Source organism: Hordeum vulgare, chromosome 3H, assembly GCF_904849725.1.
Source record: "Hordeum vulgare subsp. vulgare chromosome 3H, MorexV3_pseudomolecules_assembly, whole genome shotgun sequence".
Taxonomy (NCBI): Eukaryota; Viridiplantae; Streptophyta; class Magnoliopsida; order Poales; family Poaceae; genus Hordeum; species Hordeum vulgare.
The window spans coordinates 373,131,759-373,203,847 of NC_058520.1; positions in this window are offsets into that span (position 1 = coordinate 373,131,759).

Below are 72,089 nucleotides of genomic sequence, written 5' to 3' on the forward strand. Positions count from 1 at the left end.
GGACGGTCGACACATCATAAATCTAATCCCATTTCCGAAACCACACACGCAAAATACCCGGTGCACCACTTCTCCAAAAGTGGCCACCAACTCATCATCACCCTCAGGCATTAGTGGCACCCGACGGGGTTTTCATAAAATCTTTATTGAACTCATCATCATGCTTGTGATAATATGATTCTATCTTTACTTGTCAACATGGTACTAACATGACCCTCAAGGGGTAGGGTCAAGCTCAATGCAATGATCTTACTCTACCAGTCAACATGACAGTAGCATGATCCTCATAGATGGTAGGGTCAAGCTCATGATGTTTGTGCTCCGAGGAGCCACATGAATAACATCATCAACATGCAAGGGCTTTGAAGAAGCCTCCGGTGCCATCACCAAATGATGAACCGGCATCGTGATCACATGCAACGGGAAAATACCAACTGTTCTAGCATGCAACAATGTTTGTGCTCAAGTCATGGTCAAAGGGCTGCTTTCCTTGGTCACGTAAGTCCTCGGGGTCTTCGAGGTCTTCCGCTCCAACTCCGAATACTCCGTCTACCGTTAACTATCGTCGGAAACAACTATAGTAAGCCATATAGCAAGCAGAATAAAAGTGTTCTATAAATAGAAGTTTTATTTTTCTTGGACCTCTCTGGTCATAAGAAAAATACCTGAAGCTTGATATAGGATATTTGAATCATCAAGGATTTTTGAATAGGTGAAAGGAGCAATAGGTGGCCATTGAATAAGCCAACAGAAATCATTCTGTTAAAAATGAGTGGAGGCACCCATTTAACAGAGAATGATTTTAGAAATATTTAGGAAGTGGTTTCACTGGATTTGGAGATGGTATGAATATTCTAGAGATTTTACAATGAGGTATAAATAGCAATAGGAGCTATTTATTTATTGCAACAGAAGTAAGTCACACAAAAATGTTGACCAGGGTTCTAAAAGTAGAGAAGGATTTTAGAAGGCTCTGGGAGTTTGAATCACTCCATTTGGAGTTGATTTGAATCTTAGGGAAATTTCCAAAGTGGAGTCAAATATGGAGAGATCTGGATTTTAAATGAATTGCAACAAAAAGTGGGTAGGGAAAAATGCGCAAAGCACTTATTTGGATAGGCCTGATTTTTAGGATCCTGCAGAAATTTGAATCAATGAAATGCGAGTTAGTATGAATTTATGGGAGATTTTGGAAGTTTTAACCGAATATGAAAAAGGGAAAAGACTCAGCTTTGGTGGGGGGCTATCCTGCGCACTGCGCGTCAGTTAGGCCTTCGGGCCGGCCCACTGTCTTGGCTTGGCCAACCGAGCCACGTAGGAGGCGCCCTAGTGCTAAATGCGTTTTCCGTGCAGGGAGACGGCACCTCACAAAGGCGCAGCCACTTAAGTGGCGCGGCCGACCTGGCGGCCTGGCCAGCCGGCTGACGAGCGGGGCCCGCTTGTCGGGTCCTTCCCTTTCCTCCCACCCGATCTGGGCACGCAAGAAGGAAGGGCCGGCCGATGCAGGGGCCCGGCTCCGGTGGCTCCAGCCACTCTCCGGCGGACCTCCGACCAGCACGGGCTTGAGGCAAAGCCTCCAGCGCCCCAGGAGGAGCCAGCTCCATGAGGGGAGCCCCAGGCGAGGGAGTTCCCTGCCATGGCGGAGGCCGACGGTGGCAGTCGTGGGGAGGGCGCCCCGACGACTGAGAGGGGGAAAGGAGGAGTGGGGCGGCTCCATGGTGGCCTCGGGGTCCTCCTGGTTGAGCTAGGGGTGGAGAGAGGGAGCTAGAGAGCCCAGGCGCTGTCATGGCCGAAGCTGGCCATGGCGGCCATGGGAGGAGAGGAGGAAGCGTGGGAGGAGAAGGGGCTCAAGGTGGAGCTCAAGGGGAGCCCAAGGGTGAGGGGAGAGGTTTCTGGAGGAGCTAGAGGTGTTCGGGAGGCTCTAAGTGGGGAGGAGGAGCCGAGAGAGCTCGAGAGCTCTCTGGAGATCTTGGTGCATGGTCGCCACGCATGCCTGAGGGGTCTTGGAGGCTAGCTGATGGTGGGGAGCGGTTTGAACGGTCAAGGGGAGCCTCTGAGACACACTGGGGCATACTGCAGCTGCGGGACACGAGCTAGGGAACAAGGAAATGGTGCAGAGCACCATTAGTGCAGGCTGACAGCGTGGTCACCATGGCCACGCGTGTCCAGGGTGTCCATTCGACCTTAAAAAGATGTTTCCCGTGCAAGGCATGCTTCCTAGAGGTCACTAGAGGAGTTTGGAGCCAAGTGAAGAAGGTTTGAATGGGGTTTGACTGCTGTGAACATTTCAGGAGGAAACTAGGGGCTGATGCAAATGGTTTTCACAGGCAGAGAGGGGAGGTGAGACCATGTCCTGGAGCATCTGGTATGGAAGGACTACACGCTTGCAAACATTCAGCTTAAGAAAGGAAGTGTAGCTAGCACTTGTTGTACGAAGCTACATTTCTGCCAGAAATGAACTTGAGGAGGTGCTGCTCATTTTTCCCACATGAGCATGCCATATCTTGGTTCTGAATGAAGCCTTGGCATATATTAGATGCTCTGGAAAGAGTTGGGAGTGATAGCTTAAGCAGAAGAATGGGAAGAAGGGTAAAACAGTGCTGCCAAGGGTGAAAATGAGAGAAACTTACAAATGGTCCTTCCCCAATAATTGCCCAGTGGCCATGGGAAAGTTACTAGAGGTACAATATGACTATGTGAGGCTGTGGTAGAAAGTTGAGCTCAAGGAATAAAGTGGAAGGGGCAAATAAAGCCAAATTAGTGAGTGCACACAAGGTGTTTGATCTGTGGTTAGGCTACCAGATGGATTCCAATGGATATCAAACTTAACAGGGTCAAACAATAGATGCAAATAGGCTTGCACACCAAATTTGGGATTTGCTGGAGGAGTTTTCCAATGTAGACTTGAAAAACCCTAGAAATGGGCAGAAATGGGTTTCTGCTTAGAACCTTATTCAAATAAATTCCCACAAATCCAATATTTGGTGTAGGGGCATTTTTTGAGCATTAAGGCATGCACAAAAAGTTTGAGGTCAATTGGAGAAACTTTATAATGTAAAGTTTACCAAAGTCAGAAATCAACACAGAGGGTTTTCAGGGTCTTAGGACAAGTTCCTCTATTCTCCTTTGTGTACCACTTGGTGTGGATGCCTCATTGGAGTATTGGAACATGTCCACCAAATTTGAGCACAATTGGAGACACTTCACAATGTAGAGTTGCTCAAATTTGATTCTGAACAGATAGGGTTTTAGAGTTATTAGGGGAGCCAAATCAACTTGGATTTAAATGAAACTTGGCAAGATCATCAAGAATATCATAGATGACATGCTAGAATTTTACTGGAATTTATTGAGAATATTTCTTATAGAAATATCCCAAAAGCTTGAAATAGGCAAGAATGGTTTTGAAGGGGTTTGCCCAATATTTTGAACATGACCATGTGTTGAAACTCATAAATATGGAATAAATATATCCACTGAGTTCCCCTAGATTTTCTTAAATATTTATAAAGCAATAAAAGTAACTTTCCTTCATAAGAGACCATTTCTGGCCTCACAGAAAGGCTTTTAAATAAAATAAGAAAATAACTTTTAAAATAATAATTTGGTGGTCTTTGGAAGACATTTTGATAATAGGTTTCAAATAAAGTAATTGGTGCAAAAGAAATTCCCTAATTTGAGGACTTGTAGTACAAACCTCATCTGAGGGGTTTGAAAGTTTAATTTAAAGAAATGCTTTTTGGGAAAAATAAATATTTGTTAAAAATAGATATTTGTCCTAAACACATGGTATGATCATTAGGAAGGAGATCATGGAGTGAGGAGGTGATTAGGAGGATGGCAAGAATTAATGGGGATCAATCACATGTAATTAAACAAACAGGGAGACAATAGTCACTCCAAGCATCACAAGCATTCTCAAAAATTTTAATTGGTCCTAAATTTTGAAATAAGTTAGTTAGTCACGAAAGCCAAAAACTGGGGTGTGACATTGACTGTGATGGTACCTTTAAGACAGGGCAATTTGAGCTTGAGGTACACGTACCAAGGCCGAGCCATGAAGTGGGCGTAAGCCGGCCGCCCGAATAGAGCATGATAAGGACTCTTGATTTTGACCACCTCAAACATGAGAGCCTCGCTCCTATAATTGGATTCATCACCAAAAGCCACATTCAACTTGATCCGACCAACTGGATACGCCGACTTGCCCGGGACAATGTTGTGAAAAACCATGGTCGAAGCCATCAAGTCTTTCTCAGGAAAATTCATCAGCCAAAAGATATCGTAGTACAAGATGTTGATGTTGCTACCTCCATCAACGAGGACTTTAGAGAGGTTGTATCCCCAACCTGAGGTGCCACCACCAACGCTAAGTCTCCAGGATTATCAATCTCGGGCGGGTGATCAACTCTACTCCAAGTGACGGGCTGTTCAGACCAATTGAGATATCTGGGGACCACCGGCTTAGCCATGTTGATCACCCTCTGTTTAGTTTTCTTGTCACTTTTACATGTGTTAGTGGTGAAAACATGGTATTGGCCAATATTCAGCTGCTTAAGGTTGCTCTGGAAACCATGCTGGTTATTCGGCTGCTGAAATCCGCCTTGATTGTTTTGCTGCTGAAACACGCCCTCGTTGTTGTACTATTGGTTACCCTGGCCAGACTGCTGTCCGCCATTATTATTCGAGCCGCCTTGTCCCTGAGGGACCGAACTAGGGAAGCCGCCAAACGAGCCCCCTTATGACCCGCGAGGACCAAACTGACCCCGAATGGCCGCCACCGTTTCCCCCTTGGTGATTTCTAGACGCTTGAAGACGAAATTCCTGCATCACGAAGCAGTTTTCCCAAGAGTGGTTGGATGGGGTATTCGGGGTACTGTGTTTAGGACAAGGCCCCTTGAGCAGCTCCTCGTAATTGCACTGCTTTTTCCCACTAAAGCCCCGATCTTGACCAGCGTTCAGACGCTGGTTCCTTCGCCTAGTGCTAGTGTTGGGAACTAAATCAGACATGCTATCTTGCTGCCTTCTCTTTCCTTGACCTCCCTGGTTGCCATTACGCCCTTGAGCTTTGGAGGTGACTCTTGGTCTCGTATCCTTTCTTGACTTCACTGTCCTTATCATCATCAGAGCCAGCATCCTTTGTGCCGTTTGACTCGGCATACCTGGTGAGGGTGTCCATCAACTCGCTCATATCCTACACCTTCCTCTTAAGACGACCAAGCTTTAATACCAAAGGTTGAAATGGCACTTTTTCTCCAAGATCAACACGGCCTGAGCCGCCGTGATATCATTCGATGAATGGATAATCTCCGCAACCCGCCGTGTCCAATGGTGAGCCGACTCATCCGCCCGCTGAACGTAGTTTTGTAGATCTACAATCGTCATTGGGCGTTTGCAAGTTCCACGAAAGTTCTTAATGAATCGCTCCTTCAATTCCACCCAGGTATTGATGGAGTTGGGTGGTAAATTTTTCAGCCATGTGCGAGCCGGCCCCTCCAACATGATAGTGAAATACTTGGCACAGACTGATCACTAGCATCGAGCATATCCATGGCCAGCTCATAACTCTCAACCCACGCATGTTGCTCAAGATTGTGTGTGTAATTGGGCACCTTGTGAGAGCCTTTGAAATCTCTGGGCATGCACTCGTTGCAAAGAGCAAACGATAAGCAGGGGACGCCTACATTCCTTCCTCCCGATCCACTATACGCGGGCGCCGGCTAGGCATAGTTTGGAACTACCTGACCCGCCATTGCCGCCGCCACCTCTTCTTCTGCCTATCGGGCGGCTCGGGCTGCATTCACAAATGCCTGAGCGTTGACGTTGGCAGATCGGACGGGTTGACTTGAAGTTGTTGTTAGTGACCACTGTTGGAAACTGCCGGGGGATCATCAGGGCGGCTCTTGGTGTGGCTAGCATGAGGTGTGGAGTCCAGTCGATCACGACTGTAAGAAAACTGCGCATGCTGAACCACCGCCGTCTTTAGCTTCTCGATGGAGTTCCTTGCTTCCAACTCAAGTAGGGTGTTTCCACGAATAGGGAGAGACTACAAGTGGCGAATAACAACCAACATGTTGTCTACGGGGTTGGAGAAGTGGCCTTGCGATGTTTGAAAGTGGTGAGCTTCTTGCTGGATCGGTAAAGGCTGAGCCGGTTGCTGAACGAACTCGACTTGCGAATTAGTCTGACGAGGCGGGTTATGCTCCACACCAGGTGTATGTGGGTGTCAAATAAGCGAGTGGGATTAAGATTGACCGGAATACGACTCTGATGCCTCCTGTGGTGCACCGCATCCGATGCAACACACTGATGCTCAAGACGACATGCCTGAGCCTTCAAGCATTCCACCTCTTCGTTAATTCAAACCTGCCGATCTTCCATTCGGGTGTTCTCAGCGTCAATCTCATGTTGTATCTTAGCCATCTCCTCATGCAGTTTTGCCAGCTCAGCATTGATTTCCTCCCGATTTTCAGCCGGCACGGCGACTACCACGAGTTTTGACATCTCGACCATCAGATCCGTCGTTGCTTGGGCCGGCGTCTTTCCAAACTCGCTGGCTCCATTAGCGGTCATCGCATTTGGCTGATTCTGAGCCGTCGCTGGCCCCGCCATGTAGATGGCGACTTGGCAAGGTGGTGCTTGCGGTCCTTCAGAAATCGCCGCCTTAGGAAAGCCCCCAAACCTTCCCTCAAAGAGAGGGCATATTGAGTCTGTGTCCCCCATGGAAGACTCGCCGTCTGAGATGACACGGGTGTCTCCACCGGTCGCCGGCTCATCCGGGAGGCTAACCCCGTGTGTAAAACCAACAAAGATGCGGCGCCGCCTGATCTGACACTTGGCGGGTTGGGCGAACCGAGCCGGGTTGATGATGTCGGTGTAGATGTCTGGCTCGACAACGGGTGTTCCGATCTTGCCGATGAAGACGTGAGTCTTGCCGAAGGGGACCCGGTAACCTGATTCGATAGAACCGACCTCGGGGCCCCAGCTCGAATTGTCGATGTAGTACTTTCCATGGTGGCTCTTGGTCATGAGGCCAACCGTGTAGCTCCTGAACCTTGGAAGGGCTCCCTTTGAGAACTCAACTCCACTGTGTGGAGGCCCCATGGTGGGCGCCAACTGTCATGGTTTTGTCACGACAGACGTCCTCGTGAAAGGACTTAGTGGTGAAGCCATTGCAACTATGTGGCGACTCAAAGGGGTTGATCGGCAACAAGAGACAGTTTACCCAGGTTCGTCCCCTCTGATAGAGCTAAAAGCCTACGTCCTTCTTTGTGTGTATTGATGAAGAAATCGATTACAAGGGTGTAGTTTCGCCTGACCAACCTCTCGGTTGATTGTAATTTAACCCTACCAGCCCCAGAGACTTGCCTCTATATACAGGTCGAGGCTCTAGGTTTAGAAGAGTCCGGGTCACGTTATGATTCTTGACCTGGTATGTCTCTAACTTGTATTGCTCCTTAAGCAAGGAAACTCCTAGAAATCCTCCTCATTGGTGGGCCAAGAGCCGCCATCTTCTTGTCTTGGGCCGCAACCGGCTCTCGCTGGTAACTGCCTTGCGCCTTCTGCTTAATAGGTCAGGGCCCATCTTGGGTACGAACGTTGAGCCGCCATCATTTTGACTCGGCCTCTTGGGGCGGGTCATACGACGGGATAATATCCCCAACAGTGTCACCAAGTTAGAAAAAACGATCTGGCCGATTTATGTTTTAGGGCTAGAGAGAATAGTCTCGATGAAACCGAGTTGCTCCTTTCGGTGAAATCGAAAAGGCTGCCAAGTTTCTGTTAAGGAGGTTGTTTGTCTCGGTGGCTCCGAAATTCTTGATGCAGTGGAACTGTGGGATCACTAGAAGGGATGTCTAGAGGGGGGTGAATAGACTACTTGCATAGATTAAAACCTAGCCTTTTCCCAATTTTAATTTTGGCAGATTTTGGCAATTCTAACAAGTTTAGTGCACTCTCACATGTTAGTCAACATATATGGTGGTGGTAAGTAAAGATATTGCACATGTAAGTAAGGAATCGAGTTTAGGAAGATCAGATACAAAGATGGGCACGATGATTTTTGGTGTGGTTCCCATACGTGGTGCTAATGTACGTCCATGTTAGTGGAGACTTCAACCCATGGAGGGTAACAAGTGCGGGAGTCCATGGAAGGCTCCACCCACAAGGGGTCCAAGAAGAAGCGGCCTTGTCTATTCCACCATGGCTTACGTCCACACATGACTAGCCTCACTCGGGGTAGATCTTTATGAAGTACGCAATCTCCTTGCGTGTACAAACTTCCTGGTTCAACTCCACAACATGAAGTAGGAGGTTCCCAAGTGACATCTAACCAATCTAGGAGGCACCACCCTCCAAAAGGTAATAGATGCAGTAGAACGATGAACTCTTTGCTCTTGTGCTTCAAAAGATAGTCTTGTCAACACTCAATCACTCTCTCACAGATTTGGCATGGGTGGAAGAGATTAATTTGGTGGAAATAACTTGGGGAGGCTAGAGATCAAGTTTCTAATGAATTGATTGGAATATCTTGATCTCAACACATGAGTAGGTGGATCTCTCTCATAAAAATGGATATGGAAAGTGTGTGTGTGTGTGTGTTATGAGTGCTTCCTATCGAATGAGAGGTGGTGGATGGGTATTGATACGTCTCCATCGTATCTACTTTTCCGAACTCTTTTGCCCTTGTTTTGGACTCTAATTTGCATGATTTGAATGGAACTAACCCGGACTAACGTTGCTTTCAGCAGAATTGCCATGGTGTTGGTTTTGCGCAGAAATAGAAGTTCTCGGAATGACCTGAAAATTTACAGAGAATTTTTCTGGGATTTATGAAAAATACTGGCGCAAGAATCAGCGGAGGGAGTGGAGCCGTGAGCCCACAATCCCACCAGGCGTGGCCCCCCCAGGCCGCGCCTAGCAGGCTTGTTAGGCCCACAAAGCTCCACCGCCTCTCAATCCAGCTCCATATAGTCCATTTCGTCCGGAAAAAAATCAGGGAGAAGAGTTCATCATGTTTTACGATACGGAGGCGCCGCCACCTCCTGTTCTTCATCTGGAGGGCAGATCTGGAGTCCTTTCTGGGATCCGGAAAGGGGAAAACGTCGCCATCGTCATCATCAACCTTCCTTCATCGCCAATTCCATGATGGTCTTCACCGTTCGTGAGTAATCTCATCATAGGCTTGCTGTACGATGATGGATTGGATGAGATCTATCATGTAATCGAGTTAGTTTTGACGGGGATTGATCCCTAGTATCCACTATGTTCTATGATTGATGTTGCTACTACTTTGCCATGCTTAATGCTTGTCACTAGGGCCCGAGTGCCATGATTTCAGATCTGAACCTATTATGTTCTCGCCAATATATGTGTGTTTTAGATCCTATCTTGCAAGTTGTAATCACCTACTATGTGTTATGACCCAGCAACCCCGGAGTGACAATAGCCGGAACCACTCCCGGAGATGACCATAGTATGAGGAGTTCATGTATTCACCAAGTGTTAATGCGTTGGTCTGGTTCTTTATTAAAAGGAGAATCTTAATATCCCGTAGTTTCCATTAGGACCCCGCTGCCACGGGAGGGATAGACAATAGATGTCATGCAAGTTCTTTTCCCTAAGCACGTATGACTACATACGGAATACATGCCTACATTAGATTGACGAAAGGGAGCTAGTTGCATATCTCTCTGTGTTATAACTGTTACATGGTGAATAGCATCCGGCATAATCATCCATCACCGAGCCAATGCCTACGAGTTTTTCCTACTGGTCCTTGCTATGTTACTTTGCCGCTACTGCTGCTGTTGTTTCTATGTTGCTACTGCTGTTACTTTGCTGCTACTCGTTACCGTTGCTACTGCTGCTATCACCCTACTTTGCTACTGATACTTTGCTGCAGACACTAAATCTTTCAGGTGTGCTTGAATTGACAACTCAACTGCTAATACTTGAGAATATTCTTTCGCTTCCCCTTGAGTCGAATCAATAAATTTGGGTTGAATACTCCACCCTCGAAAACTGTTGCGATCCCCTATACTTGAGGGTTATCAAGACTATTTTCTGGCGCCGTTGCCGGGGAAGCACAACTATATTCTCTGAGTCACTTGGGATTTTTGTCTGCTGATCACTATGAGGAATCCGATAGATCCAAGAACTACAGTCTTGCCCTCAACTATGAGGACATGTAAGGAACTGCCATCTAGCTCTGCACTTGATTCACCTTCAGTTATGAGTAAGTTTGCGACATCCCCTCCTGCTAGAAATCTTGATATGTCACGTGTGCTTGATGATGCTATGCTTGATACTGCTTCGCCTGGTGATTCTATGCTTGATACTACTTTGCCACTAGGTGCATTCCTTGATGCACAAATTTCTAGAGTTGCTGCTAGATGTGATGATACTTCTGAAACTGCTGATACTATTGAAGTAGAACCTGATATTTTGCCTGCTAGAACTAGCTCTCCTATGCCTGAATTGCCTGATATGCCTGAGCGTTATGTTATGGAGGGAGAGATAGCTGAGGACTTTCTTGCGTGTAAGGATAGCTATGATGTTGAGAAATTACTCCTCAAGTGGAAAGAAAAATCTCTGAACGCTAGGATGAAATACGACCTGAAGTTTGCCACTTCGCCTATCTTTGTGACCGATAAGGATTATGAATTCTCTGTCGACCCTAAGTTAATCACTATGGTCGAATCTGATCCTTTTCACGGTTATGAGTCTGAAACGATCGTAGCCCATCTTACCAAACTGCACAATATAGCCACCCTATTCACTAGTGAGGAAAAGATCTGCCACTACTATATCCTCAAGCTATTTCCTTTCTCGCTAAAGGACGATGCTAAGACCTGGTTCACTTCCCTTGCTCCTGGTTGTGTGCGTAGCCCCCAGGATATGGTCTACTACTTCTCTGAAAAATATTTCCCTGCCCATAAGAAGCAAGCTGCCTTGCAGGAAATATACAACTTTGCTCAAGCTGAAGAAGAGAGTCTCCCACAAGCTTGGGGGAGGCTCGTCCAACTGCTGAATGCTTTGCCTGATCACCCTCTTGAGAAGAATGAAATACTTGATATCTTCTATAATGGACTTACCGATGCTTCGAAAGACCACCTAGATAGTTGTGCTGGTTGTGTTTTTAGGGAACGAACTGTAGAACAAGCTGAGATCCTGTTGAATAACATCTTGTGCAATGAGAATGCTTGGACTATTCCCGAACCACCTCCTAAGCCAACTCCTAAGAAAAGAGGTATTCTATTCCTCAGTCCTGAAGATATGCAAGAAGCTAAGAAATCTATGCGAGAGAAATGCATTAAATCGGAAGATGTCAAAAATCTACCACCTATCGAAGAGATCCATGGTCTTGATAACCCGATACACGTAGTAGAAGTAAATTCTCTGCGTAGGTTTGATGAGAGTGATATTCCTTTTGATAAACCTGCTAGCTTATGCCTGGATGAATTTGATAAATTTGTTGCCAAACAACAGTGTTTCAATGATTATGTTAGCAGACAATTGGAACATAATGCTCGTATGCTTAGTCATTTAAGTGCTTGTGTGGACAGAAATGTCAATGATCTTATGCTCTTGAGTAAACATGCCTCTATGGTTACTACTCAGTTAGAACAAGTACCTAAAGCTCAAAATGACTTGCTCAATGAGTTGAATGACAATTCTGTCAGGGTCGTCACAAGAGGCAGTAGAATGACCCTGGAACCTTTGTATCCTAAGGGTCATCCTAAGAGAATTGAACAAGATTCTCAAGGAGTTAGCACTGATGCACCTAGTCATCCTAGAAAGAAGAAGAAAGATGATAGGAACTTGCACGCTAGCAACCCAGATCCTGATACACCTGAGAGTCCAAACGATGTCTCTGTTTCTGATGCTGAGACACAATCTGGTGATGAACATGAGCCTAATGATAATATAAATAGTGATGTTCATGAAGATTCTCAACCTAGCAATGAAAAGGATGTGGAGATTGAACCTGTTGATCTTAATAACCCACAACCTAAGAATAGAAGGTACGATAAGAATGACTTCACTGCTAGGAAGCATGGTAACGAAAGGGAACCATGGGTTCAGAAACCCAGGCCCTTTCCTCCCAAACCATCCAAGAAAAAGGATGATGAGGATTTTGAGCGATTTGTTGAAATGATTAGACCTATCTTTCTGCAAATGCGTTTGACAGATATGCTCAGAATGTCTCCGTATGCTAAGTACATGAAGGATATTGTGACTAATAAGAGGAGGATACCCGAGGTTGAGATTTCCACCATGCTCGCTAATTATACCTTCAAGGGTGGAACTCCCAAGAAACTAGGTGATCCCGGTGTGCCCACTATACCTTGCTCCATTAAAGGTAACTACGTTAGAACTGCTTTATGCGACCTTGGAGCCGGTGTTAGTGTTATTCCTCTCTCTCTCTCTTTATCGTAGACTTGAATTGGATAAGTTGACACCCACTGAAATCTCTCTGCAAATGGCCGACAAAGCAACTGCTTTCCCTATCGGCATTTGCGAGGATATGCCTGTTGTGGTTGCAAACGTTACTATCTTAACAGACTTTGTTATCTTGGATATTCTCGAGGACGATGCCATGGCGGTCATCATCGGAAGACCCTTTTTAAACACTGCAGGGGCTGTTATAGATTGCAACAAAGGCAATGTCACTTTCCATGTCAATGGTAATGAGCATACGGTGCACTTTTCGAAGAAACAATATCGAGTACATTGCATCAATGCTATCGAAAAAACTTCATCGATTCTTATTGGGAGCTTTGAATGCCCTATACCTCCTGTTATGATGACATATGATTTGCTTGTTGGGGAGATACATATCCCCATTGAGGTAACCTAGTGACTATTCGAAAATTCTCCGTCTTCTTTTGCGATTCAGAAAGGTTTGTTGAGGAGACTTGATCAACCTCGTTGACGGATTTCTTTCGATGACCATGAGATGGATGAATCGAGGAGTCACAAACCTCTGTTCGGAGCTTTCACCTTCGGTTGCTTAGAAGAAAAATGATAGGTTTAGTTTAGTTTTCCCTGTTTTCTGTTTTAGCGTCCCGTAGAAAAGTACCCCAAAAATAAAATTTCTCTGAACGTCCTAAAAATCAAGTATGATTTTTTCTGGAATTTTTGAAAAATACTGAGACGAAGAGCTAGTCTGGGGGCTACACCAGTGGGCCACAAGCCCTGGAGGCGTGGGCACCCCCCTTGGCCGCACCTACCTGGCTTGTGGGGCCCACGTGCACCCCCTCCACTCATTCTAGCTCTCATCTGCTTCTCCTACCTCCAGAAAAAATCGTTTCACAGCTCAAACCTGTGTTCTTGCTCCTCTTGCTGGGATTTTCGATCTCTTTGCTCAAAGCACCATTCTCCGAACTGTTTTGGGAAATTACTCCTTGGTAAGTGACTTCTCCTTTGGTCCAATTAGTTTTTTCTCTAGTGCCTTATACTTCGCGTATTTTTTCTTCCTTGGTGACCATGTTCTTGTGCTTTGCATGCTAATTCTAGCTAGTCCCAAGTGGTTTTGATGCGTAATATGGCTTCTAGGCACTTGAGGGAGTAGTTTCTACGAGTTTAGTTGGGCCTTGTTCACTTTTCCTTTGGGTCACTGAAAATTTCAGAAAAGGAAGATGTTCAGGAGAAACTATCATGGTGGTTCCTCAAGCAAGAGATGTCCCCGTCTTGCGATTCGGGAGCCCGATCCTTACCAACCAAGGGACGCACAGGTACAACCATATGAATGGCCTTATGATGAATTCATGATTGAGGCAGGTTTCAAAGATGAGTTTGATGCACTTGTTCACAACGTCGGACTTGAAGAATTCATCTCCGACAAATGTGAATAGTATGTTGCTCTCACTGCCTCTTTTGTTCGTAGATTCAAATTTTCACTTGGCCGTGACACATCGGTACTGTTTGATCTCTATGACAAATCGTATACCATGGATTTAGAGGATTTAAATAGAATTTGCAAGTTACCTATTTGGGGTAGTCTCAATGATCCTCCTAAGTCTCCGGTTAGAGATATTTTACTCTGGTATAACTGTCAGAGAAACTAGAGATATTACACAAGCTACCATGGGGAGCATTCATCTTCCTGCCTTGCATTACTTTGCCCTCTTCATAGGTAGATGCATTAATGGCAAGATTGAGCATTGTCACCTCTGCGCACCCGACCTTAGTATTCTTAAGAGCGCAATAAGAGGTGATAGAAGTTTCAACATGGGAGCTATAATAGCAAGGAGGCTGAATAATAATGCTAATGAAGGGGATTTCTTTGGTGGGATCTATGCCACTCGCATAGCAAATTTTCTTGGAGTACCCATCCGCGAAGGAGATCCCCCGCTCCATACAGCTTTCCTTGACCACGTCGCTTTGACAGCTACCAGTTCCTTGAGAGGGATGATGAATCCCTCCTATACCATTTAATATTTAACCGACAACGTGTTTTCCATATTACACTTCCTGCTCCTGCCTTCTTTGACTTTTAGGTAAAACGAAGATATTACATAACCAGAGGAGAGGCAGAGGAGTATGAGAGGGAGGCAAAGGCTGCTCGTCTCCGTGAGGCAGCTATTCAGGCAGTGGCCGCAACGTTCCCGTATAACCCCCATTATGATTTTGGGTGTTGCTAGGACCATCCTTGGGAGTAGACCAAGTTAGTCCAAAAGCCTAAGCTTGGGGGAGTACGTGTTTCTCACCGACTTTACATTCTTGCTTATGCTTTCACTTTGTCCGTCGGTGTTCACACTATGCCACTGTATCATCCATGCTAGTTTTTTTTCTTTTTCTAGTTTTCTTTTCGTGTGTCTGTCTAATTTGAGAAACCCCAAAAGGATTTTCTTGTTCTTCTTTTGCTTGTTGGGAGCTTTGCCGTGTAAATAGTTTTGTTTTTCTTTGGGTCAAGGTAGAAGACCATGGTTACAATGTTTAGTGGCTCTCGCATGCATATATGTTTACCTGTTAAAGAGCCATATTACTTTGTCTTCTCCTTTGTGTTTGCCTACATATTCCAGCGTAGTCCAATGCACGAGCACGCTTATTATTGTTCACATCTTTTGGTCGTGCAAGTAAAAGGCAATAATGACGATATATGATGAAGTGACTGAGCCTAGAAAAGCTGGTATGAACTCGATCTATTTTGTTTTTGTAAATATGACTAGCTCATCGTTCCTGATTCAGCTTTGTTGTGAGAGAAACATGTTTGCAATGACAACTTAGAGATCATAGTTGCTTATACCATGCTTACTTAGCTAGGAGCTTATAATGGTTTGTCTTGGATGCCCACATGAATGTTGAGATGACTGTGTTATAGTATGATAGGATGGTATCCTTCTTTGAATAATTCAAGTGGCTTGACTTGGCGCATGTTCACTCATACGTCTCCAACGTATCTATAATTTTTGATGGTTTCATGCTATTATCTTGTCAAACTTTGGATGTTTTGCATACCTTTTATATATTTTTTGGGACTAACTTATTGACTCAGTGCCAAGTGCCGGTTCCTGTTTTTTCCATGATTTTGACCCCTTTCAGATGAGATTTTGAAATGGAGTCCAAACGGAAGAATATCCCCGAAAATATTTTTTCTATAACGGAAGAAGATCGGGAAGCTTGAGAGCCAAGGCAGGGGAGCCTCAGGGGCCCCACAAGCCCCCACCCCGCGGCCAGGGGGGTAGGCCGCGGCCCACAGGCATGTGGGCCCCCTGGGCGCCCTCTGCCCTAGGGGTTGCACCTATATATTCCCTAAAAATGCCAAAAGAATCAGGAGATCATCGAAATCACTTTTCCGCCGCCGCAAGCTTCTGTCTCTGCAAGATCCCATCTGGGGCATGTTCTGGTGCCCTGCCGGAGGGGGATTCGGACACGGAGGGCTTCTTCATCAACACCATGACCTCTCCGATGATGCGTGAGTAGTTCACCATAGACCTACGGGTCCATAGCTAGTAACTAGGTGGCTTCTTCTCTCTCTTAGATCTTCAATACAAAGTTCTCCATGATCTTCATAGAGATCTATCCGATGTAATCTTCTTTTGCGGTGTGTTTGTGGAGATCCGATGAATTGTGGATTTATGATATGATTATCTATGAATCTTATTTGAGTTTCTTCTGATCTCTCTGATGCATGATTTCATACCCTTGTAATTCTCTTCGAGTTGTGGGTTTTGTCTGGCCAACTAGATCTATGATTCTTGTAATGGGAGAAGTGCTTGGTTTTGGGTTCATACCATGAGGTGACCTCACCAAGTGACAGAAGGGGTAGCGAGGCACGCATCATGTTGTTGCCATCAAGGGTAAAGAGATGGGGTTTTCATCATTGGTTTGAGATTATCCCTCTACATCATTTCATCTTGCTTAAGGCGTTACTCTGTTCGTCATGAACTCAATACACTAGATTCATGCTGGATAGCGGTCGATGTGTGGAGTAATAGTAGTAGATGCAGAAAGTATCTGTCTACTTGTCTCGAACGTGATGCCTATATGTATGATCATTGCCTTAGATATCGTCATGACTTTGCGCGGTTCTATCAATTGCTCGACAGTAATTTGTTCACCCACCGTGATATTTGCTATTTTGAGAGAAGTCTCCAATGAACACTATGGCCCCCGGGTCTACTCCACACCATATTTTCAGCCTTACACTTTTTACTTCGTTGCACTTTCCGCCTTCAGATCTCACTTTGCAAACAATCTTGAAGGGATTGACAACCCCTTTGAAGCGTTGGGTGCAAGCCTGTTTGTCTTTGCGCAGGTACTCTGGACTTGACGAGACCCTCCTTCTAGATCGATACCTTGGTTCTCAAACTGAGGGAAATACTTACTGCTCCTATGCTGCATCACCCTTTCCTCTTCAAGGGAAAAAAGCAACGCAAGCCCAGTCTCCGTCAACGTGTCAATTTCTGGCAGTGTTTATTGAGAAGCAGCATTCACCCATGTAGTTAAAACAAAATCAACATAGCCTCTATGATGTTCATGTTCATGGTGATTTATGTCCTACTCATGCTTGCACTCAATGTTAGTTAATCTCAATGCATTTTGATGACTGTTGTCGCTCTCTAGTTGGTCGCTTCCCAGTCTTTTGCTAGCCTTCACTTGTACTAAGCGGGAATACTGCTTGTGCATCCATTTCCATAAACCCAAAGTTGTTCCATATGAGTCCACCATACATACCTATATGCGGTATGTACTTGCCGTTCCAAGTAAATTTGCATGTGCCACTCTCTAAATCTTCAAGAAATAATCTGTTTTGCTTGCCCGAACCGCTCATGTGGTGACAGGGGGCTCTCAGTATCTTTCATGCTAGGCATGTTATCCTCGATATGTGTTTATTCACTATCATTCACGAGAAAGGGGCCGGTAATTGGAATACCCAGTTCCATGCTCAAATCAAAAAGATAATTGCAAACAAAACTCCCCCTGGATTGATGTTGGTATGGACGGCACCCGAGTATTCGGCTAGTCGTGGAGTGTGATTGATTGGTGGTGGGGGAGTCAAAACTTTACTTTTCTGTTTGGGAACTGCCTATAGCATGTGTAGCATGGAAGATGGTGAGAACTCTTAGTCATTGTGTTGACAATGAGAGCATGCCACCCAAAATTATTATCTCTGTTTTCAAAGCTTGAGCTCTGCCACCTCTGCAAATCAATGCTTCCCTCTGCGAAGGGCCTGTCTATTTATGTTCCTGTTGAGTCATCCTTCTCTTACAAAAGCACCAATTAGAGAGCATCTCTGTCATTTTTATGCTTTGCTTTTAACTGTGTTGAGTATGACTGTGACTGGATCTTGATTGCCATGAATTATAATGTTTAGTCAGCCCTTGGTCTTTGAAGGTGCTCTGCATTTATGTTTTGCGGTCTCAGAAATACCTAGCGAGATACCATCTGTTCATACTACTTCATGATTGTTTTGATTGAAGTGTTGACGTTTGAGACTTATTATTATTTGCTCGCTAGTTGATTATGCCATCGATATGAGTTTATCGTGAGACCTAGATGTCATTTTCTTATGTGGTTAGCTTGTGATCTTGCCGAAATTCTGGTTATGAGTTAGGCATAGTTGCAACAACAAGATCAAATAGAGTTCGTCAAAGTTTTTCTTTTGTCTCTTTTAGTTTGTCAACTGAATTGCTTGAGGACAAGCAAGGCTTTAAGCTTGGGGAGTTGATACGTCTCCGTCGTATCTACTTTTCCGAACTCTTTTGCCCTTGTTTTGGACTCTAATTTGCATGATTTGAATGGAACTAACCCGGACTAAAAAAAAATTTAGTAGAATTGCCATGGTGTTGTTTTTGCGCAAAAATAAAAGTTCTCGGAATGACCTGAAAATTTATGGAGAATTTTTCTGGGATTTATGAAAAATACTGGTGCAAGAATCAATGGAGGGAGTGGAGCCGTGAGCCCACAAGCCTACCAGGCGTGGCCCCCCCTGGCCGCGCCTGGCATGCTTGTGGGGCCTACAAAGCTCCACCGCTTCTCAATCCAGCTCTATATAGTCCGTTTCGTCCGGAAAAAAATCAAGGAGAAGAGTTGATTGCGTTTTACGATACGGAGGCGCCGCCACCTCTTGTTCTTCATCTGGAGGGCAGATCTGGAGTCCGTTCTAGGCTCCGGAGAGGGGAAATCGTCGCCATCGTCATCATCAACCTTCCTTCATCGCCAATTCCATGATGGTCTTCACCGTCCGTGAGTAATCTCATCGTAGGCTTGCTGGACGGTGATGGGTTGGATGAGGTCTATCATGTAATCGAGTTAGTTTTGATGGGGATTGATCCCTAGTATCCACTATGTTCTGAGATTGATGTTGCTACTACTTTGCCATGCTTAATGCTTGTCACTAGGGCCCGAGTGCCATGATTTCATATCTGAACGTATTATGTTGTCGCCAATATATGTGTGTTTTAGATCCTATCTTGCAAGTTGTAGTCACCTACTGCGTGTTATGACCCGGCAACCCCGGAGTGACAATAGCCGGAACCACTCCCGGAGATGACCCTAGTATGAGGAGTTCATGTATTCACCAAGTGTTAATGCGTTGGTCCGGTTCTTTATTAAAAGGAGAACCTTAATATCCCGTAGTTTCCATTAGGACCCCGCTGCCATGGGAGGGATGGACAACAGATGTCATGCAAGTTCTTTTCCCTAAGCACGTATGACTACATACGGAATACATGCCTACATTAGATTGACGAACGGGAGCTAGCTACATATCTCTCCGTGTTATAACTGTTACATGATGAATAGCATCCGGCATAATCATCCATCACCGATCCAATGCCTACGAGTTTTTCCTACTGGTCCTTGCTACGTTACTTTGCCGCTACTGCTGTCACTGCTACTGCTGTTACTCTGTTGCTACTGCTGTTACTTTGCTGCTACTGGTTACCATTGCTACTGCTGCTATCACCCTACTTTGCTACTGATACTTTGCTGCAGACACTAAATCTTTCAGGTGTGGTTGAATTGACAACTCAACTGCTAATACTTGAGAACATTATTTCGCTTCCCCTTGAGTCGAATCAATAAATTTCGGTTGAATACTCTACCCTCGATAACTGTTGCGATCCCCTATACTTGTGGGTTATCAGGTATATATAGGCATCTCCTAAAATCCAACTGTTACAACATTATTGCCCAACTTAGTGAAACCGAATTGAATCTTTGTGGCATCGAGTTGCACTAAATGTGGAAACTTTTAAATTCTCGGTGAGACCGATATAGGAATCTCAGTGGCACCGATATGGTGACCTAAGGAAGTTTCCAAATCTCAGTGAGACCGATTTCAAAACTCAGAAATTTTGATTCTTGAAATAGACACACCAGAAAGTTGGTCACTGATTTTCGGGGACACCAAAGTGAAAGTTGGTGGTACCGATATTATAGGGTTCCGCATAGGTTTTGTCTCAGGAAAAATTTGTAGGGTCGAGTGAAATTGTTGGTGGATATTTAGGGTTTGGATAGAGAATATTGTGGGAGAATGGTTGAGTATTTTTGGTGGCTATATCTCAGCACTTGAGCAACCAATTCATCATAGATACATCACCCCCTTTTAATAGTATTGGCTTTCCTATGGACTCAAATATGATTACTCACAAATATAAAATTTAGAGTGTTGTGGTTTGAAACTTGGCCGATCATATCCCTTTCCTTCCTTGGGGGCTTCTCCACACAATCCTTAGCCAATACATCTTCATGGACTATTCCTAAAATATACTAGGTAAAAGTATTAGTCCAAGATACAATGAATGTTGTCATGAATTATCAAAACCACCAAGGGAGCATATGTGCTGTCAATCTCTCCCTTTTTTGGTAACTGATGACAACATACAATCAAAGCTTCAAATAAAAATAAGCAGTAAAATATGATAGCTTTGAAAGATACACGACTAAAACAACCCCCCTAAATGTGTGCAATCCCTTTTAGGAGATGTTTGCTTTGGACTGCATGGGCACACATATAGTGGAAAGGACAAGACAAGTCACGTGAATCTTTGCTATATGCATCAAACATATGAGAATGAAGGGTTTCCATGTTCAAGACTCACTCTTGCAAACAATATGTGCAGGAGACAAGAGATCCTCCTCAATGAGGATATGATGCATATACGTACCTTGAGGTTCTTGAGCATCTTAGCCGTAGGAGTACACTTGGGAAAACAAATGTTAGATAACACAAGAGTATTCTATTGTAAAATATGCAAAGAGCTTCAATTGTACCAAGATAAGGAATACATATTAAAAATAGGATTTGATGATAGATATGTCTCCAAAAAAAATATTTAGAACTTTCTCCCTTAAGCATGAATATGTAAGATTTCCTCTCCCCCTGAATCATAGCATGTAGTTATTGGGAGTAGGTAGGGTGAGACAAGTTCAATCCAAAGTAGGCAATAAAACTTTTTATATCTCTCCCCCTTAATGGTATCTCTCCCTCTAAAGGTGCAGAGTTTGATATAGCTCCCCCTTATAGCAGACATCCCCTTTGGCAGACCTCCCTTAGGTATAAGAATTTAGAAGCTTTGATAAAATCTCCCCCTTTGGCATTAATTTCGAAAAAGGTGAGAGGCTAAGAGCTCATTGAGAGTAAGGGATCCTGGATTCTTCTTTATTTGATAAGGGTTCCTTTTTTTCTCCCCCTTGAGTATAGGTAAGGGTTCCTTGAAAGTTCTCCCCCTTTCAGTAGGGATCCTAGATGTTTCTCCCCCTTATTTTGTGGGATCACTCAATATTTATGCTCCTTTGATGTTTTCTCCCCCTTGATAATTGTGGGAACACAAGAATACGTCGCCCTTTGGCTTCAATCCAGAAATACTAAGAGAATCCCAAAGATCATAGACGGTAATAAAATTCGGAGTCTCCGGGGCAATATGGTTCGGTAGAGCCGAGAATGAAATTTTAGTTTGTGGGAGAAATCGGTGGGACCGATTTGCCCAAATGAGAGAGACCGAATTGCAATGACATATAAACTTCTCAACGCAAATAGACAGAAAATGTCCAAAAGCTTTGAAAAAGGAAATATCCAAAAGTTTTTTTAAAAAAGAAAATAGAAAACTGCTTTTTAATATATACATCCATATAGATGAGAATTGAAAGATTCTAAGAAAGCATGCAACAAAATATGAACCATACGAGAATCTTCATCTAGATGTTGGGCGATGACTAGATCACCTATATAAGAGTATATTGACTTGAGGAGTTAAGCAAGAAGGCTAGATTATAGGTCATACTCATCGTTAAGTGCAAAAAGGGGCTACCATTTTTTGATTAAGCATTTTAATGTCTTCGTATCACTTGAGTTCCTATACCTCAAGATTTGGTGTAAAGCTTTATCAAGGATATGAGTACATACCTTCGAATGATGTTGATGACATGTCATGTAGGTGAACTTGTTATGGATGCTCAATGTTGATGAAGATCATCTTGAGTTGGGATTTATCCATGTCGTTTTTGTTCAATTTTCACCTACATTGGTTAGTCATACAAGGAAGAACATAATATATCCAAATGACAAGGGTGAATTTATCATCATATATTTGTCAAGGATATGATTTTGTTATCTTCTTCCTTCATCTCCGAAGAAATGATTGTCGATACTGTCGTGAGAATGAACCTGACAGTAGAGGTGTAGGGTACGAGTCGAGAGGGAAGAGTCCTAGCTACTACAAGCTTGTACGCAAGATGTATTAGTTCAGGCCCCTCGCGTAGTGGTAACAGACCTACGTCTCAATGCTCGGGAGCTCTTGCGATGTTGAATGTGTGTTACAGGGGGTTTGAAACCTTGTGCCAGAGGGGAGGGGTGGCTTATATAGAGTGCACTACCCCTCATCAAGGCCCCAGCATCTAAGGGTTTGATCGATAGATTTTAAAGGTGTACGTTACCGATAACGTATGTATGTAATTAATGCTATTCATGATGATCAGTCGAACGCTCGCCCGTTGGCCTCCCTGGAGATGGTTTCTGGTCTTCTGCATCGATTGGCATCTTCCAAGTGGAAGTTGGTTGTTGAGTGAAGGGGAATATCTTCCGAGTGGCTTCTAACCAAGTGACTTCATACGCTATGGCTATCCAATCGGAATCTTCATCGTGACCTTCCAGTTAATAATGAGGTACCCTTAGGTAGGAAACTTAGATCAGGCCTGTGACCCTACCCTACGTACATATACCCATCATTAGCCCCTAAATGGATCGGGGTTCGAGTGAAGAAGGGGTTGATGCAGATTCTGTCGATCCATACTGGTCTTGAACAAAATTTCGGGTTCGATAGAACTTTGTGTCGACTGAAATCTTCGTCACTCACCATGATCGATTCTGTTACGAAGCACATTCGAGTGAATTTAACTACTTGAAGTTAATCCGAGTAATTGACGAGATCTTGAGATGTGACTGATCACTTCGTCAGGTCCGGATTTCACGGGATTCGAAATTTTGGGTTCCGTGCGCTGCGCGATGATGACGCAACAACTGGGGCAAGTGGGGCAACGACGCCTCGATTACAGCACCGTCATTATTGCCACGCGTCACATCTCCTCTGTTATCGGGATATGCCGAGATTTGGGGGGTGCACCAGTCAGTGACTCATTCAGGCGATTAGAAATTTGGTCGGCGTTAGGGTTGAGGCAGTGCCTCCATCTGATTCTTCCCTGCTTCCCCTCCACCTCAATCTCGCAGGTGCTTCTTTGGTTCGACTCGGTCGTTGCAACAATGACGAAGGGCAAGACCACTCAGCTCAAGCGCGCCAAGAAGGGTGGGAAATCGAGGAAGCCAGGCGGCCGATCTGCACTCCTGCCGGGGTGGATCCAGGGAGACTTTATCCCGTCCACTATATGGAAGGAGGACATCCTGGAGCTTGTTAAGCATGGGATGGCGGCCGAGAAGTCTTGGAGGCTGCCAGAAGGAGAGGTTGAGTCGGATTCCCATGAAGGGGAGCGAGTCCTCCTCCTAACTCATGTTGAGCGAGGTTTCTCTCTACCCCCGCATCCTTTTATTCGTGGTTTTCTCTATTATTTTGGAGCACAACTTCACCATCTTTCTCCCAACGCCATCGGGTATCTCTCCGTATTCAACATGCTATGCGAATGCTTCTTAGGTTGTCCTCCTCACTGGGGACTGTTCAAACACATCTTCTCTGTGTTCTCCCAAGAAGTTAAGAAAGCAAACCCGAGTGACAGTAGGACTCACGTGATCCAGTTATGTGGTGGTTTGGGGATCCATAAATGGAGTAGGAGTACGTATCCCCAGATGACCCTTCCTGAGTTAGTCCGAAACTGGCAGTCGACATGGTTCTACTATAATGACGTTGTGTCTCCAAACATGTCGACTGGCATTCCTCTGTTCACCTTGGAGCGACCGACTGCTCCTAGGACGATAAACGTGTTTGAGGATGAGAAGACTGAGGTGGGGATGTTGGTGAATGAGGTGGTTAAGTTGGTCCATAGCGGAGTGACGGGAATGTATCTGCTTGAGACATTCCTTGCTCAGCGCATCCACCCTCTTCAGGCGAGGGACCACGCCGTGTGGCACTACTCAGGCTCTGAAGATTCCACTCGGTCGCACCCGAAGGATGTTTCGGAAGAAACTGTAGCCCAGTGGCTCAAGAGCATCATTGGACCATGCGACAATCCCATAGGAGCCAAGCGGGTCACACCTTATTCTGCTGAGAACAAACCACTAAACCTAGTGAGTTGTATCCTTTATGATTACTTTCATGTATTTGTCGAATGACTGGATCTTTGACCGACTGATTCTGCTGATTTTGTTTGTGTTAGGAGTGGACAAATTTGCATTCTCACGTACCTAACGGGGATCAGTTTGACATCGGAGGGGAGAGCGAAGGCGGCAATGTTAACAACGACTATGCTGAATTAAGCGAGGAGAGTGAAGACGATTCGGGTGACAGCGAGGAGGAAAATCAGTCTCTTCCACGCCCCAAATCACGGTCCAAGCATCGCCATGATCCAACGGCTGCTCCAAGGAAGACCATAGCATCCAACAGCAGGAACGTGAAGCGCGACAGAGCTGTTGCGACTGGTTTTGCAGAGAAAAATGCCAAGCAACCTAGGCCTGATGCTCCTAAGCGTTGGAAGGAACTGCCTTGGATGAGGATTTCTTTGCTAGTTGCTTCAACGTGAGTATTCGTCTCTTCCTTTGATTTATCATTATGACCTTTTGTGTCTCTGACGACCGAGTTAAATTTACTTGCCGGAACGGCTACCGCGGTGATGACGCATGTTAGGGCCGAAGAAGATGGCATGGACTTGGACGCTGTAGACATGCCTACTCCTCAACAAGGTATGATAAGTATTTGTTTTACTCTGTTTTCTAGATTGAATCTATCGACTGAACTAACCGACACTGTCGATTGACAGCCACCGACATCATTCTCTTGGATGATGAGCAGAACCGCATCGTACGGCTGCGGAACAAACTCAGACCATGCCTGCAACACCTATGTTGAGTGTTCCTCCAGCCAGTTTGACTGCTTTGATTACAGCTCCTCCGACTCGTTCAACTGTTATGACAACTGTGTCGACTGCGCCTCCTCTGGTAACTCCCGTTACCACTGTTGTGATACCGACTTCTTCAACGCTTGCATATTCTACGCAACATGTCCTGGGGGATCTAACTGGAGCCGCGAAAGAAGCTATGATTCAAGCCAGACTGATGATGCAGCAGAACAGATAGGCGTACGAGGCTAGTAAGTTGGCATACGATGCCGGTTCGTGATACGTCTCAAACTTATCTATAATTTTTGATGGTTTCACGCTGTTATCTTGCCTTCTTTGTATGTTTTATGTACCTTTTTATTTCTTTTGGGACTAACTTATTAATTCAGTGCCAAGTGCCAGTTCCTGTTTTTTCCGTGTTTTTGAATCTTTTCAGATCTGATTTTGGAACGGAGTCCAAACGGAAGAAAAACCCCGAAATGATTTTTTCCCGAACGGAAGAAGTCCAGGGGGCTTTTGGGCCAAGCCAGGTGGGCTCCAGGGAGCCCACAAGCCCCCACTCCGCCACCAGTGGGAGGCGGCGATTGGCAGGCTTGTGGCCTCCCTGGTCGCCCCCTGACCTAGGTCTTTGGCCTATAAATTCCCAAATATTCCGCAAAAAATCAGGGGAGCCTCGAAAATACTTTTCGCCGCCGCAAGCTTTCGTTTCCGCGAGATCTCATCTGGAGACCCTTCCCGACGCCCTGCCGGAGGGGACTTTGGAGTTGGAGAGCTTCTTCATCATCATCATCGCCCCTCCAATGACTCGTGAGTAGTTCCCTTTAGACCTACAGGTCCGTAGTTAGTAGCTAGATGGCTTCTTCTCTCTGTTGGATCTTCAATACAAAGTTCTCCATGATCTTCATGGAGATCTATCCGATGTAATCTTCTTTGGCGGTGTGTTTGTCGAGATCCGATGAATTGTGGACTTGTGATCAGATTATCTATGATATATGTTTGAGTCTTTGCTGATCTCTTATATGCATGATTTGATATCCTTGTAAGTCTATTCGAGTCTTGGGTTTTGTTTGGCCAACTAGATCTATGATTCTTGCAATGGGAGAAGTGCTTGGTTTTGGGTTCTGCCATGTGGTGACCTTTCCCAGTGACAGTAGGGGCAGCAAGGCACACATCAAGCAGTTGCCATCAAGGGTAAAAAGATGGGGTTTTTTATCATTGGTTTGAGATTATCCCTCTACATCATGTCATCTTGCTTAAGGCTTTACTCTGTTCTTAAGGACTTAATACACTAGATGCATGCTGGATATCGGTCGACGTGTGGAGTAATAGTAGTAGATGCAGAAAGTATCGGTCTACTTATTTTGGACATGATGCCTATAGAAATAATCATTGCATAGATATCGTCACGACTCTGCACAGTTCTATCAATTGCTCGACAGTAATTTGTTCACCCACCGTCTACTTGCTTTCATGAGAGAAGCCACTAGTAAACACTACGGCCCCCGGGTCTATTCACATCCATCGTTTACAACTCTGCTTTTACTTTGCTTTGTTGCTTTCAGTTCTCACTTGGCAAACAATCTATATGGGATTGACTAACCCCTTAATAGCGTTGGGTGCAAGCTTTTGTGTTTGTGCAGGATCTTGAGATACTCCTCTGCTGGATTGATACCTTGGTTCTCAAACTGAGGGAAATACTTACCTCCGCTGTACTACATCATCCTCTCCGCTTCGAGGAAATACCAAAGCAGAAGGATTCCTGGTGTCGTCAACGTGCCCATTTCTGGCGCCACTGGAAGGTCTTTTGTGTAGTAGCATAACGGACATCAGAAGCATTCCTGCGCCATTGTCGGGGATCCCTTTTGAAACATCAGAAGTATTTATGGCGCCGTTTCCGGGGAGGAGAAATCAAGATCTATCCAAGTAGGTCTCACAAACTCTTCTCTTGCATCTACTTTTTTTGCGAGTTGCGTCTCGTTTTCCTCTCCCCCACTTCACATTTGCCGTTTTCATTCGCCTTTCTCCTTCGCCGTTTTCTCTTGCCCTTGTCGTTTTCCTTTGCCGGTTTCTTGCTTGCTTGTGTGCTTGTTTGTTTGTTGAAGACATCATGTCTGAAAACACCAAACTTTGCGACTTCTCGAGCACTAATAATAATAATTTTATTAGTACTCCGATTGCTCCCGCCACTAGTGCGAAATCGTATGATATCAACGCAGCTTTGCTGAATCTTGTTATGAAAGAGCAATTCTCTGGCCTTCCTAGTGAAGATGCTGCATCCCATCTCAATACCTTCATTGAGCTTTGCGATATGCAAAAGAAAAGAGATGTGGATAATGACGTGATTAAGTTGAAACTTTTTCCTTTCTTGTTGCGAGATCGCGCAAAAACTTGGTTTTCTTCTTTTCCTAAAAATAGTATCGATTCTTGGGATAGGTGCAAAGATGCTTAGATATCCAAGTATTTTCCACCGGCTAAGATCATCTCCTTACGTAACGATATCATGAATTTCAAGCAACTTGATCATGAACACGTTGCACAATCTTGGGAGAGGACGAAGCTTATGATTAGAAATTGTCGCGCTCATGGCTTGAGTTTATGGATGATTATACAAATCTTTTACGCTGGCTTGAATTTCGCTTCTCGCAATATCTTGGTCTCCGCCTCAGGTGGAATGTTCATGGAAATCATGTTAGGAGCCGCTACAAAACTCCTAGACAATATCACGACCAACTACTCTCAGTGGCACACTGAAAGGTCGCGTGCTAGCAAAAAGGTGCACGCTATAGAAGAGATTAACTCACTTAGTGCTAAGATGGACGAGTTGATGAATTTGATTGCTAGTAGAAACGCTACCGTAGATCCTAATGACATGCCACTATCTTCTTTGATTGAGAGTAGCAACGCTAGTTTGGACGTGAATTTTGTTGGTAGGAACAATTTTGGCAACAACAATGCTTTTAGAGGAAACTATGTTCCTAGGCCTTTTCCTAGTAACTCCTCTAACAATTATGGCAACTCCTACGACAACAATAATGGAAATCACAACAAATTACTCTATGATCTAGAGAGTAATATCAAAGAGTTCATCAACTCTCAAAAGATTTTCAATGCGTCCATAGAGGAAAAACTACTCAAAATAGACGATTTAGCTAAGAGCGTTGATAGGATGTCTTGTGATATTGATGCTTTGAAAGTTAGATGTGCTCCTCCCAAGATCAACTTGGATGAAACTTTGAAAGCTATGCGTATCTCCATGAATGAGAGCAAAGAAAGAACCTCCCAAATTCGCACTAGACATGAATGGTTTAAAAGGGTGCGCTCTAGTGATGCAAATCACGAAGATCTTAAAGTGCTTGGTGTGTCTCCTCTTGAATCTTTGTTTTCGCATGTGGAACCTACTTATGGAGGGGCTGGATATGAATCCACCTTGGTTGAAAAACGCCCCGATGATTCGGAGTCCACCTATCTTGATGATAAACGTGTGGAGAGTGGAGTAGAGGAAGTCAAAATTTTGGGTAGTAATTAAACTCCCACTTTGGATTTCAAGGAATTCAATTATGATAATTGCTCCTTGTTTGAATGCATTTCTTTGATGCAATCCATTGCAAACTCTCCACATGCTTATAGCCAAAGCAAAGCCTTTACTGCGCATATCGTAGATGATATGATGAAATATCTTGAAGAGAAGCTCGAACTAGAAGTCTCTATACCTAGAAAACTTCATGATGAGTGGGAACCTACTATCAAAATCAACATCAAAAACTATGAGTGCAATGCTTTGTGTGATTTGGGTGCTAGTGTTTCCGCGATTCCAAAGTCTTTATGTGATATTCTTGGTTTTCATGAGATTGAAGAGTGTTCCCTTAATTTGCATCTTGCGGATTCTACTGTCAAGAAACCCGTCGGGAGGATCGATGATGTTCTTATTGTTAACTATGTACCTGTGGATTTCATTGTACTTGACATAGATTGCAATCCTTCATGTCCCATTATTCTTGGTAGACCTTTCCTAAGGACTATTGGTGCTATCATCGATATGAAGGAAGGGAATATTAGATTTCAATTTCCTTTAAAGAAGGGAATGGAGAACTTTCCTAGAAAGAAAATAAGATTGCCTTATGAATCTATGATGAGGGCTACCTATGGTTTGAGTACCAAAGATGACTATACGTGATTCCATCACTTTCGCCTAGCTAAGGGCGTTAATCAAAAGCGCTTGTTGGGAGGCAACCCAACGAATTTTTCCTTTTTCTTTCTGTTTTGTGTTTTCCACACTTTCATAATTCTGTTGTGATTGTGTTTTTGTGTTTATTTTTGCGTTTGTGCCAAGCAAAACCGTTATGATTAGTCTTGAGGATGATCGTTTGGTCATGATGGGAAAGAAAGAAACTTTCTGCTCACGAAAAGAATTTTCATTTTTTTTTTCTGTAAGAGCTTTTGAGTTGATTCTTTTTTGCTTCTGATTGCTACGCAAATTCTTCAGACTGTCGTAATTTGTCAGAAGTTTTGAAGTACCAGAGGTATAAGAAATATACAGATTGCTACAGACTGGTCTGCTATTAACAGATTCTATTTTTGTTGTGTTGGTTGCTTATTTTGATGAAACTATGGATAGTATCGGGGGGTATTAGCCATGGAAGATTGAAAGTAAAGTAACTCGACATCAGCACAAGTAGAATTTAAGTTTGCTACAGTACCTAAGGAAGTGGTGGTTTCTTTTCTTGTACTAATGTTATCACGAGTTTCTGTTTAAGTTTCGTGTTGTGAAGTTTTCAAGTTTTGGGTGAAGTTCTTATGGACAAAAATATAAAGAGTGGCAAGAGCTCAAGCTTGGGGATGCCCAAGGCACCCCAAGAGATTCAAGGATGCCGTAAAAGCCTAAGCTTGGGGATGCCCCGGGAAGGCATCCCCTCTCTCGTCTTCAATCCATCGGTAACGTTACTTGGGGCTATATTTTTATTCACCACATGTTATGTGTTTTTGCTTCGAGCGTCTTGTATCGTAGAAGTCTTTTATTTTTGTTGTGTCACAATCATCCTTGCTGCACACCTAGAGGGAGACATGCACATACCGTGATTTTGTCGAGCTTCACTTATATCTTTTGGTAGACAATTCAGCTCACATGTGCTTCACTTATATCTTTTGAGCTAGATACTTTTGCTCTATGTGCTTCGCTTATATCTTTTAGAGCGCAGCGGTGCGTGGCTTGGTAGTTGATCTATTCTTTGAAAGTAGTCTCAAAAGGGGTAGTTATCGAAAGGGATACGAAAACTTCCACCTTCATGTGCATTGAATAGTTAGAGAAGTTTGATTCATCTCAATTAGTTTTGAGTTGTGGTTATGGTAATATTGAAGTCATGCTAGTAAGGTGTTGTGGGTCTAGAAATACTTGTGTTGAAGTTAGTGATTCCCGTAACATGCACGTATGGTGAACCGCTATGTGATGAAATCTGAGCATGATTAGTCTATTGATTGCCATCATTTGCGTGGCGGTCGGGATCACGTGATGGTTTATACCTACCAACCCTTCCCCTAGGAGTATGCGTTGAATGCTTTATTTCGATTACTAATAAAAATTCTGCAACAAGTATATGAGTTCTTCATGACTAATGTTGAGTCCATGGTTTAGATGCACTTTCACCTACCACCATCACTATCTTCTTAGTGCCGCGCAACTTTCGCCGGTGCACAAAACCCACCATTAGCCTCCCTCAAAACAGCCACCATACCTACATACTATGGCTTTTTCAAAGTCATTCCGAGATATATTGCCATGCAACTACCACCATGACATGTGCCACCATGTCTACATTGCCATTGCATGATCGTAAGATAGCTAGCATGATGTTTCCATTTATGTCTATGCCATGCTAGATCATTGCCACGGTACACTACCGAAGGCATTCCATATAGAGTCATAGTTGCTCTAAGTTTTGAGTTGAAAGTGTGATGATCATCATTATTGGAGCATTGTCCCATGTGAGTAAATAAAAGAGGCCAAAGAAGCCCATAAAAAAGACGCCAAAGAGCCCACCAAAAAAATGAGAGAAAAAGAGAGAAGGGACAATGCTACCACTTTTTCCACACTTGTGCATATTAAGCACCATGATCTTCATGATTGTGAGTCTCTCGTTTTGTCACCACCATATAGCTAGTGGGAAATTTTCATTATATAACTTGGCTTGTATATTCCAATGATAGGCTTCCTCAAAATGGCCTTAGGTCTTCGTGAGCAAGCAAGTTGGATGCACACCCACTAGTTTGCTTTAAGAGCTTTCACATACTTGTAGTTCTAGTGCATCATTTGTATGGCAATCCCTACTCATTCACATTGATATCTATTGATGAGCATCTCCACAGCTCATTGATATGCCTAGTTAATGTGACTATCTTCTCCTTTTTTGTCTTGCAACCTCCAGCACATTCCACACCATCTATAGTGCTATAACCATGGCTCATGCTCATGTATTGCGTGAGAGTTGAAAATGTTTGAGAAAGTAAAGGTGTGAAACAATTACTTGGCCAATACCGGGGTTGTGCATGATTGAAATTCATTGTGCAATGATGATAGAGCATAGCCAGACTATATGTTTTTGTAGGTATAACTTTCTTTTGGCCTTGTTATTTTGAAAGTTCATGATTACTTTGCTAGTTGGCTTGAATTATTATTGTTTCCACGTCAATAGAAAACTATTGTTTTGAATATAATGGATCTGAACATTCACGTCACATAAGAGGAATTACAAAGGACACCTATGCTAGGTAGCATGAAAGCATCAAAAATTCATTCTTATCACTTCCTAACTCGAGGACGAGCAGGAGTTAAGCTTGGGGATGCTTGATACGTCTCAAACACATCTATAATTTTTGATGGTTTCACGCTGTTATCTTGCCTTCTTTGTATGTTTTATGTACCTTTTTATTTCTTTTTGGGACTAACTTATTAATTCAGTGCCAAGTGCCAGTTCCTGTTTTTTCCGTGTTTTTGACTCTTTTCAGATCTGATTTTGGAACGGAGTACAAACGGAAGAAAAACCATGAAATGATTTTTTCCCGAACGGAAGAAGTCCATGGGGCTTTTGGGCCAAGTCAGGTGGGCTCCAGGGAGCCCACAAGCCCCCACTCCGCCACCTGGGGGAGGCAGCGGTGGGCAGGCTTGTGTCCTCCTTGGCCGCCCCCTGACCTGGGTCTTTGGCCTATAAATTCCCAAATATTCCGCAAAAAATCACGGGAGCCACGAAAATACTTTTCCACCGCCGCAAGCTTCCGTTTCCGTGAGATCTCATCTGGAGACCCTTCACGGCGCCCTGCCGGAGGGGACTTTGGAGTTGGAGGGCTTCTTCATCATTGTCATCGCCCGTCCAATGACTCGTGAGTAGTTCACTTCAGACCTACGGGTCCGTAGTTAGTAGCTAGATGGCTTCTTCTCTCTCTTGGATCTTCAATACAAAGTTCTCCATGATCTTCATGGGGATCTATCCGATGTAATCTTCTTTGGCAGTGTGTTTGTCGAGATCCGATCAATTTTGGACTTGTGATCAGATTATCTATGATATATATTTGAGTCTTTGCTAATTTCTTGTATGCATGATTTGATATCCTTGTAAGTCTCTTCGAGTCTTGGGTTTTGTTTGGCCAACTAGATCTATGATTCTTGCAATGGGAGAAGTGCTTGGTTGTCGGTTCTACCATGTGGTGACCTTTCCCAGTGACAGTAGGGGCAGCAAGGCACACACCAAGCAGTTGCCGTAAAGGGTAAAAAGATGGGATTTTTATCATTGGTTTGAGATTATCCCTCTACATCATGTCATCTTGCTTAAGGCGTTACACTGTTCTTACGGACTTAATACACTAGATGCATGCTGGATAGCGGCCGACGTGTGGAGTAATAGTAGTAGATGCAGAAAGTATCGGTCTACTTGTTTCGGAGGTGATGCCTATATAAATAATCATTGCATAGATATCGTCACGACTCTCCACAGTTCTATCAATTGCTCGACAGTAATTTGTTCACCCACCGCCTACTTGCTTTCATGAGAGAAGGCACTAGTAAACACTACGCCCCCCGGGTCTATTCAAATCCATCGTTTACAACTCAGCTTTTACTTTGCTTTGTTACTTTGTTGCTTTCAGTTCTCACTTGGCAAACAATCTATAAGGGATTGACAACCCCTTCATAGCGTTGGGTGCAAGCTTTTGTGTTTGTGCAGGATCTTGAGATACTCCTCCGCTGGATTGATACCTTGGTTCTCAAACTGAGGGAAATACCAACGCAGAAGGATTCCTGGTGTCGTCAACGTGCCCATTTATGGCGCCACTGGAAGGTCTTTTGTGCAGCAGCATAACGGACATCAGAAGCATTCCTGCGCCATTGCCGGGGATCCCTTTTGAAACATCAGTTCGGTGCTTCAAGCGAACATCCGAATAAGTGCAATTTTAAGTTCATTTCCGATTGAGTGTTGTCAATCTTGCTTTCCGATTGAGTCTTGTCAATCTTGCTTTCCGACCGAGTCTTGTCAATCTTGCTTTTACACCCACTGGGGGCATGTTGTGTGGTTGTTCGTCTCTATTCCAGTGGGGGCAAGCTGAGTGAACCCACTAGGTGTAGTACCCGAGACCGTTGTCGAATGCTTGCACCGGCATGGGTCTGATTTGAAGAGTTATTCTTTGTTTTTGACTCGGCCAGGCCGGACCTGGTCTGGTGGTTTTGTATCCAGTGGGAACACGCTAAGTGCACCCACTGGGTGTAGTCCCCGAGACCGCTGTTGAGTTCTTGCCTTGGCACGGGTCTAATTGGAAAACACGCTCTATTTTTTTATGTGTGGCTCGGCCATGACGGACTTGGTCGAGTGGTTTATAGCCAGTGGGGGCACACTTAGTGCACCCACTAGGTGTAGTCCCTGAGACTAATGTCGATAGTTTATGAAGGGCATTAGTCTTAAGAACTCGTGTGGGTGCGGCGGGCCACTATTTGGTCGACTGAACTATAGTAGAAAAAAAATACTAGCGTCGATTGAATTACTTCCTTGATGTTTTTTCATAAAGCCTATGAGATTGGATCTAAGTATGCCAAGTTGGAATCGAAGAAGAACCAGGTTCAACTGGATCTGGAGGTGAAGACCAATGACTTTGATGCCTTGAAGAAAACACTTGAAGACAAGGACAAAGTCCTTGCAGAGGTTAAGGAAAGGTCCGAGGCTGCTGAGAAGAAGCTCTTGGACGGTAGTAAGTTGGAAGAAGAAATCACGAAGTTGAAGAAAGAACGACTCAAATGGGGAAAAAGGTCGGTCGAATGGCAAAAAGGGGAAATGCCATGGAAAAGTTTCTGAAGGACTTCCTGACCAAGATGCTCGCGGCGCTTACTGGTATGCTTCCTTCACCGAGTGAATCGTCTCGAACTTTACCGAATGAATTGTGACTGACTCATTTTTCCCTCGCGCACAATTCTGCCTGGATTTTGAAAAGGAGACCGAAGAGGTGTATCCGTATGTAGAGCCCTCCAAGTCACCTGTTCCAGATGCCATCTCTCTAGATATGTTTCGTCTCAACACTCGCCTCTTGAAGGTCCAGGGGTACATTGCTCGACCGCGAGCTGTGGTGGGGAAGATTGACAAGGAGATGTGGCCTGAAGACACTTTCCAAATTGATCTGGAGTCTGTGATGAGCCGCCTGGGTCAGATTCCCGACAGGGTGCAGACATGGAAGAACTCTGTTGCGCGATGCGGAGCTGATGTGACCCTTTCGCTCATCAGAGTCCATTGTAAAGAAGCAAGAGAAGACAAGTTGAAGGCACTTCAGGTGGCAAATACGAAGAAGCTACATTTTGAAGATTTCATGGAGACCTTCATCAACGCGGCGACTCGCAATGCTGATGGGATCGACCTTAATACCTTCGTTGAGCCTGCAAGTCCTGGTGAGCCTTGAGATGAAACTATGATCACTACCAAACTCTAATTCGCCTTGGTATGCCAAGTGTTACTGTATCGTTAAAACGTCGTTCGGGTGTTGAACCCGAGTACCTTTCATCGGCATGGACGACTTTTGATCTGTGTTGGATTCCTTTGAATTTATCTGCATTTGGAGGTTGCTTGATTTTTGAATGTTCTTGAGTGAATAGGTTTCTATTCATACGGAAATGTTTTTTAACTTAGGCGATTGGTTCGTGGCTAAGCCCCTGAATGAAAGGATTTCCCTTCACTCGGAGTATATCCTATACTTAGGCGAAGACTTGTTAGCAGCTAAGCATCCGAGTGAATACGTTGTTATTCATTCGGAAGGGTTTTTAACTTAGGTGAAAACATGTTGGAAGCTAAGCCCCCGAGTGAGAGGATTGATCTACACTCGGAGTAGTTTCTATACTTAGGCAAGGACTGATTCACAGCTAAGCATCTGAGTGATTAGATTGTTATTCACTCGGAATAGTTTTAACTTAGGCAAAAACATGTTCGCAGCTAAGCCCCCGAGTGAGAGGATCGCTCTACACTCGGAGTAGTTTCTATGATTAGGCTAAGACTGATTCGTAGCTAAGCATCCAAGTGAATAGATTGTTATTCACTCAAAAGGGTTTTAACTTAGGGGAAAACATGTTCACAGCTAAGCCCCCGAGTGAGAGGATTGCTCTTCACTCGGAGTAGTTTCTATACTTAGGCGAAGACTGGTTCGCAGCTAAGGATCCGAGTGAATACGTTGTTATTCACTCGGAAGGGTTTTTAACTTAGGCAAAAACATGTTCGCACATAAGCCCCCGAGTGAGAGGATTGCTCTACACTCAGAGTAGTTTCTATACTTCGGCGAATACTTATTCGCAGCTAAGCATCCGAGTGAATATATTGTTATTCACTCGAGAGGGTTTTAACTTATGCGAAAACATGTTCGCACCTAAGCCCCCGAGTGAGAGGATTTCTCTTCACTTGGAGTATGTTTTGGGTGTGAAACCGCTCGATCAGAATCGACCCAAATTGTAGAAATTATGACTTCGACAAGCAACATTGTTCAGTAAACTCTCTTATTACGTAAATCCAACTGGTTGTTAAGCATAAAAACGTCGTAGTGGGTCTGCATTCCAAGCTCGGGGTTCGTCGGCTCTCTTCTTGAGGTTGTAGAGGTGGTAAGCTCCATTGTTCAGTACCTTCACTACTGGAATTGATAAATTTGCCGTCTGCCTTGCCTTTTCCGTGTGCTGACGCATGGCAAAGATGCTCTTTGCCGTCAGTTGGCTTTGCCATCCGCGTGATCTTTGCCGTCGGCCTTTATGGCCTTTGCCATGCGTCAGCAGACGGCAAAGTCAAGGCAGACGGCAAAATAAGACCTTTGCCATCGGCAACCTCTTTGCCGTCAGTTGGTACAAAGCGGACGGCAAAGAGGTTGCCGATGGCAAAGGTCTTATTTTGCCGTCTGCCTTGACTTTGCCGTCTGCTGACGCATGGCAAAGGCCATAAAGGCCGACGGCAAAGATCACGCGGACGGCAAAGGGGCGGCCAACTCGCGCCGCACCCCACCAACCCCTTTGCCGTCTGCCTCCCGGCCTTAGCAAACAGCAAATGAGCTCCCCCTAACAGCGCCCAGCCCCCACCCCCCGCTCCCCTAATGGCCCACTCCAGCGCACAGCCCCCTCCCCGCGCACTGCCCACTCCAGCGCTGCTGCCCGCCCCTCCTCCCCGCGCAACTCCTCCCCTCGCCAGAGCTCGCCCTCCCCTCCTCCCCTCGCTGGAGCTCGCCCTCCCCTCCTCCCCACGCAACTCCTCCCCGCGCAACTCCTCCCCTCGCCGGAACTCGCCCACCCGAGTGCCGCCGCCGCCACCACCGGAGCCGCTCCGGCCCACCACCGCCGTGCGGCCGGAGGTCGCCCTCCCCTCCTCCCCCCGCACCTCCTCCCCGCCGCCCAGGGCTGGAGCTCGCCCTCCCCTCCTCCCACTGTCCTCCGCCCCGGCCTCCCACTGCCCCTACGCAAGTAAGGTTTTTTTTCGTTTTCTCTTTATTTCTTGTTCTTTCTTTTAAATTAGCTAGTTAATTTAGATAGTTAGTTTATTTTGTGTTTTTTCTATTAAATTGGATAGTTAGTTTTTTCTTCTTCTGTGTTTATGTTAAATTAGATAGTTAGTTTATTAAGTAGAAAAAGTAGATAGAAAAGAAAAAAATAGATAGAAAAAAGAAATGATAGATGAAGAAGGGTATGGGCCCCAAAAAGAAATGATAGATTTGCATTTGAAGGGTATGCTCCTACTCTACATGCTTTATCTAGTCAAACTTAGAAGAAAATAAGAGAATAATAAACTAGAAGAAGAAAGAAGAAGAAGAAGAAGAAGAAAGAGGAGAGGAGGAGAAAGATAAAAGAAAGAAGAAGAAGAAGAAGAAGAAGAAAGAGGAGAGGAGGAGAAAGATAAAAGAAAGATGAAGAAGAGGAGGAGGAGCAGGAGGAGAAAGAAGAAGAAGAAGAATAATATGATGATCAAGAAGAAGAAGAAGAAGAGGAGAGAGGAGAGGAAGAAAGAAAAGGACCCCGACCCCCGACCCCCGGCCCACGACCCCCGACGCCCGACGCCACCAACCCCCGACCCTCGACCCCTGACCTCCGACGCCATTGAGACCCGACTCCCGCCCCCCGACGCCCGACACCACTGACCCCCGACCCCCGACTCCACTAACCCTCGACCCCCGATGCCCGACGCCATTGAACCTCGACTACAGAAGCCACTGACCCTCGACCCTCTACCCCCGACGCCCGACGCCACTGACCCTCGACTCCCGACGCCACTGACCCTCGACCCCCGACCCCCGACGCCCCTGACCCTCGACCCCCGGCCCCCTACGCCCGACCTGCGACACCATTGACCCCCAACCCCTGACCCCCGACACCTCTTCGGCCTCTTGTTGACCAAAGAGACCCCAACCCCCGACGCCAGTGATCCTCGACCCCCGACAACACTAACCCCCGACCACGGACACAACTAACCCCCGACCGCCGACGCCACCGACACCCGACACCACCGACCATCGACGCCACCGACACCTGACACCACCGACCATCGCCGCCACTAAGCCGACGGGGTCATAATTTTGTAAATTATGAGTTAGGTCACATATTTTCCGAGTATGTTAATTATAAAAACATCATATTTGTGTTGATCGGGTGAATTTCAATGTGCAGTTGTTCGACGACCTCCACGTGCGTTGGACGAGCTCCGCCCTTGCGTTTGTTGGTGAGCACAAATGACATCTCCTCCTACCCCCTTAATTTGCTCTGTCCCGGTCTTCGTGCCGATGAAACTTGCTACCTATAGGTTTCTTCAATCATTAGTATGCGTGACCAGTATGCGTCTCCCGTTCGAAAGGGCGACATCTATAAATATGCATTTCTTTGCATATTTATAACCGCCATCCTTTCAAATTGTCCAACATTATCCATGGACAGCCCGAATATGTGCAGATTGGGTTTGTTTTCCCGTATGTTGTGCTCCGGATCCGATGCGGAATTTCGTCAGTGCCTCCCCTGTTGTTCTCCGGGTACACATCCTCTCTGCTTATTGCCGAGACATGTATCAGGAGAACAGCGGGGAGGTGCTGCCGAAATTCTGCGTCGCATCTGGAGCAGAGCATGGGAAAACGAACCCAGTCTACACATACTCGGGTGGGATGAGGACCTATCTTTACCTATTAGCGCGTAGGTTGCATGGACGTAATAAAACTGACAAACTTGATTAGCGTATGAATATAGATGATGAATTATATATTTATTTCTTGTGCCCCCATAGGTAGCTAGGCAACATGAGTGATCGTGCTTGGATGTACACTGGTCACCCTAGTCAGAAAGACATGACCCATGAATGGTTAACAAAAACCAGGGGGTTTGTGAGAGCCGCATTTGCAAATGGCCAGCATAAAACATGGTGCCCATGTCCCAACTGCGACAACTGGAAAAAGCAGACAGAGTTTGAAATGGGTAAACACCTGCAGAAGTGGGGTTTTATGCCTAATTATATGGTGTGGACTTTTCATGGTGAGTCTGACCAACGTGCCAGAGCTGAGGTGATTCGTCGTCGCACCGACGAGCATGGTACCGGGATTGAAGACATGGTGCAAGACTTTGATGATGCTCGCGATTCGGACGATGAGATGGAGGAATCTGCAAAGGCCTTCTATGAAATGTTGGAATCTTCAAAACGTCCTCTCCACGAGCAGACTGAGCTTTGTCAGCTCGATGCCATCGCACAAGTAATGGCTCTGAAGGCTCAATTCAACCTAGGCAGAGAATGCTACGACGCGATGATGATGATATTTGGACGCTTTCTACCCAAAGGACATGTACTTCCTGCAAACCTGTACCAGTCAGAGAAAATCCTCCGTGTACTTAAGATGCCCTATGAGAAGATACATGCCTGTGAGAATGGATGTGCCTTATTTAGGCTTGAGTATGCGGCCTTGAACTATTGCCCCATTTCCAATTCTTCCAGGTATATTGTGGTAGACAACGGCATGGGTGAGAAGAATCAGACCAAAATCCCCATTAGTGTTCTTTGATATCTGCCAATCGTACCAAGACTTCAACGTCTTTTCATGGTCGAAGAGACAACCAGACAAATGACATGGCACAAATTGGGCAAAAGAACCGAACTAGATGCGGATGGGAACAAGATGCTGGTACACACTTCAGATGGTTTTGCGTGGAGGCACTTCGATGCATTACATAAGGATAAATCGGAAGATCCAAGGCAACCTAGAGTTGGCATCAGCACGGATGGGTTCAATGTGTATGGTATGACGGCAGCACAATACAGTTGTTGGCCTGTATTTGTCATTCCACTAAATTTGCCACCCGGAGAGATTATGAAAAGAAAGAACATATTCCTGACGTTGATAATTCCAGGGCCCAACTATCCGGGGAAGAATATGAATGTGTACATGCAGCCACTTAAGGATGAGTTGCAAGAATCCTGGGATAATGGGATCAAGACCTACGACGCGGCTACGAAAACAAATTTCAAAATGCATGTGTGGTACATGTACTCGACGCATGATTATCCGGCGTTTGCGCTATTCGCTGGCTGGTGTGTGCATGGAAGGTTCCCGTGCACCACATGCAAGGCAGCTCTTCAGTTCCGTTGGCTGCAGGCTGGTCGCAAGTATTCTTGCTTCGACATGCATAGACAATTCCTGGATCCTGACCATAAGTTCGGAAAAGACAAGAAGAATTTCATCATAGGTAGAGTTGTCAAAAACACTGCACCAGCTGCGTTGACAGGCCAACAAACCCTTGATCAGTTAAACGCTCTCGAGCCTGATCCTTTGCGTCCAGGATACTTCAAAGGGTATAATACGGAACACGCCTGGACTCACAAGTCATGCTTATGGGATCTCGCTTACTTCAAAGACCTCCTTTGCCCACACAACATTGACGTGATGCACACTGAAAAGAATATTGCGGAGGCCATTTTTGGTACATTGTTCGGCATAGAGGGGAAGTCAAAAGATAATCCTAAGGCTAGAATTGACCTGGAGACTCTATGTGATAGACCGTTGCAAAACTTGCGACAACGGAAAGCAAAGCAAAGCATAGCGAAGCCAAAGGCATGGTTCAATCTTGAAAGGCCAGCTATGAGGGAAATGCTATTGTGGGTGAAAATGCGGTTGATGTTCCCCGACGGGTATGCTGCGAATCTAAAGAGGGGTGCGAGTCTTGAGAAATTGAAAATATTTGGGCTCAAGAGTCATGATTGGCACATATGGATTGAGCGGGTAATGCCGGTGATGTTGCATGGCTTTATCCCTGAGGATGAATGGCTAGTACTGGCAGAGCTGAGCTATTTCTTCCGTTCTCTTTGTGCGAAAGAACTATCGCCTGGCGTGCTAGATGAAATGGAAGAGTTTGCGCCAGAGTTGATCTGCAAATTAGAAAAGATCTTTCCACCGGGCTTCTTTAATCCAATGCAACATTTGATTTTGCATCTCCCGACCGAGGCAAGAATGGGGGGCCCGTTCAAAATTGATGGTGCTACTCAACTGAGAGGATGTAGAAGACCCTTTGAGTTAAGTGTAAAAATATACGTAGAATTAAAGCGTCGATGGCCGAGGCATTCATTACTGAGGAGGCGGCAAACTTCGTGACAGCACACTACGAAGCCAAAAATCATCATTTGCATAACCCGAAGCCTCGGTACAGTGATGGCACTCGAGAAAAAGTTCGATCCAACCTGAGCCTATTCAAAGGTAAGCTCGCACCATCCGGTGCTTCGAAAGGGAAATCGTTGGATGTCGAAGAATGGCGGACCATTTCATTGTATATCTTCAGCAACCTAACAGAAGTGCGGCCGTACATCGAGTAAGTTCTCGGTAATTTATTGTTCCGCAACTTCTAATTGCTTTGAACTACTCTCATTCCCGGATATTTGATATAGTCGATACGTCGCCGAATTCTCGGATGGAGCGGTCATCGAAAAGGATTCCGTCGAAGAGTATGAGCTTCTCGCAAAGCATGGAGGCGACTATCCCGGTTTCATCTCTTGGTTCAAACAAAGGGTAATTTATTACCATTAAGGGCCCATTTGATTTATTGGTCTAATTTTCGGCTAATGCATCCATTCTTTCGTATTAAACTTGTAGGCTGATGCAGAGTCTATGGACGCCGAGTTGAGACAAGTCGCTAATGGTTTTGACTATAAGGTCCGTTCATTTGACAAATACAACATCAACGGGTATCACTTTCGTACCTTTGGCAAAGAGCTATCTATGCCCGACCTAAAGACTACAAATTGTTCTGTCTCTGCTATCGGCGAAGGAGATACCGAGTATTATGGAAGAGTTGAAGCAATTTAGGAACTTCTATTCTATGGTGAAAACCCACCGACCGTCGTAGTCTTCAAATGTTATTGGTTTGAGCCGAGGGAGACTAGAAGGACTCATGAACATATAGGACTAGTCGAAATCAACCAAAACACCCACTTAGATGTTCCCGATGTCTATATTACGGCTCAACAGGCGACACAAGTTTTCTATCTACCGTGGGCCTGCCAAACAGATCCAAATCTCAAAGGTTGGGATGTCGTTTATGAAGTGCCACCACATTTTAGACCACCTACCCTCAATGAAGAGGATTACGAACCTCACATTAACCCAGACACATATGAAGGAGAATTCTTCCAAGAAACACGTTTGTCCAAGAAACGTTTCAAGAATCGCTCTACTTCACCCCAGAACGTTGAAGTAGACAGCGACAGTGAATTTGTCTTAACCCCTGAGCCCGAACAGGAAGAGCTGGAAGAAGAAGAGGTTACTGCTGCGGATGACCTGTCACTTCTTGACCGATTACATAATGGTGGCCTTCCACATGTTCTTCGTGATAGTGATGATGATGATGCATTTATTGATGATAGTGATGATCATGATGCATTTATTGACCCCGAAGCATATATAGACGAGGACGATTGTTATTAGTTCATGTCAGGTATTCAACTATTATACTATATATAAATTTTGAGTTCATGTTAGGTATTCAATTTTTATTAGTCATGTTGGTATTTATGATGATGATACACTTAAATTATATACATTTTATTACTCCTGTTTGTATTTATGTTGTACTAATTTCATTTACTCTTTGTCATGACAGGTGTTGAAAGATGGTGGGAAAGGGTCGAAAGCACTCCGCGGCTGCTTCTTCGTCGGCGGGTGATGGGATGGGTACTTCCATTCCTGCCTCGCCTCTTCGGAGAGTGTTTCTCTTTACTTTGCAAGGAGCGGCCCCCGTGAGAGGAGATCGACCCCCCGCGAAGCCGAGAGGCACTAAAGGTACACGTTGTATTCATGTTGGTATTTATGTTGTACTCATGTTGTATGCATTTTATTACTCATGTTGTATGCATTTTATTACTCATGTTATATACATTTTATTACTCATGTTGGTATTTATGTTGTACTAAAGGTACACGTGGCCGCGGGAGAGGTAGGGCTACACGGTCTCCGCCACCACCCCAAGCTGATTCACCTAAGCACAAGACATCTTGGGTGGATTCGTCTGAGGTAGAGGCTACACGGTCTCCGGTTCACGAGCCTCGGGTCGACGAGCCTCAGGTCGACGAGCCTTTGACCCACGAGACTCCTGTCCCAGAGGCTTCCTCCCAGGCGACTCCGGAGCAAGGCAGGGATGAGGGTACATCCCAAGAGACCAAGTGGGATACCTGGCCTGAGGCAAGTGGCCATGCTGGTAGCGACGAGGAGCTAGGTGAGGGGCCTACCGTGTACCAGCGTGGTAGTTCGGGGCTCCCGCTCGTGCCAGCGACCCCCGAGCAGAGGTGGTTGATTACGCCAAATGGGGAGAAGTAAGTTAATTTACTCTTATTTAACCTTTTGCCTTCGGGTTTCTCAAATATCTAATATTTTGGCTTTAATTTGTCATACTGTAGGGGTTGGATTGTTGCCAAGGGTGTCCGCAAGCCCAACAGCGTCCTTGGTGTTCTTTGCCGTAAAAAATTCCCAGGGTTTGTTACGTTGCCCGGTCGGGAGCGAGAGGTAGGAATGACCTGGGAGCACTACTTGGGTGCCCCGGCCCCACCGGAGGTGGAGATCGACGGTGTTTTGTGTGACACGAGGGCGGACATGGTGATCCGAAAGTTCTGGGTAATTTCTCTTTCACACAATTATAAATCAACCATAGCTATTTATTGTACTAATCAGTGTTGTCTCGTTTGCAGACCTACTACAGGTGTGAGAAGGGATACGAGGAGGACGCGGCAAAGGTTATCGAAACCAAATGTCGCCGCCTACTTCAAAACTTTCTGCACGAGGCTCGGGTGCAGGTTGTTCGAGACTACTATGCCACGCGGCGTATTAGGCTTGACAAGGCGAAGTGCCGTGATGCTAAGATGGAGAAGGAGCATTACATGAAGGTAATTACATATTATTAAGGCTTTGTAGTTAGTTTCCTTGATTTGGTTCTTACGCGCTCAAATTTCTCTTTATTAACTTAGGTGCCCCGAGATGGTGTGTGGATAAGATGGATTGTTGGGAGGCCTTGGTGGATCAGTGGTGCTCCGAAACGTGGGAGGCCAGCCAAAACAACACCAAGGAGAGGCGTGGCAAAATGGTTGGCGTGCCACACCATCAAGGGAGCGTCAACTTAATCCAATTTGGCGAGAACTGGGTATGTGGTTTGCTTCATGCCTCATGCAATTCAATTTTCCTTCTCCTTTACCAATACAATTTTCCTCTCTCTCTCTTTTAGGTGCGTCACAATAAGACGGAGGCGCCACAGATGTACGACCTGTATGCGATCGCCCATACTGCCTCGTACAAGAAGGTCAAGGCATTCTCTGAGTCTGACCTCGAGCATCCAGAAAACTTCACCAACATCTCCTCCCACGACAAGCTCGTGAAGTACAGAGATCACGGGAAGGCGAGGAAAGGGGAGGACTTTAACCCGAGCGAGGGGCCTATTGATCCAGAGCTGGTGATGATAGCTGGCAACGGGAGGCCCCATGGCTCGATCGCCATTGGAGACGGCCTTATACGTTGTCCTAGCTCTCTCCGGCAGATAAAGGCACGCCAAACGAGCTCTTGTCCGGAGATAACACGTCGTGCACGGCCAGTCGAGCTCGCCATCGAGGTTTGTTTAATGGACTCAAATATCTTTCCGCATTATGTTGTGCGTTGGAACCAATATGCTAACAATGAGTTGTGTTGTAGGCTGCTATTCAGAAAGAGAGAGAGGCAATGCAGGCGGCTATGGCGGAGAAGGATAAGGAAATTAGGGAGCTGGAGGAGTGGACGACTGCATTGGTGGAGGCGGAGAGGGCAAGGAATGATGCGTCTACCAGGGCCATATACGAGCTCTTCGTGGTATGTTTCTTCTTCATGTTATTTCAAATCTTGCATTTGAATGTCCGTTTCATTAATAAATAAAAAGTTTGACTTGTCGAAACCAAATGTTCAGTCTATGTGCGAGAAGAACGGCCAAGTCCCTCCGCCGATGCCAGTCGTTAAATTGGCTAATTATCCATCTAAATGACATAATTAGCTTAGTTAGCTCCTAAATGGTCTATTTAATAAAAAATGACCTATACTTAGCTAATTATCCTCGAAATGACATAATTAGCTCCAAAAAGGCATTCTTAGCCAATTTAGCCCGAAGAAGGAGACGAGAGGAGAAGAAAGAGGAAAAATGAAAGGAAGGAAGAAAAAGAAGAGGAGAAGAAGGAGAAGGAGAGGGAGGAGGATAAGAAGGAGGAGAAGGAGGAGAAGAAGGAGAAGGAGCTCCTCCTTCTCCTTCTTCCTCCTTCTTCCTCCTTCTCCTTCTACTTCTTCTTTTCTTCTTCTTCTCCTCTTCCGTCTCCTTCTCCTCCTCCTCCTCCTCCTCCTTTTCCTTCTTCTTCTCTTTCTCTTATTCTACGTAGCTATATTAGACTCATCCAACAAAGCCTAAATTGGCTAATTATCCATCTAAATGACATAATTAGCTTAGTTAGCTCCTAAATGGTCTATTTAATAAAAAATGACCTATACTTAGCTAATTATCCTCGAAATACCATAATTAGCTCCAAAAAGGCATTCTTAGCCAATTTAGCCCGAAGAAGGAGACGAGAGGAGAAGAAAGAGGAAAAATGAAAGGAAGGAAGAAAAAGAAGAGCAGAAGAAGGAGAAGGAGAGGGTGGAGGATAAGAAGAAGGAGGAGAAGGAGGAGAAGAAGGAGAAGGAGCTCCTCCTTCTCCTTCTTCCTCCTTCTTCCTCCTTCTCCTTCTCCTTCTTCTTTTCTTCTTCTTCTCCTCTTCCGTCTCCTTCTCCACCTCCTCCTCCTTTTACTTCTTCTTCTCTTTCTCTTATTTTACGTAGCTTAATTAGACTCATCCAACAAAGCCTAAATTGGCTAATTATCCATCTAAATGGCATAATTAGCTTAGTTAGCTCCCAAATGGTCTATTTAATAAAAAATGACCTATACTTAGCTAATTATCCTCGAAATGACATAATTAGCTCCAAAAAGGCATTCTTACACAATTTAGCCCGAAGAAGGAGACGAGAGGAGAAGAAAGAGGAAAAATGAAAGGAAGGAAGAAGAAGAGGAGAAGAAGGAGAAGGAGAAGGAGGAGGATAAGCACAAGGAGGAGAAGAAGGAGAAGGAGCTCCTCCTTCTCCTTCTTCCTCCTTCTTCCTCCTTCTCCTTCTCCTTCTTCTTTTCTTCTTCTTCTCCTCTTCCATCTCCTTCTCCTCCTCCTCCGCCTCCTTCTTTTACTTCTTCTTCTCTTTCTCTTATTCTACGTAGCTATATTAGACTCATCCAGCAAAGCCTAAATTGGCTAATTATCCATCTAAATGACATAATTAGCTTAGTTAGCTCCTAAATGGTCTATTTAATAAAAAATGACCTATACTTAGCTAATTATCCTCGAAATGACATAACTAGCTCCAAAAAGGCATTCTTAGCCAATTTAGCCCGAAGAAGGAGACGAGAGGAGAAGAAAGAGGAAAAATGAAAGGAAGGAAGAAAAAGAAGAGTAGAAGAAGGACAAGGAGAGGGAGGAGGATAAGAAGAAGGAGGAGGAGGAGGAGAAGAAGGAGAAGGAGCTCCTCCTTCTCCTTCTTCCTCCTTCTTCCTCCTTCTCCTTCTCCTTCTTCTTTTCTTCTTCTTCTCCTCTTCCGTCTCCTTCTCCTCGTCCTCCTCCTTTTACTTCTTCTTCTCTTTCTCTTATTCTACGTAGCTTAATTAGACTCATCCAACAAAGCCTAAATTGGCTAATTATCCATCTAAATGACATAATTAGCTTAGTTAGCTCCTAAATGGTCTATTTAATAAAAAATGACCTATACTTAGCTAATTATCCTCGAAATGACATAATTAGCTCCAAAAAGGCATTCTTAGCCAATTTAGCCCGAAGAAGGAGACGACAGGAGAAGAAAGTGGAAAAATGAAAGGAAGGAAGAAGAAGAAGAGGAGAAGAAGGAGAAGGAGAGGGAGGAGGATAAGCAGAAGGAGGAGAAGGAGAAGGAGCTCCTCCTTCTCCTTCTTCCTCCTTCTCCTTCTCCTTCTTCTTTTCTTCTTCTTCTCCTCTTCCGTCTCCTTCTCCTCCTCCTCCTCCTCCTCCTCCTCCTTCTTTTACTTCTTCTTCTCTTTCTCTTATTCTACGTAGCTTAATTAGACTCATCCAACAAAGCCTAAATTGGCTAATTATCCATCTAAATGATATAATTAGCTTAGTTAGCTCCTAAATGGTCTACTCAAAATAAATGACCTATACTTAGCTAATTATCCTCGAAATGACATAATTAGCTCCAAAAAGGCATTCTTAGCCAATTTAGCCCGAAGAAGGAGATGAGAGGAGAAGAAAGAGGAAAAATGAAAGGAAGGAAGAAGAAGAAGAGGAGAAGAAGAAGAAGGAGAGGGAGGAGGATAAGAAGAAGGAGGAGAAGAAGGAGAAGGAGCTCCTCCTTCTCCTTCTTCCTCCTTCTTCCTCCTTCTCCTTCTCATTCTTCTTTTCTTCTTCTTATCCTCTTCCGTCTCCTTCTCCTCTTCCTCCTCCTCCTCCTCCTTCTTTTACTTCTTCTTCTCTTTCTCTTATTCTACGTAGCTATATTAGACTCATCCACCAAAGCCTAAATTGGCTAATTATCCATCTAAATGACATAATTAGCTTAGTTAGCTTCTAAATGGTCTATTTAATAAAAAATGACCTATACTTAGCTAATTATCCTCGAAATGACATAATTAGCTCCAAAAAGGCATTCTTAGCCAATTTAGCCCGAAGAAGGAGACGACAGGAGAAGAAAGAGGAAAAATGAAAGGAAGGAAGAAGAAGAAGAGGAGAATAAGGAGAAGGAGAGGGCGGAGGATAAGAAGAAGGAGAACAAGGAGAAGGAGCTCCTCCTTCTCCTTCTTCCTCCTTCTTCCTCCTTCTCCTTCTCCTTCTTGTTTTCTTCTTCTTCTCCTCTTCCGTCTCCTTCTCCTCCTCCTCCTCCTCCTCCTTCTTTTACTTCTTCTTCTCTTTCTCTTATTCTACATAGCTTAATTAGACTCATCCAACAAAGCCTAAATTGGCTAATTATCCATCTAAATGACATAATTAGCTTAGTTAGCTCCTAAATGGTCTATTTAATAAAAAATGACCTATACTTAGCTAATTATCCTCGAAATGACATAATTAGCTCCAAAAAGGCATTCTTAGCAAATTTAGCCCGAAGAAGGAGACAAGAGGAGAAGAAAGAGGAAAAATGAAAGGAAGGAAGAAAAAGAAGAGTAGAAGAAGGAGAAGGAGAGGGAGGAGGATAAGAAGAAGGAGGAGGAGGAGGAGAAGAAGGAGAAGGAGCTCCTCCTTCTCCTTCTTCCTCCTTCTTCCTCCTTCTCCTTCTCCTTCTTCTTTTCTTCTTCTTCTCCTCTTCCGTCTCCTTCTCCTCCTCCTCCTCCTTTTACTTCTTCTTCTCTTTCTCTTATTCTACGTAGCTTAATTAGACTCATCCAACAAAGCCTAAATTGGCTAATTATCCATCTAAATGACATAATTAGCTTAGTTAGCTCCTAAATGGTCTATTTAATAAAAAATGACCTATACTTAGCTAATTATCCTCGAAATGACATAATTAGCTCCAAAAAGGCATTCTTAGCCAATTTAGCCCGAAGAAGGAGACGACAGGAGAAGAAAGTGGAAAAATGAAAGGAAGGAAGAAGAAGAAGAGGAGAAGAAGGAGAAGGAGAGGGAGGAGGATAAGCAGAAGGAGGAGAAGGAGAAGGAGCTCCTCCTTCTCCTTCTTCCTCCTTCTCCTTCTCCTTCTTCTTTTCTTCTTCTTCTCCTCTTCCGTCTCCTTCTCCTCCTCCTCCTCCTCCTCCTCCTTCTTTTACTTCTTCTTCTCTTTCTCTTATTCTACGTAGCTTAATTAGACTCATCCAACAAAGCCTAAATTGGCTAATTATCCATCTAAATGATATAATTAGCTTAGTTAGCTCCTAAATGGTCTACTCAAAATAAATGACCTATACTTAGCTAATTATCCTCGAAATGACATAATTAGCTCCAAAAAGGCATTCTTAGCCAATTTAGCCCGAAGAAGGAGATGAGAGGAGAAGAAAGAGGAAAAATGAAAGGAAGGAAGAAGAAGAAGAGGAGAAGAAGAAGAAGGAGAGGGAGGAGGATAAGAAGAAGGAGGAGAAGAAGGAGAAGGAGCTCCTCCTTCTCCTTCTTCCTCCTTCTTCCTCCTTCTCCTTCTCATTCTTCTTTTCTTCTTCTTATCCTCTTCCGTCTCCTTCTCCTCTTCCTCCTCCTCCTCCTCCTTCTTTTACTTCTTCTTCTCTTTCTCTTATTCTACGTAGCTATATTAGACTCATCCACCAAAGCCTAAATTGGCTAATTATCCATCTAAATGACATAATTAGCTTAGTTAGCTCCTAAATGGTCTATTTAATAAAAAATGACCTATACTTAGCTAATTATCCTCGAAATGACATAATTAGCTCCAAAAAGGCATTCTTAGCCAATTTAGCCCGAAGAAGGAGACGACAGGAGAAGAAAGAGGAAAAATGAAAGGAAGGAAGAAGAAGAAGAGGAGAATAAGGAGAAGGAGAGGGCGGAGGATAAGAAGAAGGAGAACAAGGAGAAGGAGCTCCTCCTTCTCCTTCTTCCTCCTTCTTCCTCCTTCTCCTTCTCCTTCTTGTTTTCTTCTTCTTCTCCTCTTCCGTCTCCTTCTCCTCCTCCTCCTCCTCCTCCTTCTTTTACTTCTTCTTCTCTTTCTCTTATTCTACATAGCTTAATTAGACTCATCCAACAAAGCCTAAATTGGCTAATTATCCATCTAAATGACATAATTAGCTTAGTTAGCTCCTAAATGGTCTATTTAATAAAAAATGACCTATACTTCGCTAATTATCCTCGAAATGACATAATTAGCTCCAAAAAGGCATTCTTAGCAAATTTAGCCCGAAGAAGGAGACGAGAGGAGAAGAAAGAGGAAAAATGAAAGGAAGGGAGAACAAGAAGAGGAGAAAAAGGAGAAGGAGAGGGAGGAGGATAAAAAGAAGGAGGAGGAGGAGGAGAAGAAGGAGAAGGAGCTCCTCCTTCTCCTTCTTCCTCCTTCTTCCTCCTTCTCCTTCTCCTTCTTCTTTTCTTCTTCTTCTCCTCTTCCGTCTCCTTCTCCTCCTCCTCCTCCTTTTACTTCTTCTTCTCTTTCTCTTATTCTACGTAGCTTAATTAGACTCATCCAAAAAAGCCTAAATTGGCTAATTATCCATCTAAATGACATAATTAGCTTAGTTAGCTCCTAAATGGTCTATTTAATAAAAAAATGACCTATACTTAGCTAATTATCCTCGAAATGACATAATTAGCTCCAAAAAGGCATTCTTAGCCAATTTAGCGCGAAGAAGGAGACGAGAGGAGAAGAAAGTGGAAAAATGAAAGGAAGGAAGAAGAAGAAGAGGAGAAGAAGGAGAGGGAGAGGGAGGAGGATAAGCAGAAGGAGGAGAAGGAGAAGGAGCTCCTCCTTCTCCTTCTTCCTCCTTCTCCTTCTCCTTCTTCTTTTCTTCTTCTTCTCCTCTTCCGTCTCCTTCTCCTCCTCCTCCTCCTCCTCCTCCTTCTTTTACTTCTTCTTCTCTTTCTCTTATTCTACGTAGCTTAATTGGACTCATCCAACAAAGCCTAAATTGGCTAATTATCCATCTAAATGATATAATTAGCTTAGTTAGCTCCTAAATGGTCTACTCAAAATAAATGACCTATACTTAGCTAATTATCCTCGAAATGACATAATTAGCTCCAAAAAGGCATTCTTAGCCAATTTAGCCCGAAGAAGGAGATGAGAGGAGAAGAATGAGGAAAAATGAAAGGAAGGAAGAAGAAGAAGAGGAGAAGAAGAAGAAGGAGAGGGAGGAGGATAAGAAGAAGGAGGAGAAGAAGGAGAAGGAGCTCCTCCTTCTCCTTCTTCCACCTTCTTCCTCCTTCTCCTTCTCATTCTTCTTTTCTTCTTCTTATCCTCTTCCGTCTCCTTCTCCTCTTCCTCCTCCTCCTCCTCCTTCTTTTACTTCTTCTTCTCTTTCTCTTATTCTACGTAGCTATATTAGACTCATCCACCAAAGCCTAAATTGGCTAATTATCCATCTAAATGACATAATTAGCTTAGTTAGATCCTAAATGGTCTATTTAATAAAAAATGACCTATACTTAGCTAATTATCCTCGAAATGACATAATTAGCTCCAAAAAGGCATTCTTAGCCAATTTAGCCCGAAGAAGGAGACGACAGGAGAAGAAAGAGGAAAATAAAAGGAAGGAAGAAGAAGAAGAGGAGAATAAGGAGAAGGAGAGGGCGGAGGATAAGAAGAAGGAGAACAAGGAGAAGGAGCTCCTCCTTCTCCTTCTTCCTCCTTCTTCCTCCTTCTCCTTCTCCTTCTTGTTTTCTTCTTCTTCTCCTCTTCCGTCTCCTTCTCCTCCTCCTCCTCCTCCTCCTCCTTCTTTTACTTCTTCTTCTCTTTCTCTTATTCTACATAGCTTAATTAGACTCATCCAACAAAGCCTAAATTGGCTAATTATCCATCTAAATGACATAATTAGCTTAGTTAGCTCCTAAATGGTCTATTTAATAAAAAATGACCTATACTTAGCTAATTATCCTCGAAATGACATAATTAGCTCCAAAAAGGCATTGTTAGCCAATTTAGCCCGAAGAAGGAGACGAGAGGAGAAGAAAGAGGAAAAATGAAAGGAAGGAAGAAGAAGAAGAGGAGAAGAAGGAGAAGGAGAGGGAGGACGATAAGCAGAAGGAGGAGAAGAAGGAGAAGGAGCTCCTCCTTCTCCTTCTTCCTCCTTCTTCCTCCTTCTCCTTCTCCTTCTTCTTTTCTTCTTCTTCTCCTCTTCCGTCTCCTTCTCCTCCTCCTCCTCCTTTTACTTCTTCTTCTCTTTCTCTTATTCTACGTAGCTTAATTAGAGTCATCCAACAAAGCCTAAATTGGCTAATTATCCATCTAAATGACATAATTAGCTTAGTTAGCTCCTAAATGGTGTACTTAATAGAAAATGACATATACTTAGCTAATTATCCTCGAAATGACATAATTAGCTCCAAAAAGGCATTCTTAGCCAATTTAGCCCGAAGAAGGAGACGAGAGGAGAAGAAAGAGGAAAAATGAAAGGAAGGAAGAAAAAGAAGAGGAGAAGAAGGAGAAGGAGAGGGAGGAGGATAAGAAGAAGGAGGAGAAGGAGGAGAAGAAGGAGAAGGAGCTCCTCCTTCTCCTTCTTCCTCCTTCTTCCTCCTTCTCCTTCTCCTTCTTCTTTTCTTCTTCTTCTCCTCTTCCGTCTCCTTCTCCTCCTCCTCCTCCTCCTCCTCCTCCTCCTTCTTTTACTTCTTCTTCTCTTTCTCTTATTCTACGTAGCTTAATTAGACTCATCCAACAAAGCCTAAATTGGCTAATTATCCATCTAAATGACATAATTAGCTTAGTTAGCTCCTAAATGGTCTATTTAATAAAAAATGATCTATACTTAGCTAATTATCCTCGAAATGACATAATTAGCTCCAAAAAGGCATTTTAGCCAATTTAGCCCGAAGAAGGAGACGAGAGGAGAAGAAAGAGTTAAAATGAAAGGAAGGAAGTAGAAGAAGAGGAGAAGAAGGAGAAGGAGAGGGAGGACGATAAGCAGAAGGAGGAGAAGAAGGAGAAGGAGCTCCTCCTTCTCCTTCTTCCTCCTTCTTCCTCCTTCTCCTTCTCCTTCTTCTTTTCTTCTTCTTCTCCTCTTCCGTCTCCTTCTCCTCCTCCTCCTCCTCCTCCTTCTTTTACTTCTTCTTCTCTTTCTCTTATTCTACGTAGCTTAATTAGACTCATCCAAGAAAGCCTAAATTGGCTAATTATCCATCTAAATGACATAATTAGCTTAGTTAGCTCCTAAATGGTCTATTTAATAAAAAATGACCTATACTTAGCTAATTATCCTCGAAATGACATAATTAGCTCCGAAAAGGCATTCTTAGCCAATTTAGCCCGAAGAAGAAGACGAGAGGAGAAGAAAGAGGAAAAATGAAAGGAAGGAAGAAGAAGAAGAGGAGAAGAAGGAGAAGGAGAGGGAGGATGATAAGCAGAAGGAGGAGAAGAAGGAGAAGGAGCTCCTCCTTCTCCTTCTTCCTCCTTCTTCCTCCTTCTCCTTCTCCTTCTTCTTTTCTTCTTCTTCTCCTCTTCCGTCTCCTTCTCCTCCTCCTCCTCCTTTTACTTCTTCTTCTCTTTCTCTTATTCTACGTAGCTTAATTAGAGTCATCCAACAAAGCCTAAATTGGCTAATTATCCATCTAAATGACATAATTAGCTTAGTTAGCTCCTAAATGGTCTACTTAATAGAAAATGACCTATACTTAGCTAATTATCCTCGAAATGACATAATTAGCTCCAAAAAGGCATTCTTAGCCAATTTAGCCCGAAGAAGGAGACGAGAGGAGAAGAAAGAGGAAAAATGAAAGGAAGGAAGAAAAAGAAGAGGAGAAGAAGGACAAGGAGAGGGAGGAGGATAAGAAGAAGGAGGAGAAGGAGGAGAAGAAGGAGAAGGAGCTCCTCCTTCTCCTTCTTCCTCCTTCATCCTCCTTCTCCTTCTCCTTCTTCTTTTCTTCTTCTTCTCCTCTTCCGTCTCCTTCTCCTCCTCCTCCTCCTGCTCCTCCTCCTTCTTTTACTTCTTCTTCTCTTTCTCTTATTCTATGTAGCTTAATTAGACTCATCCAACAAAGCCTAAATTGGCTAATTATCCATCTAAATGACATAATTAGCTTAGTTAGCTCCTAAATGGTCTATTTAATAAAAAATGATCTATACTTAGCTAATTATCCTCGAAATGACATAATTAGCTCCAAAAAGGCATTTTAGCCAATTTAGCCCGAAGAAGGAGACGAGAGGAGAAGAAAGAGTTAAAATGAAAGGAAGGAAGTAGAAGAAGAGGAGAAGAAGGAGAAGGAGAGGGAGGACGATAAGCAGAAGGAGGAGAAGAAGGAGAAGGAGCTCCTCCTTCTCCTTCTTCCTCCTTCTTCCTCCTTCTCCTTCTCCTTCTTCTTTTCTTCTTCTTCTCCTCTTCCTTCTCCTTCTCCTCCTCCTCCTCCTCCTCCTTCTTTTACTTCTTCTTCTCTTTCTCTTATTCTACGTAGCTTAATTAGACTCATCCAAGAAAGCCTAAATTGGCTAATTATCCATCTAAATGACATAATTAGCTTAGTTAGCTCCTAAATGGTCTATTTAATAAAAAATGACCTATACTTAGCTAATTATCCTCGAAATGACATAATTAGCTCCGAAAAGGCATTCTTAGCCAATTTAGCCCGAAGAAGAAGAGGAGAGGGGAAGAAAGAGGAAAAATGAAAGGAAGGAAGAAGAAGAAGAGGAGAAGAAGGAGAAGGAGAGGGAGGAGGATAAGAAGAAGGAGGAGAAGAAGGAGAAGGAGCTCCTCCTTCTCCTTCTTCCTCCTTCTTCCTCCTTCTCCTTCTCCTTCTTCTTTTCTTCTTCTTCTCCTCTTCCGTCTCCTTCTCCTCCTCCTCCTCCTCCTCCTCCTTCTTTTACTTCTTCTTCTCTTTCTCTTATTCTACGTAGCTATATTAGACTCATCCAACAAAGCCTAAATTGGCAAATCATCCATCTCAATGACATAATTAGCTTAGTTAGCTCCTAAATGGTCTATTTATTAAAAAATGACCTATACTTAGCTAATTATCCTCGAAATGACATAATTAGCTCCAAAAAGGCTTTCTTAGACAATTTAGCCCGAAGAAGGAGACGAGAGGAGAAGAAAGAGGAAAAATGAAAGGAAGGAAGAAGAAGAAGAGGAGAAGAAGGAGAAGGAGAGGGAGGAGGATAAGAAGAAGGAGGAGAAGAAGGAGAAGGAGCTCCTCCTTCTCCTTCTTCCTCCATCTTCCTCCTTCTCCTTCTCCTTCTTCTTTTCTTCTTCTTCTCTTCTTCCGTCTCCTTCTCCTCCTCCTCCTCCTCCTCCTTCTCTTACTTCTTGTTCTCATTCTCTTATTCTACGTAGCTTAATTAGAGTCATCCAACAAAGCCTAAATTCGCTAATTATCCATCTAAATGACATAATTAGCTTAGTTAGCTCCTAAATGGTCTATTTAATAAAAAATGACCTATACTTAGCTAATTATCCTCGAAATGACATAATTAGCTCCAAAAAGGCATTCTTAGACAATTTAGCCCGAAGAAGGAGACAAGAGGAGAAGAAATAGGAAAAATGAAAGGAAGGAAGAAGAACAAGAGGAGAAGAAGGAGAAGGAGAGGGAGGAGGATAAGAAGAAGGAGGAGAAGAAGGAGAAGGAGCTCCTCCTTCTCCTTCTTCCTCCTTCTTCCTCCTTCTCCTTCTCCTTCTTCTTTTCTTCTTCTTCTCCTCTTCCGTCTCCTTCTCCTCCTCCTCCTCCTCCTTCTTTTACTTATTCTTCTCTTTCTCTTATTCTACATAGCTATATTAGACTCATCCACCAAAGCCTAAATTGGCTAATTATCCATCTAAATGACATAATTAGCTTAGTTAGCTCCTAAATGGTCTATTTAATAAAAATGACCTATACTTAGCTAATTATCCTCGAAATGACATAATTAGCTCCAAAAAGGCATTCTTAGCCAATTTAGCCCGAAGAAGGAGACGAGAGGAGAAGAAAGAGGAAAATGAAAGGAAGGAAGAAGAAGAAGAGGAGAATAAGGAGAAGGAGAGGGCGGAGGATAAGAAGAAGGAGAACAAGGAGAAGGAGCTCCTCCTTCTCCTTCTTCCTCCTTCTTCCTCCTTCTCCTTCTCCTTCTTGTTTTCTTCTTCTTCTCCTCTTCCGTCTCCTTCTCCTCCTCCTCCTCCTCCTCCTTCTTTTACTTCTTCTTCTCTTTCTCTTATTCTACATAGCTTAATTAGACTCATCCAACAAAGCCTAAATTGGCTAATTATCCATCTAAATGACATAATTAGCTTAGTTAGCTCCTAAATGGTCTATTTAATAAAAAATGACCTATACTTAGCTAATTATCCTCGAAATGACATAATTAGCTCCAAAAAGGCATTCTTAGCCAATTTAGCCCGAAGAAGGAGACGAGAGGAGAAGAAAGAGGAAAAATGAAAGGAAGGAAGAAGAAGAAGAGGAGAAGAAGGAGAAGGAGAGGGAGGACGATAAGCAGAAGGAGGAGAAGAAGGAGAAGGAGCTCCTCCTTCTCCTTCTTCCTCCTTCTTCCTCCTTCTCCTTCTCCTTCTTCTTTTCTTCTTCTTCTCCTCTTCCGTCTCCTTCTCCTCCTCCTCCTCCTTTTACTTCTTCTTCTCTTTCTCTTATTCTACGTAGCTTAATTAGAGTCATCCAACAAAGCCTAAATTGGCTAATTATCCATCTAAATGACATAATTAGCTTAGTTAGCTCCTAAATGGTGTACTTAATAGAAAATGACCTATACTTAGCTAATTATCCTCGAAATGACATAATTAGCTCCAAAAAGGCATTCTTAGCCAATTTAGGCCGAAGAAGGAGACGAGAGGAGAAGAAAGAGGAAAAATGAAAGGAAGGAAGAAAAAGAAGAGGAGAAGAAGGAGAAGGAGAGGGAGGAGGATAAGAAGAAGGAGGAGAAGGAGGAGAAGAAGGAGAAGGAGCTCCTCCTTCTCCTTCTTCCTCCTTCTTCCTCCTTCTCCTTCTCCTTCTTCTTTTCTTCTTCTTCTCCTCTTCCGTCTCCTTCTCCTCCTCCTCCTCCTCCTCCTCCTTCTTTTACTTCTTCTTCTCTTTCTCTTATTCTACGTAGCTTAATTAGACCCATCCAACAAAGCCTAAATTGGCTAATTATCCATCTAAATGACATAATTAGCTTAGTTAGCTCCTAAATGGTCTATTTAATAAAAAATGATCTATACTTAGCTAATTATCCTCGAAATGACATAATTAGCTCCAAAAAGGCATTTTAGCCAATTTAGCCCGAAGAAGGAGACGAGAGGAGAAGAAAGAGTTAAAATGAAAGGAAGGAAGTAGAAGAAGAGGAGAAGAAGGAGAAGGAGAGGGAGGACGATAAGCAGAAGGAGGAGAAGAAGGAGAAGGAGCTCCTCCTTCTCCTTCTTCCTCCTTCTTCCTCCTTCTCCTTCTCCTTCTTCTTTTCTTCTTCTTCTCCTCTTCCGTCTCCTTCTCCTCCTCCTCCTCCTCCTCCTTCTTTTACTTCTTCTTCTCTTTCTCTTATTCTACGGAGCTTAATTAGACTCATCCAAGAAAGCCTAAATTGGCTAATTATCCATCTAAATGACATAATTAGCTTAGTTAGCTCCTAAATGGTCTATTTAATAAAAAATGACCTATACTTAGCTAATTATCCTCGAAATGACATAATTAGCTCCAAAAAGGCATTGTTAGCCAATTTAGCCCGAAGAAGGAGACGAGAGGAGAAGAAAGAGGAAAAATGAAAGGAAGGAAGAAGAAGAAGAGGAGAAGAAGGAGAAGGAGAGGGAGGACGATAAGCAGAAGGAGGAGAAGAAGGAGAAGGAGCTCCTCCTTCTCCTTCTTCCTCCTTCTTCCTCCTTCTCCTTCTCCTTCTTCTTTTCTTCTTCTTCTCCTCTTCCGTCTCCTTCTCCTCCTCCTCCTCCTTTTACTTCTTCTTCTCTTTCTCTTATTCTACGTAGCTTAATTAGAGTCATCCAACAAAGCCTAAATTGGCTAATTATCCATCTAAATGACATAATTAGCTTAGTTAGCTCCTAAATGGTCTACTTAATAGAAAATGACCTATACTTAGCTAATTATCCTCGAAATGACAAAATTAGCTCCAAAAAGGCATTCTTAGCCAATTTAGCCCGAAGAAGGAGACGAGAGGAGAAGAAAGAGGAAAAATGAAAGGAAGGAAGAAAAAGAAGAGGAGAAGAAGGACAAGGAGAGGGAGGAGGATAAGAAGAAGGAGGAGAAGGAGGAGAAGAAGGAGAAGGAGCTCCTCCTTCTCCTTCTTCCTCCTTCATCCTCCTTCTCCTTCTCCTTCTTCTTTTCTTCTTCTTCTCCTCTTCCGTCTCCTTCTCCTCCTCCTCCTCCTGCTCCTCCTCCTTCTTTTACTTCTTCTTCTCTTTCTCTTATTCTACGTAGCTTAATTAGACTCATCCAACAAAGCCTAAATTGGCTAATTATCCATCTAAATGACATAATTAGCTTAGTTAGCTCCTAAATGGTCTATTTAATAAAAAATGATCTATACTTAGCTAATTATCCTCGAAATGACATAATTAGCTCCAAAAAGGCATTTTAGCCAATTTAGCCCGAAGAAGGAGACGAGAGGAGAAGAAAGAGTTAAAATGAAAGGAAGGAAGTAGAAGAAGAGGAGAAGAAGGAGAAGGAGAGGGAGGACGATAAGCAGAAGGAGGAGAAGAAGGAGAAGGAGCTCCTCCTTCTCCTTCTTCCTCCTTCTTCCTCCTTCTCCTTCTCCTTCTTCTTTTCTTCTTCTTCTCCTCTTCCTTCTCCTTCTCCTCCTCCTCCTCCTCCTTCTTTTACTTCTTCTTCTCTTTCTCTTATTCTACGTAGCTTAATTAGACTCATCCAAGAAAGCCTAAATTTGCTAATCATCCATCTAAATGACATAATTAGCTTAGTTAGCTCCTAAATGGTCTATTTAATAAAAAATGACCTATACTTAGCTAATTATCCTCGAAATGACATAATTAGCTCCGAAAAGGCATTCTTAGCCAATTTAGCCCGAAGAAGAAGACGAGAGGAGAAGAAAGAGGAAAAATGAAAGGAAGGAAGAAGAAGAAGAGGAGAAGAAGAAGAAGGAGAGGGAGGAGGATAAGAAGAAGGAGGAGAAGAAGGAGAAGGAGCTCCTCCTTCTCCTTCTTCCTCCTTCTTCCTCCTTCTCCTTCTCCTTCTTCTTTTCTTCTTCTTCTCCTCTTCCGTCTCCTGTCCTCCTCCTCCTCCTCCTCCTTCTTTTACTTCTTCTTCTCTTTCTCTTATTCTACGTAGCTATATTAGACTCATCCAACAAAGCCTAAATTGGCAAATTATCCATCTCAATGACATAATTAGCTTAGTTAGCTCCTAAATGGTCTATTTAATAAAAAATGACCTATACTTAGCTAATTATCCTCGAAATGACATAATTAGCTCCAAAAAGGCTTTCTTAGACAATTTAGCCCGAAGAAGGAGACGAGAGGAGAAGAAAGAGGAAAAATGAAAGGAAGGAAGAAGAAGAAGAGGAGAAGAAGGAGAAGGAGAGGGAGGAGGATAAGAAGAAGGAGGAGAAGAAGGAGAAGGAGCTCCTCCTTCTCCTTCTTCCTCCATCTTCCTCCTTCTCCTTCCCCTTCTTCTTTTCTTCTTCTTCTCCTCTTCCGTCTCCTTCTCCTCCTCCTCCTCCTCCTCCTTCTCTTACTTCTTGTTCTCATTCTCTTATTCTACGTAGCTTAATTAGACTCATCCAACAAAGCCTAAATTCGCTAATTATCCATCTAAATGACATAATTAGCTTAGTTAGCTCCTAAATGGTCTATTTAATAAAAAATGACCTATACTTAGCTAATTATCCTCGAAATGACATAATTAGCTCCAAAAAGGCATTCTTAGACAATTTAGCCCGAAGAAGGAGACGAGAGGAGAAAAATAGGAAAAATGAAAGGAAGGAAGAAGAACAAGAGGAGAAGAAGGAGAAGGAGAGGGAGGAGGATAAGAAGAAGGAGGAGAAGAAGGAGAAGGAGCTCCTCCTTCTCCTTCTTCCTCCTTCTTCCTCCTTCTCCTTCTCCTTCTTCTTTTCTTCTTCTTCTCCTCTTCCGTCTCCTTCTCCTCCTCCTCCTCCTCCTTCTTTTACTTCTTCTTCTCTTTCTCTTATTCTACGTAGCTATATTAGACTCATCCAACAAAGCCTAAATTAGCTAATTATCCATCTAAATGACATAATTAGCTTAGTTAGCTCCTAAATGGTCTATTTAATAAAAAATGACCTATACTTAGCTAATTATCCTCGAAATGACATAATTAGCTCCAAAAAGGAATTCTTAGCCAATTTAGCCCGAAGAAGGAGACGAGAGGAGAACAAAGAGGAAAAATGAAAGGAAGGAATAAGAAGAAGAGGAGAAGAAGGAGAAGGAGACGGAAGAGGAGAAGAAGAAGGAGAAGGAGAAGAAGAAGGAGTCCTTCTTCTTCTCCTTCTCCTTCTTCTTCTCCTCTTCCGTCTCCTTCTCCTCCTCCTCCTCCTCCTCCTCCTTCTTTTACTTCTTCTTCTCTTTCTCTTATTCTACGTAGCTATATTAGACTCATCCAACAAAGCCTAAATTGGCTAATTATCCATCTAAATGACATAATTAGCTTAGTTAGCTCCTAAATGGTCTATTTAATAAAAAATGACCTATACTTAGCTAATTATCCTCGAAATGACATGATTAGCTCCAAAAAGGCATTCTTAGCCAATTTAGCCCGAAGAAGGAGACGAGAGGAGAAGAAAGAGGCAAAGTGAAAGGAAGGAAGAAGAAGAAGAGGAGAAGAAGGAGAAGGAGAGGGAGGAGGATAAGAAGAAGGAGGAGAAGAAGGAGAAGGAGCTCCTCCTTCTCCTTCTTCCTCCTTCTTCCTCCTTCTCCTTCTCCTTCTTCTTTTCTTCTTCTTCTCCTCTTCCGTCTCCTTCTCCTCCTCCTCCTTCTTTTACTTCTTCTTCTCTTTCTCTTATTCTACATAGCTATATTAGACTCATCCAACAAAGCCTAAATTGGCTAATTATCCATCTAAATGACATAATTAGCTTAGTTAGCTCCTAAATGGTCTAATTAATAAAAAATGACCTATACTTAGCTAATTATCCTCGAAATGACATAATTATCTCGAAAAAGGCATTCTTAGCCAATTTAGCCCGAAGAAGGAGACGAGAGGAGAAGAAAGAGGAAAAATGAAACGTAGGAAGAAGAAGAAGAGGAGAAGAAGGAGAAGGAGAGGGAGGAGGAGAAGAAGAAGGAGGAGAAGAAGGAGAAGGAGCTCCTTCTTCTCCTTCTTCCTCCTTCTCCTTCTCCTTCTTCTTCTCCTCTTCCATCTCCTTCTCCTCCTCCTCCTCCTCCTTCTTTTACATCTTCTTCTCTTTCTCTTATTCTACGTAGCTTAATTAGACTCATCCAACAAAGCCTAAATTGGCTAATTATCCATCTAAATGACATAATTAGCTTAGTTAGCTCCTAAATGGTCTACTTAATAAAAAATGACCTATACTGAGCTAATTATCCTCGAAATGACATAATTAGCTCCAAAAAGGCATTCTTAGCCAATTTAGTCCGAAGAAGGAGACGAGAGGAGAAGAAAGAGGAAAAATGGAAGGAAGGAAGAAGAAGAAGAGGAGAAGAAGAAGAAGGAGAGGGAGGAGGATAAGAAGAAGGAGAAGGAGCTCCTCCTTCTCCTTCTTCCTCCTTCTCCTTCTCCTTCTTCTTTTCTTCTTCTTCTCCTCTTCCGTCTCGTTCTCCTCCTCCTCCTCCTCCTCCTTCTTTTACTTCTTCTTCTCTTTCTCTTATTCTACGTAGCTATATTAGACTCATCCAACAAAGCCTAAATTGGCTAATTATCCATCTAAATCACATAATTAGCTTAGTTATTTCCTAAATGGTCTATTTAATAAAAAATGACCTATACTTAGCTAATTATCCTCGAAATGACATAATTAGCTCCAAAAAGGCATTCTTAGCCAATTTAGCCCGAAGAAGGAGACGAGAGGAGAAGAAAGAGGAAAAATGAAAGGAAGGAAGAAGAAGAAGAGGAGAAGAAGGAGAAGGAGAGGGAGGAGGATAAGAAGAAGGAGGAGAAGAAGGAGAAGGAGCTCCTCCTTCTCCTTCTTCCTCCTTCTTCCTCCTTCTCCTTCTCCTTCTTCTTTTCTTCTTCTTCTCGTCTTCCGTCTCCTTCTCCTCCTCCTCCTCCTCCTCCTCCTTCTTTTACTTCTTCTTCTCTTTCTCTTATTCTACGTAGCTTAATTAGACTCATCCAACAAAGCCTAAATTGGCTAATTGTCCATCTAAATGACATAATTAGCGTAGTTAGCTCCTAAATGGTCTATTTAATAAAAAATGATCTATACTTTGGTATTTATCCTCGAAATGACATAATTAGATCCAAAAAGGCATTCTTAGCCAATTTAGCCTGAAGAAGGAGACGAGAGGAGAAGAAAGAGGAAAAATGAAAGGAAGGAAGAAGAAGAAGAGGAGAAGTAGGAGAAGGAGAGGGAGGAGGATAAGAAGAAGGAGGACAAGAAGGAGAAGGAGCTCCTCCTTCTCCTTCTTCCTCCTTCTTCCTCCTTCTCCTTCTCCTTCTTCTTTTCTTCTTCTTCTCCTCTTCCATCTCCTTCTCCTCCTCCTCCTCCTCCTCCATCTATTACTTCTTCTTTTCTTTCTCTTATTCTACGTAGCTATATTAGACTCATCCAACAAAGCCTAAATTGGCTAATTATCCATCTAAATGACATAATTAGCTTAGTTAGCTCCTAAATGGTCTATTTAATAAAAAATGACCTATACTTAGGTAATTATCCATGAAATGACATAATTAGCTCCAAAAAGGCATTCTTAGCCAATTTAGCCCGAAGAAGGAGACGAGAGGAGAAGAAAGAGGAAAAATGAAACGAAGGAAGAAGAAGAAGAGGAGAAGAAGGAGAAGGAGAGGGAGGAGGATAAGAAGAAGGAGGAGAAGAAGGAGAAGGAGCTCCTCCTTCTCCTTCTTCCTCCTTCTTCCTCCTTCTACTTCTCCTTCTTCTTCTCCTCTTCCGTCTCCTTCTCCTCCTCCTCCTCCTCCTCCTTCTTTTACTTCTTCTTCTCTGTCTCTTATTCTACGTAGCTTAATTGGACTCATCCAACAAAGCCTAAATTGGCTAATTATCCATCTAAATGACATAATTAGCTTAGTTAGCTCCTAAATGGTCTACTTAATAAAAAATGACCTATACTTAGCTAATTATCCTCGAAATGACATAATTAGCTCCAAAAAGGCATTCTTAGCCAATTTAGCCCGAAGAAGGAGACGAGAGGAGAAGTAAGAGGAAAAATGAAAGGAAGGAAGAAGAAGAAGAGGAGAAGAAGAAGAAGGAGAGGGAGGAGGATAAGAAGAAGGAGGAGAAGAAGGAGAAGGAGCTCCTCCTTCTCCTTCTTCCTCCTTCTCCTTCTCCTTCTTCTTTTCTTCTTCTTCTCCTCTTCCGTCTCCTTCTCCTCCTCCTCCTTCTTTTACTTCTTCTTCTCTTTCTCTTATTCTACGTAGCTATATTAGACTCATCCAACAAAGCCAAAATTGGCTAATTATCCATCTAAGTGACATAATTAGCTTAGTTATTTCCTAAATGGTCTATTTAATAAAAAAATGACCTATACTTAGCTAATTATCCTCGAAATGACATAATTAGCTCCAAAAAGGCATTCTTAGCCAATTTAGCCCGAAGAAGGAGACGAGAGGAGAAGAAAGAGGAAAAATGAAAGGAAGGAAGAAGAAGAAGAGGAGAAGAACGAGAAGGAGAGGGAGGAGGATAAGCAGAAGGAGGAGAAGAAGGAGAAGGAGCTCCTCCTTCTCCTTCTTCCTCCTTCTTCCTCCTTCTCCTTCTCCTTCTTCTTTTCTTCTTCTCCTCCTCCTCCTCCTCCTCCTTCTTTTACTTCTTCTTCTCTTTCTCTTATTCTACGTAGCTTAATTAGACTCATCCAACAAAGCCTAAATTGGCTAATTATCCATCTAAATGACATAATTAGCTTAGTTAGCTCCTAAATAGTCTATTTAATAAAAAATGACCTATACTTAGCTAATTATCCTCGAAATGACAAAATTAGCTCCGAAAAGGCATTCTTAGCCAATTTAGCCCAAAGAAGGAGACGAGAGGAGAAGAAAGAGGAAAAATGAAAGGATGGAAGAAGAAGAAGAGGAGAAGAAGGAGAAGGAGAGGGAGGAGGATAAGCAGAAGGAGGAGAAGAAGGAGAAGGAGCTCCTCCTTCTCCTTCTTCCTACTTCTTCCTCCTTCTCCTTCTCCTTCTTCTTTTCTTCTTCTTCTCCTCTTCCGTGTCCTCCTCCTCCTTCTCCTCCTTGTTTAACTTCTTCTTCTCTTTCTCTTATTCTACGTAGCTTAATTAGACTCATCCAACAAAGCCTAAATTGGCTACTTATCCATCTAAATGACATAATTAGCTTAGTTAGCTCCTAAATGGTCTATTTAATAAAAAATGACCTATACTTAGCTAATTATCCTCGAAATGACATAATAAGGCTTACGTAGCTGCAACATGACCTATTCCCCCTAACATAGGTATTAAATGGCCTATAATTAGCCTAGCTAGATCAAAAATGGCTTAATAAGCATAGTTTGCTCCGGAATGACCTATTTTACCCAAGTTAGCTCTGAAACGACCTATAGTTAGCTAGGGTTCCACCTAAATGACATAGTTAGCTTAGTTAGCTCCTAAATGGTCTATACTTTGCTAATTTCTCTCCGAAATAACCTATATATACACTACTTCATCTACTATTATTCTTCTAACTTTCTTATTTGTCATTTTGCAGATTACCTTCACTTCACGGGAAGCTTGGCAAATATTGATGGAATGCTTGAAGATGACTTCTTGTAACATGGGTTGTATTAAAACTATTGTAGTATATGAATATATGAAACTTTGTATGCACGTGGATGAAACTGGTGTAATATATGAAACTTTGTATGCACGTGGATGCAACTTGATAGCTGGATATAAGAGGTTATTTTAATATGGTTATGAGTACGGAAAGAAATTTATTTATGTGAAATATATATATATATATCCTGATTATTGTTGAAAATGCTCGATATAACAAAAAATAAAAAAAGGGGTTGGTTCCCCTCTTTGCCGTCCGCCCCCACATGGCAAAGGGGGGGGAGGCAGACGACACAGGGGGGAATCTGCCCCCTCTCTCTCCCCTCTTTGCCGTCTGCCCCCGCATGGCAAAGGGGGGAGGCAGACGGCAAAGGGGGGGAATCTGCCCCTCTCTCCCCTCTTTGCCGTCTGCCCCCCACATGGCAAAGGGGGGAGGCAGACGGCAAAGGGGGGAATCTGCCCCCTCTCTCTCCCTCTTTGCCGTCTGCCCACGCACGGCAAAGGAGGGGAGGCAGACGGCAAAGGCAGACGGCCTGCCGTTAACACTTAACGGGGACGTTGCACCCTTTGCCGTCCCAGCTAATTTGCCGTCAGCCCACTCATGGCAAAGATTCTTTGCCGTCCGCTTTGGGAAAGCTGACGGAAAAGAACCTCTTCACCGGATTTTTTTTACCGTCTGCTGACCGACGGCAAAGCCTTTGCCGTCCGTGGTTGCACCCTTTGCCGTCCGCTTTGGCAGACGGCAAATTTATGAATTTCAGTAGTGCTTGGTGATGACGAATGGTCCTTCCCACGTAGGGGCTAGCTTGTGAGGTCTCTGTTGATCCACTCGGAGCACCAGATCGCCTTCGTGAAACGCCCGACTCCAGATATGTCTTGCATTGAAGCGACAAAGATCCTATTGATATGCAGTCGACTGAATTAAGGCCATCTCACGCTCTGCTTCCAAGAGATCCACTCTCTCTTGATGCGCCTATTCAACTTCAGCTTCCGAGTATAAATCCACACGGGGAGAATTATGAAGGTTATCACTCCGCAAGATAGCTTCAGCTCCATACATTAAGAAGAAGGGTGTGCATCTGCAAGCCGCCATCATCTCTCGTCGAGATCGTCGTCGGTTCTTCCCCCTGTGTGACCCTGGTTCCCTCCTCCGAACCCCGACGCGATGCGTGATTTTTTACCCTCATTCTCCTTGCCATGCCTCTAAAAGGGGAAAGAGGAGAGGCTTGCGGGGTCCGTCCATCTCGACGGCGGCTCGGCCCGCGTTGGGCCGGTCAACAATGGTGAACTTCAAGGGGTTGGAGAAGATCCGACTGGTAGTCGCGGCCGGCTCCAATGAGTGGGGGCCACCAAGATCTGGCCAGGTTCTTGGCCTCGGGGCGAGATGGCGACCCCCGCGGTTCCCCTTCATATTCACACCCTTCTGTTCGGTGTACTACCGCCGTTCTCGAGCTTCTTCATTGCAGTGCTCTCGCATTATCAGATCCATGCGCTCTACCTTGACCCCGGTTCTCTGGTTCTCCTCTCGGCCTTCGTATTCTTGTGCCAGGCCTTTCTTGGTGTTACCTCTTCCGTGGCATTGCTTTGCCACTTCTTCTCCCTTGAATTGGTCTCCATGGAGTAGTGCTCCGGGTGCATGTCCTTGAAAATGGCTGACGCATCGGTTTCGGGGGCCCTCGACGCCGAGCTCCTCCACGAGGCAAAGGGGTTTCGGCGGAAGTGGGCGCAGGTTTATACTGCCAGGGCCGGAGCCCTGTTCGAGCCGCCGTCGACCCGCGCAATGCCAAACCTGGGGTGGAGGCGCGAGGAGCTTAATGACCTCCGGCTCACGCCCGTCCTGATTCGGCTAGAGAAACTGAAGCGGGCGGGGGTGACAATGGCGATGGTGGTGCGAGTGTTTATCCGTCAGCGGATCGCTCCTCTTAAGCACCACTCCCGTCCGATGTGGGCCTACGCGGGACCTTACGACCCAGTGAGGATCCAGATCCTCCCTCTCTACCCTCACGTCTTGCGCGAGTTGCTCTGTCGGCTGACTCGTGGCGATCCTGACGAGCTAACCCAGGATGGCCTCCCATTGTATAACTTCAAGGCCCCCGAAGCTCTCGTCGTAGGGATGCCGCTCTTCAATGAGTGGGGGTTCCTCCTTGGAGGGGATACGCGTGGTCGGGTGGCCTCCACCCTTGGGGTTCAGGCCCACGAAAACTCTGGTCATGCTGGCCCTCCCGCAGCCGAGGCAGGAGGTTTATTGCTGCCCGCTCACCAGGCTCTTCCTCCGGGATGGGCCGGGGTTGATGGAAGTCGCCGCCCCTACTTTCAAGCTTCAACCGAGGTCCGCCGGGTCTCCTCGTTGGGGCAGCCGCGTTGGCCAGAAGAGGAGGTTGCCTGAGGGCGGCCGACCCTCGATGCGGTGGGCTCCGGTGAAGAAGAAGCGGGTCGCCATAGACGAGTAAGAGCCCGCACCCTCCTTTGTCCTTCCCTTTTGCGCCTCCCTTCTGAGCCTTTGTTCTGCAGGCTCCCTACCGACGACAGGGGAGGCGGGTCGATGCTGCCCTCCCCTGAGACCGCCGAGCATCTTATGGTTTCTTCCCCCGCATCGAGTGGGGTCCAACCTCCTGAGTCCCTTGCGCATGAGCCCACTGTCGTCTTCCTCGCCTGCGGCCTCCAGCTCCCCGGGAGAGTGCCATTCCCCTCGCGTGCGGTTCCTCCCACGGTCAAGCTGCGCCCCCCTTCCGGACCCCTTCTGCTTGGCAACGTGGGGCCTCAGGGGGTGCTTCATTCCGACGAAGCGCCTGCGGGTGAGCCCCCAGCCCCCGAGCATGGATCTGGGCTGAGAGACTCCTCGCGCGCCTCTCCCACTCGTCGTGTATAAAGAGAGAGCTCTCGTTGGTCACTAGAGCTTGTTAAGGGTTTGCGTGCCACGCCATGGAGCTTCCTCCGCACCGCGGCAGACGCGCTTCAGCGTTTGGGAACGGGGCTTGCGAGCAACGAAGTCCGCCTAGAGGACAAGCGCCGGTACCTTGAAGTTTCCGTGAACGTCAGTCGTCTGCACCATGAGTGCGCCCGCGCGTAGGTAGAGAGGTCTCTTGCCGCGGCGGCGGAAGCCCGCGAACATGCTCTCTCCGAGGCTCAGAAGGCTGATTGTCGGCGCAGGTGTCACATCCCTGATCCCTGTTAGGGTTTAGTAACTTTTGCTCATGTTTTCATTCAATGCATCCAAGGAAATGAAATGAAAACCCAAAAGCAAAACAAGAAAAACCAAAGCAAAACCCTAGCCACTTCTTATTCAAAAGAATTCCAACAAGTGCAAAAATCAATGAACCCAAAATGGACTTCTTCAAAGTTCAATATTTCTGATAAATGTTGAAAACAAAAATATCAGAGATGAAACTTATAGTCAAACAACTTTTGGCATTTTAAATTTAAGTTAAAAGCTACTGAAATCAATTATATACTTGATTTCAAATAATTCAAAGTTTCCAAAAATGTTGAAAACTTTATGAGTGGTTGGAAATATCCCAACTAATATTCTAGTATTTTTTAAACTATTTTAGGAATAGTTTGGAGCCAAAAATAAAACAAAACAAATAACATAAAGAATAAAACAGAAAACAGAAAAGGAAAGAAATGCAAAAGGCTTCCCTGACGCTCACATGAAGCCCAACCCACCTTAGCCTGTCGTCTTCCTCCTGCCAGTCAGAGCAAGAGGTGGCCGCAGCTTGATCCAGCACGCCCACGCAGCTGCGTGCCTGCCTGACCGCCTCGTCGCGCTGGCGCGGTCGGGGATAAGCTCCCTGAGGTCTCCCCAAGCTCATCCCCTCCCCATTCGCTCAGTACTCTCTCCCCCTCACGGCCGCCATGACCGCAAGCTCAAGCTTGAGCTCGTCGTCGCTCGTGTCCCTCTCCCTCTCACCTCAGCCTGCATTAGCTTCGTCGTGCCCCCCTGAAGCTCTCCAGCTAGTCGCTCGACGCCGAGAAGCCCTGAAATGCTGTGAAGCCGTCGTCTTCTTCCTCGGGTCACCGGAGCTTCGCCGCCGTCGTTCTCCCTCCTCATGCCACCCCCGAGCCCTTTCTCGACGCCTCTGCACTCCTCGTGAGCTCAGGAACCTTTCCCCAAAGATTTCCCCCTCGATCCCTTCCTCTAGACCCCGATTCCACCGGAGTCCGATGAGATTTGCCGCGGGACCTCGTCGCTGGTAGCTCTCCGGTGATCGGCTCGTCCATCTGAGGCCACCAATGGCTTCAGTGCGTCGCGTAGGTGTTGTAGGAGCCTAGCCCCGCGCGTGATGCCCCTGTTTTGATGACCCCGATGATGCCCGAGCTTCGGCCGCCGCCAAGCTTGTTGCCGGCGTCATCTCCGACCATTTCATCCCCAGCTGCGTGCAAAAATGGAGCCGCGGGTGAAGTGTCATTCGTCTGGTGCTCTCCGCATGAAGTTTGGTCATCGGAGATATTTTTCCGAGCCCCTCCGCCATTGTGCTAGTCGCCGGAGGCTCACCGCCGGCGAGAACGACCTCGCCGCCGGTGGATCTGACCCCGCTGAGCCTATGAATGGTGCGGCCAGCCCCTGGTTAATTAAGTTTAAGATTAATAAAAATAATTAATTAAATAAAAACTTAAACAGTCACTGACATGTGGGTCCAACCCTGATAATTAGTTTATTAAGTGAAATTTAAACTAAAACCTGGCTAGAGACACTGACCAGTGGGTCCCACTGGTCAGGTTTGACTTTCAACGACCAGATTGACCTGCTGATGTCATGCTGATGCAATAAAGACTTTTCTGTTTAAAAATAATTCCAGAATAAGTTCAAAGTTTTGGAAAATGGATCAAAAAAATTCAAGGAATCCAATGGTGCTATTTTCATGCATGAAAAACAAAGTTATGAAACAGCATCAGGTCAAATCAATTAAAGAATGTAATAAATTATAATTCAAATGACATTTGAATTATGATTTCAAATCAAGATCACCCCAAAGGGTTCTATTGTTCATCTCAAACCACGCTACATTGCATTTCATGCATCATTTTGTTGCATATGTTTGATATTGATTGATTGTTGTTATTCCGGTAGGCTCCGCCCCTCCGGATACGTCTGATTATCCGACTGACGGATATCACCCCTCTGCTAAGCAACAAGGCAAGCAACCATTTTGATCATCCTGATAAATCCCATGTTCTCGCTCCTGCTCTTACTTATTGCATTAGCTCAAAATGCTTTCACTGCTTTTACCACGTTAGTTGAACCCACTTCCTTTGCATGACATGTCCTTGTCATAGTAAATAGCTGAACCTTGCAAACTAGCATACCTGGTAGATGCTTGAGCCATGATGTGCCTTATCCTACTATGCATGCTATGCTTAGAGTTGTGTATGGTCTGTCATTTGGGTGATGAACAAAATTGTGGGAACGTGTTCAGTAAGTAAAGGTTGTGTGTTGAACCTGATTTGGTAACGGTATCGGTGAAAGGCTATGTAGGAGTACATGGTGGGTTGTTTCATTGGAACCGTCCTTAGGAACTGAGTTTCGTGTATGTAATCCAAGACGAGATACTACCACATGCTGGGCCTTGAAATATGACCCCGCTCGACTTATTAATCGCTTAGTACTCGGTCCAGGACTTGCAAGTAGTTTCTGGTGTTTATAGTCATGCTGGAGGCCGTGCGTAGCGCTGACGTTAGAGGTGGGCTATGATGCGGTAGGCAGTGGCACGGTTTACCAAGTGGCACCCAGATGGTGGACTTGGGAACCCTGCACACATCGTTTGGGGCCGTGGCGGAAACCTCGACCGGACTTCCGTGCGGGTTACCCTCAGATAGGCGATAGACCTGGACTAAGTATTAGCGTGGTTAACGGTCGTGGCCGACTCCCTCGCTGAGCTTCCACTTGAAGGTTGTCGAGGTGCATGACGTGCACATGGCGATAAGTGGCGAGAGCGTGTGTTAAGAAGTACACCCCTACAGGGTTATGATCTATTCGAATAGCCGCGTCCGCAGATATGGACTACTTGGAAACATATGTTGTTCATAGATAACTCTAATGGCTACTCATAAAATTCACAAGATAAGCGTGAGTGTCGTGGATGACATTTCTGTTGGGAGACGAAATGATTCTACGATGGAGTATTGTTGTGGTGTTAGTGGACTCGTGTGCGAGAAACATAGTTGTCAAAACTATTTAAAAATGCAAGTTGTCTAGCCAAGAGTCAAATGCTGGCTTTCCGCACGAACCCCCACAACTCTTTATTGATACATTTTCTGACTAGATAGATTTCCTAAAGTCTTGCTGAGTACTTTCGTACTCATGTTTGCTTAATAATTGTTGTAGAGGTTGTTAATGACCCTAATGGAGGGTTCTACCTAGACATCGACGACGACGAGTAGCTGGTATCCCAGCTACGATCTGGCCCTAGGATGGGTCTATAGATAGTCAGGCCATGTGCCTTTATCTTTCCATCTGTTTGTACTCGGACAACTTTACTATTCCGCTGGTTTGTAAGACTTGAGTGTATGAATCATGATGTTGGGTCGTGAGACCCCTACCTGTGTAATATTATGTGTGTGGCTCTTCTGAGCCTTCTAAATAAAGTTGTATGTTTATGGTTATGTTGTGATGCCATCGATGTATCTATGCATATCGGTATGCCATGAGTACATGTGTTGTACTTGATATGTATGGGGTTCGAATACCTAGCCGTATGCTTTAGTAGCACTCCTTACAGGGGAATGCCCCTTTGTGATTCCAACGAGCCATGGTAGTTCGCTACTACTCCGGACACATTGGTTGATTGGCATGTGGTCTTCTTAGCTGTTGTGTCTGTCCCTTTGGGAAATGTCACACGATGTAATGGAGTCCTTGTAGCTTGCTACGACTCGTCTACATTCGCTGGTGATCGACACCTGCTTTGCTGGGTCATGTATGCTTGTCCCTGTGTGGAACTGCCGCTTTTGTTTATGACTAGACATGTCGATCCAGGTTCTTTGTCATTGGATTGCTAGCGACACAATTGCATACGCGAGTCAAAAGGCGCAAACGGTCCTGACTAAGGTAAGGCTACAGCCGTGGGGATAACCGTGCTTGAGACCGCAAAGAGATGCGAGGTATTACAGGCTGGATTCCTATGGCTTAGGATCGGGGTCCCGACAGCGTTGGTATCAGAGCCTGATTGACTCTAGGATTACTAAGCCAAACTGGTCCAAGTAGAGTCTAGAATTGCTTTAGCTATACATAAGGGAATTGTTTGTGGAAGGGAACGTAATACTCTTGCTTCTCTTCTTAAATCATTCTATTCTAGTCATCCTCGTCTTTTCTGTGGGGATTAAGGACTAGGTTACTTATCTTTCTATTAGGCTCGTGTTCTGATCGGTAGATTATAGGACAACGAGTCGAGAGTTACCTCGGGTTTCTATTATTCCAAGGAAATGGAAGTAAGTTTTGATGACTAGGGATTTAAACTTGATAGTTGAGTGGTTACGCTATCCTATTTTTATGGGTTGTCTCAAAATTGTTTTTGAGCATTTACAGCCGTTATGGTGCCCAATTTCGTCTTCAGAGCTCTAATGCTTTGCATTACTCTCTATTTTCAAATGCCTGGCCGTCCTTCCCATCAGGTTGTTCGTCTGACTAGGTGCATTGATGTGCCAGGTCATACATCCATGCTAGTCAGGATGA